The sequence below is a fragment of the Oncorhynchus mykiss genome, chromosome 10 (assembly GCF_013265735.2).
Source record: "Oncorhynchus mykiss isolate Arlee chromosome 10, USDA_OmykA_1.1, whole genome shotgun sequence".
Taxonomy (NCBI): Eukaryota; Metazoa; Chordata; class Actinopteri; order Salmoniformes; family Salmonidae; genus Oncorhynchus; species Oncorhynchus mykiss.
The window spans coordinates 43,994,328-44,066,416 of record NC_048574.1 but is presented as its reverse complement, the minus strand read 5'-3'; the positions used below and the strand labels follow the sequence as shown (position 1 = coordinate 44,066,416).

Sequence of the window (72,089 nt, the reverse complement as noted above, 5' to 3'; positions counted from 1 at the left end):
TCCACACCACTGTTTCTTTACTTCTGTCAGGCTCAGATCAACATGTGGTCTTGTATAAAACCATGGTGGCACGTTTCCTATTGCCACAGATGGCCCTATAACTATTTCTCTGAGTCCATAATCCTATACTCTTTGTCCAATCTATGGGCCAAAACCCCTCCTTTTTTTCGTATTTTACCCCCTTTTCTCCCCAATTACAATCTTGTCTCATCGCTGCAACTCACCAACGGGATTGGGAGAGGCGAAGGTCGAGTCATGTGTCCTCCAAAACATGACCTGCCAAAGCGCACTCCTTAACACCCGCCCGCTTAACCCGGAAGGCAGCTGCACCAATGTGTAGGAAGAAACACCACTCAACTGACGACAGTGTCAGCCTGCAGGAGCCCGGCCCGCCACAAGGAATCACTAGAGCGCGATGAGCCAAGTAAAGCTGAGCGGCCTTTCAGGTTATTTTATTTATTTTTTTACCTTTAACTTGGCAAGTCAGTTCAGAACAAATTCATATTTTCAATGATGGCCTAGGAACAGTGGGTTGACTGCCTTGTTCAGGGGCAGAACGACAGATTTTTACCTTGTCAGCTATCTTGTCAGTTGTCAGTTATGTCGATATAGGACTCGTTTTACTGTGGACATAGATACTTTTGTACCTGTTTCCTCCAGCATCTTCACAAGGTCCTTTGCTGTTGTTCTGGGATTGATTTGCACTTTTAGCACCAAAGTACGTTCCTCTCTAGGAGACAGAACACGTTTCCTTCCTGAGCGGTATGACGGCTGCGTGGTCCCATGGTGTTTATACTTGCGCACTATTGTTTGTACAGATGAACGTGGTACCTTCAGGCGTTTGGACACTGCTCCCAAGGATGAACCAGACTTGTGGAGGTCTACAATGTTTTTCTGAGGTCTTGGCTGATTTCTTTCGATTTTCTCATGATGTCAACCAAAGAGGCACTGAGTTTGAAGGTAGGCCTTGAAACACATTCACAGGTACACCGCCAATTGACTAAAATAATGTAATTTAGCCTATCAGAAGCTTCTAAAGCCATGACATAATTTTCTGGAATTTTCCAAGCTGTTTAAAGGCACAGTCAACTTAGTGTATGTAAACTTCTGACCCACTGGAATTGTGATACAGTGAATTATAGGTTAAATAATCTGTCTGTAAACAATTGTTGGAAAATGACTTTTGTCATGCACAATGTAGATGTACTAACCGACTTGCCAAAACTATAGTTTGTTAACAAGAAATTTGTGGAGTGGTTGAAAAACGAGTTTTAATGACTCCAACCTAAGTGTATGTAAACGTCTGACTTCAACTGTATATCTGCAATATAACACAAACCCCCGATGCGGTTTATTGCTATTATAAACTGGTTACCAATGTAATTAGAGCAGTACAAATACATGTTTTGTCATACCTGTGGTGTACGGTCTGCTATACCACGACTGTCAGCCAATCAGCATTCAGGGCTTGAACCACCCAGTTTATAATCTCCCACTAATTCAATTCAATTAAATCAGTGGACCATGCTGCACATTGTATCATATGCTTTTTCAATATCTAAATAGACATTGACATCACTTCTGTCATGACCCTCTCCCCTTGGTGAGGATCAAAGGTGCCAGATTAACTGACAATGGCTGATAGATAGCCAGACCCTCTCTTTCCCACAAGAGAGGAGAGGGGGGAGGAGTTGGGACAGTTTCATGATTTAACAGCCGGTCATAAACTTTCTCTCTCTTGCCCTGCAGTATCAAGAAGGTAAAAATCCCTTTGTTACAGAGAGACTCTTGCCACCAAAAACTTCAACATCAAACAATGGACACTGGGACAATATATTTCAACATCCGAATGTTGGGAATGATGAGAGATGGAATATGGAAAATTAATGTCTATGTTGGGATTGTCATTAAAATTATCAGAAAGACATTATAACGGAAACTACTTTAAGATCTTTCACACTGTATATATCAGATTTACATCTAAATGTTGTACAAATTATATGATTAAATATGAGAATATTGTTGTGAAGATAGCAATGTGATTTTAGCCTTCAAAATGAGAATTGTGTTTCATGCAAACTTGTGCCCAGTCAGTAGCCATGCCCAAGTGAGCTCAGAGTTCGTGTCAACATGACGAAACGACCTCCAAGGCCAGAGTGCTTAAGAGGACTCGCTAACAAAATTTACATAAGACCAGAGAATGTGATGGCTAACAAGATGGCACCGACAGAGATGGTCGCCTCGCTTCGAGTCCTTAGGAAACTATGCAGTATTTTGTTTTTTTTGTTATTATTTCTTACATTGTTAGCCCAGAAAATCTTAAGTGTTATTACATACAGTTGGGAAGGACTACTGGATATAAGAGCGACGTCAACTTACCAACATTACGACTAGGAATACGACTTTCCCGAAGCGGATCCTTTGTTCCAACCAACACCCAGGACAGTGGATCTAATCCCAGAAGCCGACCCAAAACAACGTCGCCGTAGAAGAGGCAGACGGAGCGGCATCCTGGTCAGGCTCCGTAGGCGTGAACACCGCCCATCGCTTCCAAGTATACTACTTGCCAATGTCCAGTCTCTTGACAACAAGGTAGATGAAACTAGAGCAAGGGTTGCCTTCCAGAGAGATATCAGAGATTGTAACATTCTCTGTTTCAAAGAAAGAAGGCTCTCTCGGGATACGTTGTCGTAGTCGGTTCAGCCACCGGGCTTCTTCATGCTTCACGCAGACAAACATAAACACCTCTCTGGGAAGAATAAGGATGGGGGTGTATGCTTCATGATTAACGACTCATGGTGTAATCATAACAACATACAGGAACTCCAGTCCTTCTGCTCAACCGACCTAGAATTCCTTACAACAAATGTCGGCCATATTATCTCCTAAGAGAATTCTCGTCAGTTATCGTCACAGCTATGTACATACCCCCTCAAGCAGACACCACGACAGCCCTCAAGGAACTTCACTGGACTCTATGTAAACTGGAAACCATATATGCTGAGGCTGCATTTATTGTAGCTGGGGATTTTAACAAAACAAATTTGAGAACAAGGCTACCTAAATTCTATCAGCATATTGATTGCAGCATTCGCGTGGGCAATACACTTGATCACAGTTACTCTAACTTCTGTGATGTATACAAGGCCCTCCCTCGCTCTCCCTTCGGAAAATACGACCATGCCTCCATCTTGCTCCTACCGTCTTATAGGCAGAAACTCAAACAGGATGTACCCGTGACTAGAACCCTTCAAGGCTGGTCTGACCAATCAGAATCCACGCTGATCACGCGGACTGGGAAATGTTCCAGACAGCCTCAGAGAATAACATTGATCTATAGGCTGACTCTGTGAGTGAGTTTATAAGGAAGTGCATTGGAGATGTTGTACCCACTGTGACTATTAAAACCTACCCTAACCAGAAACTGTGGATGGATGGCGGCATTCACGCAAAACTGAAAGCAGGAACCACTGCATTTAACCATGGAAAAGGGACTGGGAATATGGACGAATATAAACAGTGTAGTTATTCCCTCCGCAAGGCAATCAAACAAGCGACGTAAGTAAGACATTTAAACGTGTTAACCCTCGCAAGGCTGCTGGCCCAGACGGCATCCCTAGCCGCGTCCTCAGAGCATGTGCTCTGAAACACACCAGCTGGCTGCTTCAAGATGGCCACCATTGTTCCTGTACCCAAGAAGGCAAAGATAACTGAACTAAAAGACTACCTGTCATCATGAAGTGCTTTGAGAGAATAGTCAAGGATCATATCACCTCCACCTTACCTGCCACCCTAGACCCACTTCAGTTTGCATACCGCCCCAACAGGTCCATAGACGATGCAATCGCCATCACACTGCACACTGCCCCATCCCATCTGGACAAGAGGAATACCCATGCAAGAATGATGTTCATTGACTACAGCTCAGCATTCAACACCATAGTACCCTCCAAGCTCATCATTAAGCTGGACGCCCTGGGTCTCAACCCCGCCCTGTGCAATTGGGTCCTGGACTTTCTGACTGGCCGCCACCAGGTGGTGAAGGTAGGAAACAATACCTCCACTTCACTGACCCTCAACACTGGGGCCCCACAAGGGTTGCGTTGCTCAGCCCTCTCCTGTACTCCCTGTTCACCCATGACTGCATGGCCATGCACGCCTCCAACTCAATCATCAAGTTTGTAGACGACACAACGGTAGAGGGCTTGATTACCAACAACGACGAGACAGCCCACAGGGAGGAGGTGAGGGCACTCGGAGTGTGGTGTTAGGAAAACAATGTCGGGGTAGGTTCCTTGTTCCTTGTCAATGATTGGCTTATTGGTGAAATCAGCAATCGGACAATATCTTCTTTAAGTAAATCAATCAAACCTTTATTAATGTAATTGCAGACAGAAGTTGACAACAGCACGTATGTTTCAGAGTAAGTTCTGCAAAATAAAAAAGGTCAAAGTTACTTTAATTTACTTGCAGTCAACCCCTAGTGATGTAACTGCCTATATCAACACCTTCTACTCATGAGACCAAGCCCATGCATATACAGTTATACAAACTTGCAGGAGAAAACAATAGTCCAGCATTTTCTAAGGACTCAGCAGTAATTTTCCATTCCCATGTGGCTTACAGTGGTGTGTCTGACTTGTCTCTTCTCTATTTACTCCCCTGCAGGGGTCTGTGTCTATGTATTTCTTTTAGCCTTGATGTGCTTTCTCACAGACACCTTGTTTTGAATGCAATGGCTCACACATCTGCTCAGAACGTTTCTTATAAGAGGCAGAGACTAGAAAAGAACTGTGGAACAGTATTAAACCTTATAATGCATGTATTGCTAATCTGTGGTCCAGGACCCTATAAATGTAGTTGGAGAAGGTCTTATAGCCTTTCCCCTTCTATTAATACAATATAAGCATAATCAATTACTATAAAACATCAATCATTTGGTGCACCCCCTATCATGACCCCAAGGTGACCCCCATCAACAACCTCTCACTCAACATCAACAAAACAAAGGAGATGATCGTGGACTTCAGGAAACAGCAGAGGGAGCACCCCCCTAGTTCCTCGGCGTACACATTACAGACAAACTGAAATGGTCCACCCACACAGACAGTGTGGTGAAGTAGGAGGCTGAAGAATTTTGGCTTGTCACCTAAAACCCTGACAAACCTTTACAGATGCACAATCGAGAGCATCCTGTCGGGCTGTATCCCCGCCTGGTACGGCAACTGCACCGCCCTCAACCGCAAGGCTCTCCAGAGGGTGGTGTGGTCTGCACAACGCATCACCGTGGGCAAACTACCTGCCCTCCAAGACACCTACAGCACCCAATTTCACAGGAAGGCCAAAAAGATAATCAAGGACAACAACCACTCAAGCCACTGCCTGTTCACTCCGCTACCATCAAGAAGGAGAGGTCAGGGCCTCCCGAGTGGCGCAGTGGTCTAAGGCTCTAGTCGTGCCAAAAAGGTGACCCCCATCAACAACCTCTCACTCAACATCAACAAAACAAAGGAGATGATCGTGGACTTCAGGAAACAGCAGAGGGAGCACCCCCCTAGTTCCTCGGTGTACACATTACAGACAAACTGAAATGGTCCACCCACACAGACAGTGTGGTGAAGTAGGAGGCTGAAGAATTTTGGCTTGTCACCTAAAACCCTGACAAACCTTTACAGATGCACAATCGAGAGCATCCTGTCGGGCTGTATCCCCGCCTGGTACGGCAACTGCACCGCCCTCAACCGCAAGGCTCTCCAGAGGGTGGTGTGGTCTGCACAACGCATCACCGTGGGCAAACTACCTGCCCTCCAAGACACCTACAGCACCCAATTTCACAGGAAGGCCAAAAAGATAATCAAGGACAACAACCACTCAAGCCACTGCCTGTTCACTCCGCTACCATCAAGAAGGAGAGGTCAGGGCCTCCCGAGTGGCGCAGTGGTCTAAGGCTCTAGTTGTGCCACTAGAGATTCTGGGTTCGAGTCCAGGCTCTGTCGCAGCCGGCCACGACCGGGAGGCCCATGGGGCGGCGCACAATTGACCCAGCGTCGTCCGGGTAAGGGAGGGTTTGGCCGACGGATATACTTGTCTCATTGCGCACTAGCGACTCCTGTGACGGGCCGGGCGCAGTGCACGCTGACGCTGACGCGGTCGCCAGGTGTACGGTGTTTCCTCAGACACATTGGGGCGGCTGGCTTCCGGTTTGGATGGGCATTGTGCCGTGGCCCACACGTTGAAATGGTTAACTACAAGACCAGACAGTGTGGAGGGGAGGCTTTAAATGGTAAAACCCTCTGAAACTCTCAATGAGTGAAGAAGGTAAAGACTAGACCAAACATTCACAGTCTGCAGCTGTGTATGTTAAGTAGTCTAGGACATTTGGCCAAAGACGAGAGGGAAGAACAGATCTCTCTCTCACCACCACGTGGTACACCTGAGGTATCTATCCTAACAAACACTCCAAGACAGAAGAAGCTAACTAAGAAGGACATTGTGACCTCTGGTGGAAAACAAGAGACTTACATCCAACCACTTCCCATAGAACCATCGAGTTCAACAGAGAGAAGACAAAGACATCTATGTGTAAATATATACATTGCATTTCTTTTCCGAATGAGCGATCGTTCATGTACAAAGTATTCATATTCCCGTGAGTCTAGCTTCCAAATGTATGTACGATAAGTTGACTCTCTGTAATGATGTACGCTGAATGTCGGGAAGCAAGTACAGGGAGTGAATACATTTAATAAATAAACAAACACAACAAGAAACACAAACAGCGCACCAACATGACACAGATACAGAAACATTGATGACTGGGGAAGAAACCTAAGAGAGTGACATATAAAGGGTCTGAGGACTCATGCAAATTTGTTTTAGTCTCTTGAGGGGGGAAAGGCTTTGACGTGTCCTCTTCATGACTGTCTTGGTGTGTTTGGACCATGATAGTTTGTTGTTGATGTGGACACCAAGGAACTTGAAGCTCTCAACCTGCTCCGCTACAGTCCCGTGAGAATGGGGGTGTGCTCGGTCCACCTTTTCCTGTCGTCCACAATCATCTACTTTGTCTTGATCACGTTGAGGGAGAGGTTGTTGTCCTGGCACCACACGGCCAGGTCTCTGACCTCCTCCCTATAGGCTGACTCATAGTTGTCGGCACTGTTGTGTTATCGGGAAACTTAATGATGGTGTTGGAGTCGTGCCTGGCAATGCAGTGATGAGTTGACAGGGAGTACAGGAGGGGACTGAGCATGCACCCCTGAGGGGCACCCGTGTTGAGGATCAGCATGGCGAATGTGTTGTTACCTACCCTTACCACCTGGGGGGCGGCCCCTCAGGAAGTCCAGGATCCATTTGCAGAGGGAAGTGTTTAGTCCCAGGGTCCTTAGCTTAGTGATGAGCTTTGAGGGCACTATGGAGTTGAACGCTGGGCTGTAGTCAATGAATAGCATTCTCACATAGGTGTTCCTTTGGTCCAGGTGTGAAAGGGTGCAATAGAGATTGCATCATCTGTGGAAATGTTGGGGAGGTATGCAAATTGGAGTGGGTCCAGGGTTTCTGGGAAAATGGTGTTGATGTGAGCCATGATATATAATTCCCATGTAAAACGTTTTTTAAGGTTATTAGCCCACATAGTTTTACGTCTACATCCTGTCATTGTGAACTTATGCCTGCCACTATGAATCAAAACATTATCAACAATCACAAATAAAATATAGGTTATATTGAATACATTTGGAAGTAATTTACTGTAGGCTGAGGCGGAGACGATATGATGCTGAGTAGAGAGCATAGTATATGTATGTATGTATATATCAGTATATGTCTTCTAGTAGTTTGAAAACCTAATGATACACAGCCTAATCCAAAACATTTATTGAGAAAATGAACTCCAACAAACTACAATAATCGGCTAGTCAACAAATCAATATCCCAAGATTCAAAAAGATTATGGCGCCTTCATCCATTTGGTAGGAAAAGGAAAAACTAAATTGTGCATATTCTTTCCTATAGCTTTGAATCAAAAATAATTATGTTAGTTATTAGCTTTGGTCGGCGTTGTGTTCAATAAATAGATATACACTATCACTCATCGAAATTGAAAAAAAACGATTTGCACGCAGGGGAGCCTCCGCATGTGAGTTCTCCACAGGTGCGCATTTGCATAAAAGTTATTGATTGACGCAAACAATGTAGAAGGCAAACCACACCCATAGGCCTAAGATATCTAAATACACTGTACCAACAGGTGAATGCACATCTGTCATGAGGTTTTGAAATATGGGGCCACCGCCCACCACATACACAAACAGTCAAACTCCTCAAAGCAGGAGGGTTATTGTAAAAAAAAATATATTTATAAATCACAGACAACCTTTGTTTTCGCTTAGTTGTTTAACATCTACGCTCGGATTTACTGTGTTCTGATTGCAGAATTGTATTTGACTATATGATTTGAATGATGGATTTAGACATAATAAGTACAACTTCATTATAATATATTGTCCTTTTTGAGGACATTAGCTATAACACATCAGTACAGTAGCCTACAGATGAAAAGAATGTTGCAGCCGAAGGTCATAGGTTAAGTGAACACACATATTGTGCAAACCTGAATAAAACTCCCTCGCTCTAAGGCTTTAGTTGTAACACTTTCATGATAACTGCATTGAGGAGCACCAGTATCAGTAACATTTCTCTACCCATTGATTCCTTGCTGGTCTGTGGCACTCCATCCCTCCCCTTTCCCTGTCCCTTTAGCTTGCTGAAACCTGTTGTAACCCCTTTCCTCTCATCCCTGAAAATCATCTGTTTGTATACAATGATGGAACCAACGTTTCATCAAGGACAGAGGTCGCAGGCAAGGCAACATCAAGTGTTTGGCAGTTTCACTATGCCTGTACCTGTCTAGTATTGTTGGCTGGAGAGGCTGTTGTCACACAGACCACATGCCGTAGATGTGAGTCCTAGACTGGAGCTACTGATTGATCTGCCCCCAGGGAGCCTAATCACACCACCCTGCCTCCCAACCAACACTTATGTAATGATGGACAGGGTGCATCTGGGTTGGGTGAAAATCAGAATCATCAATGGCAATCTGACAGTCCCATTGACTGTATAATGTAACTGTTCGATAATTTCCAAACTGGCATTCCTGGCTTGAAAGTCCAACAGTCGATGGAGAGAGAGCAGCAGCAGCCTCTGCTTCAGAGTATCACTCACTAATGTGTCATTATATTGGTTGCTTTTTTTGTTGGTTCATGGCACCTTTCAGCACACACATATCACTTGTGCATGTTTTCAGTCATCAAAGTCTACAATGGATGAATAGATATGGACTTTTCAAGTGTGTGCCATTCACCATTAAACATCCGACTAGAAAGTATTGTCACAACATAATAAAAACAAAAGATTCACATGGTTTTGTATGTAAAAATATTTATTCCAATAAACGGTTCTGGTTTTTCATATTTACCAGAAATGTTGCACAGTGGTTGGTTTTATATTCCAGCCGTCTGTTTTGGTCCTGCACATGTTTAGGGGTGTAATCATGGGTAAAGAATCATTATCCTCTCCCTTCCACTCATCCGTCCTTTATGTACAATGGGTAAAACACACTCATAACATACAGTATTGTAATCATGTAATCAACTGTTAATTAACACTGTTGGTATTAATATCACTGATTATTATTGCCGTTGAACAGCAATATTACAGTTTCTTTATCACAGTAAGGTGTAGGACAGAAGAGGTTGGAATGTTTAGAATGTTCTCAAACAGAAAGATCCTCCCCCTTGCACCGTCAATGAGGAACTTGATGAAAACCACACAGTTTGTATGCATGTATGGCCATACTGATATAAATCAACACATCCAGCCTCATGCACCGTGGCATTGAGCGGTACACCGCAATCTGAATTGATCAGAGGAAATATAAGCAGGATTGAGAACATGCATGTCCAGTTCGTATCAGTCATCCTTAGTGAAATTTACCACCTTCCATTAACTGAATGTGACACTCTGATCATGCCTGTCTGACATACACTATGTATACAAAGGTATGTGGACACCCTTCAAATGAGTGGATTCGGCTATTTTAGCCACACCTGTGGCTGACAGGTGTATAAAATCGAGGACACAGCCATGAAATCTCCATAGACAAACATTGACAGTAGAATGGCCTTACTGAAGTGCTCAGTGACTTTCAACGTGACTTCCAACAAGTCAGTTAGTCAAATTTCTGCCCTGCTAAAGCTGCCCCAGTCAACTGTAAGTGCTGTTATAGTGAAGTGGAAACCTCTAGGAGCAATAATGGCTCAGCTGCGAAGTGGTAGGCCACACAACATCACAGAACAGGACCGCTGAGTGCTGAAGCGTCTAGAGCGTAAAAATGGTCTGTCCTCGGTTGCAACACTCACTGCCTCTGGAAGCCATGTCAGCACAGGAATTGTTTGGGAGCGTTATGAAATGGGTTTCCGTGACCGAGAAGCCGCACACAAGCCTAAGATCACCATGCACAATGTCAAACGTCGGCTGGAGTGGTGTTAAGCTTGCCACCATTGGACTCTGGAGCAGTGGAAACGTGTTCTCTGGAGTGATGAATCACGCTTCACCATCTGGCTGTCCGACAGAATCTGGGTTTGGTGGATGCCAGGAGAATGCTACCTGCCCCAATGCATAGTGCCAACTTTAAAGTTTGGTGGAGGAGGAATAATGGTCTAAGGCTGTTTTTCATGGTTTGGGCTAGGCCCCTTAGTTACAATCTTAACGCTACAGCATACAATGACATTCTAGACGATTCTGTGCTTCCAACTTTGTGGCAACCGTTTGGGGAAAGCCCTTTCCGGTTTCAGAATAACAATGCCCCTGTGCACAAAGCGAGGTCCATACATAAATGTTTGTCGAGATCGGTGTGGAAGAACTTAACAGAGCCCTGACCTCAACCCCATCGAACACCTTTGGGATGAATTGGAATGCCAACCGCAAGCCCAACATCAGTGCTCGACCTCACTAATGCTCTTGTGGCTGAATGGGAGCAAGTCCTAGCAGCAATGTTCCAACATCTAGTGGAAAGCCTACCCAGAAGAGTGGAGGCTGTTATAGCAGCAAAAGGGGGACAAACTCCATACTAATGCCAGTGAGATGGAATGAGATGTTCGGCAAGCAGGTGTCCACATACTTTTGGCCATGTAGTGTAGAAGCATCTTATTAATCACAGTGCACTCCATACAAAGAATCACCGATAAAAGTTACAATAAGATAAAACTGTACATACATGGAAGGGAAGACCAATTATTACAAAATGAAAATAGTATTATCTGCTCAGTTGTTCAACGGGTTGGAAAACTGAGAAGGTTACAGCAGTGTCATTAGAGGCCTGCGGAACTGACCGATTGATGTCCAAGGATGCAGAGCAACAGGATAAAAACACTATAGATCTAATGATAGGTTTTCCACATCTTATAGACATTTATTACCCTTCATCATTTATAAAGGAGGATGTCTCTAATTAGAGAACAATAGAAAACAAGCCTTAAACACATACACGAATAAGTGTAAATTCACACAACTCATCAATTAACAGATTTTACAACAAGGAAGTCAAACAACAAAGCAATAATTGTTTAAATTGTTTGCGTTTTTTTTTTCATGTGCAAACTACAAATGGAAGATTCTTTACTCATCACGAGTTCTATATATTGAGACGGTTCCCTTTTGCCTTGCGTGAACTAAAGGGAGAATGTTCAAGAAGCCATCAAAGATTAAAGTGAAGTCTATACAGTTCTTTTTTCTTCTCTTGATCTAATGTACGATCTAATAAATTGTTCCTCAGAGAAGCGTCTGAGGTCAGCTTGAGGGCTGGCTAAACCCTACTTTTTTTTTTAAAGTAAAAGTTGAATGCAATATAATTGTGTGGACACCCGCTTTGCATCACTTTGACATGGTTCATTCACAATAGATCCCATTGGAATGATGTCATTCAGATCAAATTGAAAAGAACAGCAGGAAAATAAACTAATTGTGGAGGTCACAGTGGAATATGGTGTGTTGACACACAGCACACCTTTAGTGAGGTCTGATGCATAAATAATAAATAATACAAAGCAAGACTGAGGGCAGCTGGAGGTCATTATTTCGGAAATACCTGGTAGAGATGACTGGAAAAAGCACTGATGAACCATTTACTCATACAAAACTGAGATCCACAGTCAAAAACTCACTCAGATGCAGGTGCACACAAATGTGTGTACGTCATGAACAAATGGAAATGTAGAAAAATATAGATCAACACATAATTACGTAGTAGGCAGGAGAAAAATCCCTGAATCAATTAAGAGATCAATTAGAGATCAAACTATTCAACTGCAAATTTAATATGAATGGATGCTATTTTGCTTTGGATAACCAAACTATACACAGTTTAACCAAAGGCATTCTTGGTTTTCAGATTTCAGATTTCTTGCATTTATACCAAATGTGTTTATAAATCTGGAAAAGGGGCTACTGGCAGTTTTCAATCAAAATGTGTTGGGGGAAATTATGCCTTCACAGCAAAACACTTATGGCATAGGATGATTAAGAGTGAACCTCTCAATCCCTTGGGAACACTTATATGAAAGCCATAATCTCAAGTACAAAAGTTCAAGTTTTAAATACACATATATTCTGTTATTTTTTTACAGCAGCAACACCCACCCATGAGTTAGGTTTTGTCTAGCCAATCCCAGAGCTCCCTCATCAAACTGAACCCTTTGGTATGAGGTTGGGGACAAACTAGGCCTTAATGCACCTAAATCAAATGAAACAACCATCAATAGGGGTCATCATCAATAATCAGAAAATGGTGTGTGGGAACAACTAGAGATCATTGATATAATCTACACCAAACAAAAATATAAATGCAACATGTAAAGTGTTGGTCCCATGTTTCATGAGCTGAAATAAAAGATCCCAGAAATGTTCCATATGCACAAAAATCTTATTTCTCAAAAATGTTGTGCCAAATTTTTTTTACATCCCTGTTAGTGAGCATTTCTTCTTTTCCAAGATAACCTGACAGGTATGGCATATCAAGAATCTGATCAAACAGCATGATCATTACACAGGTGCACCTTGTGCTGGGGACAATAAAAGGCCACTCTAAAATGTGCAGTTTTGTCACACAACACAATGCCACAGACTTCTCAAGTTTTGAAAGAGCGTGCAATTTGCATGCTGACTACAGGAACGTCCACCAGAGCTGTTGCCAGATAACTGAATGTTAATTTCTCTACCATAAGCTGTTTTAGAGAATTTGGCAGTACGTCCAACTGGCCTCACAACCGCAGACCACGTGTAAAGCGTTGTGTGGGCGAGTGGTTTGCTGATGTCAACATTGTGAACAGTGCCCCATGCATATCGGTATTCCCAGTCATGTGAAATCCATAGATTAGTGCCTAATGAATTTATTTCAATTGACTGATTTTCTCATATGAACTGTAACTCCGTAAAATCAAATGGAATTGTTGCATGTTGCGTTTATATTTTTGTTCAGTTTATATCAAAATTTGATACATAGCAAGACATTAATAGATCAAATTTGGCTGGGCATCACAGAATAAATTGTGCGATAAGGATCAGTAAATGTAAAACTAGTGAGCAGGAACCACAGTCTGACAGACAGGAGCTCAAGGGGCGACTGACAACCCACAGTATTAAATACAAGTTGGATGGGTTTAAACTTAAGGACCAAGGCTGAGACCTAAACAATATGCAGGAAGAGTGTGATTCACAGTGAACTCAATGATAAAGCTTTGTTATCGTTTTCGCGGATCAAATACATATTTTTTAACAAGAACAATGCATAGTATTGTAGTAAAAGAGATTCAAACTCTACAGAGGCAGATGGGAGCACAAAGCAGACACTGGAGGGTAAAAGAAGGGATACAACATCATGTCAGAAGATAAGAGTAAGAGAGGTATCATTCTGTCTGCTACGAAGGATTGCTCCTTTCTGTTATCCTGAGCATGATATACACACAGTAACATGGCATAGCTGAATACAGCTTGAGGGAATAAACGGATCAGGAAGAACTAATTAACTCAAGACTAGGATGGGTGGAGGATAAAGATAGATGAGCAGACAAACAGGCAGACAGACAAGGCAGATAAAGGCCTGGATACTATCTAAAGACTAGGATAGCTGAACATTGCATTATATTTTCATTCCCAACCTAATAGTTTGGCTAAGGACCTCAAAGTCTTCAGTTTGGCAATCAAAGGATTTCATTGAATAAGTCTAATATAAATCAACTGCTTTAAAAACGTATTGTTTAAAAAAACATTTAAAAAAATAATAATTATCTAGGCCATAAATGAAAGGAAGACAAGTTGACAAGGATTGTCTCTCTGCTGCCTTTATCTTATATTTCAAGTCTGATTTTCATTACTACTGTATCTTTCCCAATTACAAGAAATTATCAAGGGTATTTTCTATATTCCCTCTTTTTCCTCGACTTCCTTCTCAGTAATGATACATTTTAATACATACATGTATATAATGTATATTCTTTAAGTTAAAATATAAGCAGTGACATACACAACACAAAATATATGACAAAACACATCAATAAAAATAAATACTCTTGTACTTGTATATATGCAATAGTAAACATGTTCAGGAGAAATATTCCACAAACAAGGAGGGCACTCAAAGAACAACATCTTGGTGCAGTTTTGTGTCTTAATTAAAGCACACACTTTGCAGTGTTCATCTTTTTATATCTTTCCAACCATTGTTGGAAAGACAACATAGATAGATCCATGACTAAGTCCTGTTCAATAATAGTCTGCTGAATCTGTTCAGTGTTGTCTGTGTATTGTTGCTCTTGACCATCCGTCTATTGGCACCAGATCTGGTTTCATTCACTGAGTTGTAGGTTTCTGGTTTCACCCCATTTTCCTAAGAATTGGCACGATTAAACCTCGGTCACTCCTCCACCAGCCACAAGCTGCTCTATTGCACAACTCCCAAGATACAGTATATATATATATATATATATATATATATATATATATATATATATATATATATATATATATATATATATATACACACAGTGGGGCAAAAAAGTATTTAGTCAGCCACCAATTGTGCAAGGTCTAACACTTAAAAAGATGAGAGGCCTGTAATTTTCATCATAGGTACACTTAAACTATGACAGACAAAATTAGAAAAAAAATCCAGAAAATCACATTGTAGGAATTTTAATGAATTTATTTGCAAATTATGGTGGAAAATAAGTATTTGGTCACCTACAAACAAGCAAGATTTCTGGCTCTCACAGACCTGTAACTTCTTCTTTAAGAGGCTCCTCTGTCCTCCACTCGTTACCTGTATTAATGGCACCTGTTTGAACTTGTTATCAGTAATAAAGATACCTGTCCACAACCTCAAACAGTCACACTCCAAACTCCACTATGGCCAAGACCAAAGAGCTGTCAAAGGACACCAGAAACAAAATTGTAGACCTGCACCAGGCTGGGAAGACTGAATCTGCAATAGGTAAGCAGCTTGGTTTGAAGAAATCAACTGTGGGAGCAATTATTAGGAAATGGAAGACATACAAGACCACTGATAATCTCCCTCGATCTGGGGCTCCATGCAAGATCTCACCCCGTGGGGTCAAAATGATCACAAGAACGGTGAGCAAAAATCCCAGAACCACATGGGGGGACCTAGTGAATGACCTGCAGAGAGCTGGGACCAAAGTAACAAAGCCTACCATCAGTAACACACTACGCCGCCAGGGACTCAAATCCTGCAGTGCCAGACGTGTCCCCCTGCTTAAGCCAGTACATGTCCAGGCCCGTCTGAAGTTTGCTAGAGAGCATTTTGATGATCCAGAAGAAGATTGGGAGAATGTCATGGTCAGATGAAACCAAAATAGAACTTTTTGGTAAAAACTCAACTCGTCGTGTTTGGAGGACAAAGAATGCTGAGTTGCATCCAAAGAATACCATACCTACTGTGAAGCATGGGGGTGGAAACATCATGCTTTGGGGTTGTTTTTCTGCAAAGGTACCAGTACGACTGATCCGTGTAAAGGAAAGAATGAATGGGGCCATGTATCGTGAGATTTTGAGTGAAAACCTTCCATCAGCAAGGGCATTGAAGATGAAACGTGGCTGGGTCTTTCAGCATGACAATGATCCCAAACACACCGCCCAGGCAACAAAGGAGTAGCTTCGTAAGAAGCATTTCAAGGTCCTGGAGTGGCCTAGCCAGTCTCCAGATCTCAACCCCATAGAAAATCTTTGGAGGGAGTTGAAAGTCTGTGTTGCACAGCAACAGCCCCAAAACATCACTGCTCTAGAGGAGATCTGCATGGAGGAATGGGCCAAAATACCAGCAACAGTGTGTGAAAACCTTGTGAAGACTTACAGAAAACGTTTGACCTCTGTCATTATATATCAAGGGTATATAACAAAGTATTGAGATACATTTTTGTTATTGACCAAATACTTATTTTCCACCATCATTTGCAAATAAAATCATTAAAAATCCTACAATGTGATTTTCTGGAGAAAAAAAATCTAATTTTGTCTGTCATAGTTGAAGTGTACCTATGATGAAAATTACAGGCCTCTCTCATCTTTTTAAGTGGGAGAACTTGCACAATTGGTGGCTGACTAAATACTTTTTTGCCCCACTGTATATATATTTATATATTACATTTTTAAATGTAATTTAGACATTTCCGACCCAGTGGGGAAGAATATAGATAAACCAACAATATGGTAAGATCAGCTATCCTCTGGGACTGGGCCACTTCAATTGAAACAACCAAACATATTGATAAATTGATAAAGTGCATTGGAATGCCCTCTCTGGGGCTATGGATAGTGTTTGCTGTCATAGCTGAATGGTGGGGTGTCACTGTAGTTGTTTCTATTCTGGTTCTGCATGCATTATGGATTCTGTAAATGTCAGACCAGGACTCATTGCACTTCCTTAACTTCTGTAATGCTCTAATGCTCTATACCACAAGCATCAAATGAGCCATCTGATTACAGTGGATCATGGTAAATAATGATATCTAAGCATTATATAAAAACTTGCCACATGATTACAAATGGTATTGGATGACGATTAGGTTGACCAAAAATGGGACTATTTATGAGTTAACCAATCAAATGATTTATTCTATAATCTCTAGAAAGTGCACTATTTCAATATTTTATTCTTAATCTATGCCAATAGGGACATTCTGTCAATCAGCATTCCCCTCTTTGTTGTTGCTCTACCTTTAGTTTCTCCTTCACAAAACTATGGCTGGCCCAATGCTGGTTTCTTCCTCCCCTCCATTCCTCGTATCCCGCTGTCAGACCTGGGTCTCCAGGCCGCTGAGTTTGGGGGTCAGGATGCGAGGAGTGACCCCGGAGTTGAGGTCCCTCTCAAACTCCAGTAGCTGACCCATGAAGTTGAGGTTGGGAGACACCACAGGACGACGGCCACGCACATACTTGTAGGCATCAGTCATGGTCATAAGGGTGTGCTTCATCAGGTAGGCTATGACGATGGTTGCCGAACGGGACACGCCCGCTTGACAGTGAATCAACACTCCTCGCCCACTCTGGTGAGCCTCCTCTGTGGATGAAAATAGGTGGCTATCAGATTCCTGTCAAGGATGATCACTGGAATTCATCTATTCCACAGCTTTTTCTGGATCTGACTCTCCAGTACTCCCATCTTCCCTTTTGATCCATTTATAGCTTCCTAAATGTCTCTCCAGTCAAAAACTTTGAAATCAGAGAACGAGATCAGAGGAAAGACTTCACATAGAAATCATCATGATCCTCTCCTTATCTCAGTGCTAAAATACTTCTAAGCTCAGAGAGATAAAGACTGAAAGACAGGAACGGGGAGAGTGGGTGAGATAGAAAATGAAGGTAGATCAGGGGTGTCAAACATATGGCCCGCGGGCCGGATCCGGTCCAGCAAGGGGGTCCAATCTGGCCAGCGGGTGTTTTGATTATTATTTTTTTTTAATCTACAGTTTATACATGTACAGTGCCTTCAGAAAGTATTCATACCCCTTGACTTATTGCACATTTTGTTGTGTTACAGACAGAATTCAAAATAAATAAATAAATAAAAAATGCTCACCCATCCACACAATACCCTACAATGACAAAGTGAAAACATGTTTTTAGATATAATTTATTAATAATTTATTGAAAATGAAATACAGAAATATCTCATTTACATAAGTATTCACATCCCTGAGTCAATACTTTGCAGAAGCACCTTTGGCAGCGATTACAGCTGTGAGTCTTTTGGGGTAAGTCTCTAAGAGCTTTCCACACCTGGATTGTGCAACATTTGCCCATTGTTCTTTTAAAAATGATTCAAGTTCTGTCAAATTGGTTGTTGATCATTGTTAGACAACCATTTTCAGGTTTTGTCATAGATTTTCAAGTAGATTTAAGTCGAAACTGTAACTGGCCACTCGGGAACATTCACTGTCTTCTTGGTAAGCAACTCCAGAGTGGGTTTTTAGCCATTTTTTATGGGTTAATATCCTGCTGAAATGTGAATTCATTGATTACAAGCATACTCATAACATGATGCAGCCACTATGCTTGAAAATATGGAAAGTGGTACCCAGCAATGTGCTGTGTTGGATTTGCCCCAAGCATAACACCTTATATTCAGGTCAAAAAGTGAATTGCTTTGCCACATTTTTTTATTGCCTTATTGCAAACAGGATGCATGTTTTGGGATATTTTTTATTCTGTACAGGCTTCTTTCTTTTCACTCTGTCATTTAGGTTAGTATTCTGGAGTAGATACAATGTTGTTGAACCATCTTCAGTTTTCTCCTATCACAACAATTAAACTCTGTAATTGTTTTAAAGTCACCATTGGCCTCATGGTGAAATCCCTGAGCGATTTCCTTCTTCTACGGCAACTGAGTTAGGAAAGACACCTGTATCTTTGTAGTGACTGCGTGTATTTATACACCACCTAAAGTGTAATTAATAACTTCATCATGCTCAAAGGGATATTCAATGTCTGCTTTTTTATTTCTACCAATAGGTGCCCTTCTTTGTGTGGCATTGGTAAACCTCCCTGGTCTGAAGTAGTCATTAAAAAATAATGTTAAACACTATTATTGCACACAGTGAGTCAGTGAGTCAACTCAACTTATTATGTGACTTGTTAAGCAACTTTTACTCCTGAACTTTAGGGTTGCCATAACAAAGGTGTTGAATACTTATTGACCCTACAGATATAGATTTTTTTATTAATTTCAAAAAATGTAGAAAAACATAACTGTACTTTGACATTATCGGGTATTGTGCGTTGGCCGGTAATAAAAAAAAAAGTTTCAATTTAATAAATGTTTCATTTTGGCTGTAGCACAACAAAATGTGTGTTGGGGGGGGGGGGGGGACACACAATATACTTAAAAATGACTAAAACCAAATCGAAACTTTGTAGAAATTATAATGGACCCTACAATACAAATCAAATCAAATTTTATTTGTCACATACACGTGGTTAGCAGATGTTAATGCGAGTGAAGTGAAATGTTTGTACTTCTAGTTCCGACAGTGCAGTAATATCTAACAAGTAATCTAACAATTCCCCAACAACTACCTTATACACACAAATCTAAAGGGGCGAACAAGAATATGTACATGTAAGTACAGTTGAAGTCGGAAGTTTACATACACCTTAGCCAAATACATTTAAACTCAGTTTTTCACAATTGCTGACATTTAATCCTAGTAAAAAGTCCCTGTTTCAGGTCAGTTAGGATCAACACTTTATTTTAAGAATGTGAAATGTCAGAATAATGGTAGAGAAAATTATTTATTTCAGATTATACTTCTTTCATCACATTCCCCAGTGGTTCAGAAGTTTACATACACTCAATTAGTATTTGGTAGCATTGCCTTTAAATTGTTTAACTTGGGTCAAACGTTTCGGGTAGCCTTCCACAAGCTTCCCACAATAAGTTGGGTGAATTTTGGCCCATTCCTCCTGACAGAGCTGGTGTAACTGAGTCAGGTTTCTAGGCCTCCTTGCTCGCACACGCTTTTTCAGTTCTGCCCACTGTTCTGGCCACTCCAATAACTTGACTTTGTTGTTCTTAAGTTATTTTGCCACAACTTTGGAAGTATGCTTGGGGTCATTGTCCACTTGGAAGACCCATTTGCGACCAAGCTTTAACTTCCTGACTGATGTCTTTAGATGTTGCTTCAATATATCCACATAATTTTACTTAGATGATGCCATCTATTTTGTGAAGTGCACCAGTCCCTCCTGCAGCAAAGCACCCCCACAACATGATGCTGCCACCCCCGTGCTTTATGGTTGGGATGGTGTTCTTCGGCTTGCAAGCCTCCCCCTTTTTCCTCCAAACATAACGATGGTCATTATGACCAAACAGTTATATTTTTGTTTCATCAGACCAGTGGACATTTCTCCAAAACGTACGATCTTTGTCCCCATGTGCAGTTGCCAACCGTAGTCTGGCTTTTTTATGGCGGTTTTGGAGCAGTGGCTTCTTCCTTGCTGAGCGGCCTTTCAGGATATGTCGATATCGGACTCGTTTTACTGTGGACATAGATACTTTTGTACCTGTTTCCTCCAGCATCTTCACAAGGTCCTTTGCTGTTGTTCTGGGATTGATTTGCACTTTCTGCACCAAAGTACATTCATCTCTAGGAGACAGAACGTGTCTCCTTCCTGAGCGGTATGACGGCTGCGTGGTCCCATGGTGTTTATACTTGCGTATTATTGTTTCTACAGATGAATGTGGTTCCTTCAGGTGTTTGGAAATTGCTCCCAAGGATGAACCATTTTATGGATTTTTCCAAGCTGTTTAAAGGCACAATCAACTCAGTGTATGTAAACTTCTGACCCACTGGAATTGTGATACAGTGAATTATAAGTTAAATAATCTGTCTGTAAAGAATTGTTGGAAAAATTACTTGTGTCATTCACAAAGTAGATGTCCTAACCGACTTGCCAAAACTATAGTTTGTTAACATTACATTTGTGGAGTGATTGAAAAACTAGTTTTAACCTGTTGAGGCCATGACTCCACCTAAGTGTATGTAAACTCCCGACTGCAACTGTATATGGATGAGCGATGGCGACACAGTTTCTTGATTGAGTCAGGCTTGCTAATAATCACCGAAATGAAAGGTAGACAGTCAGGGAGCATAGAACATTCCCAAAACTATGGATAGAAGACCAGTCCCTGGGGCAAAATGAGTTTGACACCCCTTAGGTAGATACTGCTCAACTCACCGATGAACTCAAACACCTCCTCAAAGTACTGTCGTAGGTTCTGCTTGCTGTTGTCGGTAGCCGGTAGCCGTTTGTAGCGTACCAGGCCGGAGCCGAGGTGGTAGAGGGGCAGGTGTGTGGTGACGTTGACCACATAGCCGATGTTGAGTCGCAGCAGCAGGTCCAGGTCCTGGGCATCCCTCTCATTGCCCAGGAAGAGGAAGGGTAGGATGGGGCTGACCACCGCATTCTCCACGTCAGGGGTCATCCCATTCTCATCTGACAGGGAAGCCGGTAGCGAGGAGGAGAGCGGCAGAGTGAGGTGCACTGGGAGAGGACGACACAATGCAGTGAGAGATTGCTGTTAGAAAGGACAATTTCATTTGATTTGGATCACTGACAGGCATTCACCCTGAAGTATACCAGAGTTAGACACAGAGAAAATAAATCAAGCATCAGAGATAGAAAGACTTATGAAGAGATGTGTGGATGACGGAGAGACAATGAAAGTGTACAATATATCTCATTTATGGTTTTTGTTGAGTAGGAGTATCATTGAAATTCACTTTACTCCTGCAGAGCAAAGAAGTTTGCAGCTCTGAGGAACTGCTAATGCTTTCATCATTTCATACATGTTCTCCAAACAGGAGGGAAACGTACAGATATGAAAAAGCTTCTGAAACTTGAGTGATTCTTTATTCTATACTATATGTCATCAACAGATCCGGCAGTCACTTAACAGGGTGGAGGAGGCTACAGTTATGTAACTATTAAGAAAAGAGAGTACATCATAGCTTTTTGGGCTTTGTCATTTAAATGAGAACAGCTTAATCTCCCACTGACAGGGTTCAGTGTCAGCGACTCAATTTCCCCGAAATTGTTTTAATTAATTCAGCTATTCTAATCTCCCGCTCTTATCAGCTCTCTTTGCATTCCAATCACCATCCCTCCATTTTGCTCCTCTCTGTCTCTTTTTACGCTGGAGCCCAGGCTATAATTAAGTCATTATCCCTGGGTTCCTTTTAAACAACCAACATGTTAGAATAACATATAAAATGAGATTGGCAGGAAAGGAAGTAGATTTCAAAGATAGGCGAGGGAAGCATGGAGAAAGAGAGACAGTCAGGAGAATAAGAATAGGATGAAAGAGATTTTCTCCCTAAAATGGTAATTTATGCAGTCAGACAGTAAAGCTGGTCTCTCAATTGGGAATTTTGTTTCTGTAACTATCTCTGCCAAAAATCTGCAGAAGTATAGCCTAAGAGACTGAAACAAAAACCAGTGTATGACACCCTTACCTCTGCCGCTCTCTTCGTCCTGCTCTCTGTTGAGTGAGTTGAGGACCAGGTGAAGGGACTGGGCGGAGGGGAGGGAATGGCGTCCGTCTGCATCTCTCTGTCTGGGTTTGGGTTTGAGGAGAGTGCTGGGAGCTGACGGTGGGGGTGAGAAGGAGGGAGGGGATTGGGGAGAGGGGGTGCGGGGGGAAGGGGTGCGAGGGTATGTAATATTGCCTTCCTGCCCCATGCCATCCACCTTGCCTGACTCCCCACCTTTGTTCCAGAGCCTCTTTAGGGAGTCCTGGTCTGGATCTCGCCCAGGCCCAGACCCAATTAAATCTAGGACGGCCATCTTGCCCTGCTGAAGCCGGCGTCGGCCAGCGTGGTCTGTTATCTGATTCCGGGTGAACTCCAATAGGTTCCTACAGTCCAGGGTGACAGGGCTGGTTCCGTTGCTGCTGTTTTGGTTCTGACCCACACTTGTCTTCCCCACTCCCATCCCCATCCCTGCACAGCTCTGCTGGTTCTGTTGGGTTTTAGACCCGGTCATCTTTTTCGCCAGCTCCTCAGGCCAGATTGTGCGCACGCTGTAATCATCATCATCAGCGGGGAATACTCCCATGGGGGGCCCTGCCCCTACACCCCTGCCCATACCAGGGGGCTTGCCCCGACGGGGGTTGAAGGTGACAACTATAGGGTCGCTGCTACAATAGCTGCAGGTAGAGCTGCCGGCCTGACTGGCTTTGGGGTTGCAGCCACTCACACAACTCTGTAAGGCTCGCAGCGGGGCTGAGGAGGATAGTGGGGTACAGGGCAGGCATCCCCCCACCAGTTTTTTGCGGAATGCAGCAGGACTCTCAAAGGCGCCAGCCTCCCCGGAGCAGGAGGCACATCGCAGGGGTCTGAGCAAGCCCGTGCGGCAGTCCGACACAGTGCTGTTGGAGGATGAGGTGTTGGTGGTGGAGGCTGTGGACAAACATCCCCCAAGAGTTCTTAATCCCATTGCTGCGCCCCCTCTGTGGTTCACACCTACAACCCCGTGGCTGTGGCCACAGGAGAAAGAGGAAGACGGACTCCCCCCACCCCTCTGGCAGCCAGCAGAATGTCCCCTGGCCCCCCTGCAGCGGACCAGCTTCCAGCAGCCACAGCTGAAGGGATGGGAGAAGTCGATGGTACAGGTGTGGTCTGGGCTGGGAAAACCTCCACGGGAGGAACAGGGGGAGAGGGGTAGGCCGTGGAGGATCTGAGGACGATGGTCCCTGCCGCGGGATGGACGAGACTGGTTGAGGGGTTGCTGAAACGAGGTAGGAGCACGGGGGTGGTGGGAGGGAGGGGGGACAGGGTAGTGGGAGTTTAGAACAGCGGCATGGGGCACAGGGACAGAGTTGTGGTGGCCGGGCAGGCTGTGGGGGTTGGGGTTTTGATGGACAGGTCCCAGTTTGGAATTCTCTTTGTTACCCACGTAGGGCACTTCCCGGGCACCTCTGGGGGGGAAGCTGGCAGAGCAGACTTTGGAGGACACGTTCTGCACCTTCTCTCTTCTGGACTTGGACTGCTGTCTCTGAGATGGGACAAACTCTAAGACTCCTCCCGGGGACACAGACAGATTATTCTGATGGTGACTGCCTGGTGAGGCTTGTCTCTGGTTCTGTGGGTGGTTTTGGAGTTGCTGCACTGCTCCTCCAGGCTTCCCTGATGTTCCTCCAGTGTTTTTCTCCCCGTATCCTGGATCCAAGCACAACGAAACCCTTTTTTTACTCCCCTTCACACTCCCACTGCGAACTAAAGAGTTGCTGTGCCCCCCTCCTTTTGTTCCTTTGTTCACAGATAACTTGATGTCGATCGTATGTGTGTGTTGGTGTGGACTAGGGCCAAAAGTCACTGTCCCGTTGCTGTGACAGTGGCTAGGGGTGTGTCTGGTACCCTCTGAGACAATGGCCTTGTCGACCTTGGTTTTCTGCAGATGGGATGATGATCTGCGCTTGCATTCCAAAGACAGTGAGTTCGAGGAGGGAGGATTGGGGTAGGACTGAGGAGGGTGGGGATGAGAAGGGCGGGAGAGAAGTTTGTTGCTATGGGCTGTTATATGGGAGTGGGGCTGTGGGGAGGACCCAGGTAGGGCCAAGTTTTTAGGGCGCTGAATAACCACTATGCGCTCGTCAAGAGGGAGTGGAGGCATCTGGGTTTACGCAAAGCTGTGTGTGTGTGTAAGAGATAGGGGAGAAAGAAACAGAGAAACAATGTCAAGATTGTATTCAGATAACATTTTTAAATGACTGTTGGCATCAACATCATTACATTTTTTTAATTTGAAGCCACATTTACATCACATCTGTCCTACGCCAGAGTAATGACCAGTGGAACAACCAAGCTATGTAACTACCTTGCAACAGACTAGGTATGGAGTATGGTGTTATGGACAATTCCCACATTTGCTCTTGCTTTTGGTTTAATCTTGAACAAAACGCTCTTTGGCCAATACTATGAAACAGTCTCTATACATACCTAGTAAACAAGGTATTTACATGTGTTATTCCCTCATAGATAACACATAATAAAGCCATTTAATGTAAATTGTTGCAGAGTTCGAATTCAAGAAGAACACATCCCCGTGACTATTACTTGACTACTGCTGCCAACCACCGTAGTGAACGATCAGAAGAATATGCGAAGCATATTTAATATACATATATAATCCATTGGATTTGGAAAGAAATACAGCAAAAACACACAGTAATGAAATCAAAACCAAAAGACCAAAATACAGCCTTTATGGTTTTGCCAAAACAGGGCAGAGACCACTGTTTTAAGAACATTTTGTTGAAATTGAAGTTAGCTCAATCGAATGGTTGAAGAAATGAGGTAGAACCGAATAAACAGACAAATATATCTCCCTGTTAGAGAAGGCCCTTTACCATAGCAAAACAGACTAGAGAACTGGCTGTTACTGCCACAGGCACTGAATGACCATCGATGTACGTGTCGTAACCTATAAATAAGCACTTCGTCATGAAATACTTGAATAAAGACTGGAGAAGAGATGACATTTTGGGCAAAGCTTTAGATATTGTATTATTATTATCATGTGATTCTACCCTTTAAATAAAGACAGTAAAATTGATGCCTAATTCTCATTGGTACTAAAGACTTTTGTCATCTACTAAGCGCTACTTACGATGACAAAACCCATTAATGAGCTTTTTTTTTGTTGCATTAAAGAAGATTCTCTGGGACAGGGCAGTACAGAGAGATAACGAGCGAGAGAAAGGTTGGGAGAGAAATAGAGAGACGGGAGGACAGCGAGATAAAGACAGAATATGACGTGACAGGGTAGACCACAGACTAGACAGGAGGAAGATACATGGCAAAAGGCACTAATGATTATTCACTCCCAAGCAACACACATAGTGACCCATAGACAAAGCACACCATGCTTGCGTTTTCCACATGCATACGTCCACGCACAGAGCTTGGTGATGGCATCCTCATCTTTTTCCCTTTTTCAGCCTTGCCTTCGTAGCCTGTGGTGGAGGGGGGGGGGGGGGGGGGGGGGGGGGGCGGGGTTACATTGACCCAGTTTTGTCATGGTGGAAGTCAACATCACTCTGATCACTTTTCACTCACACATTGTAAACACCTCATCAGCACATAAATGAACACAGTGTAGCGGTGTGTTGGTCCTTTTGAATCATACTGTCAAAAGATCAGTCAGACCAAAAGCACAGTGCAAATCACAAAAACATACTTAAGCAAATGCTTGCCTCTAGAGATCATTGTCATCATCATCATTGTTCATTCGTGCCATTCTGACCATTACTGTTACCATATCTACAATTGCAGCCAGTAGTTCTACATATATTGTGTGAAAGGATGTTCTGAAATTGGAGGCTTGATAAAGGGTGTAAAAGTAATGTTTTTGCTACAGAATAAGAACATAGGCTTACCTCTAATAGATACAACGCTTCGGATGTGCAGAAGACAGACTTCCACCCGCTATACCATTATGTGATCATTGTCACGGCGATAGAATGGATAGAACATTTTTGAAATTCTGTCCCTGAATGTCACAAAGGTGAATGTAGATAGGTGACCTGATGATTAGTCTCAGTCTGAAGTAGAGGACCATGTTGGACTCACAAGGCACTGTCTGTCTCTTTAGGATCTTTCACCACATACAGTGCATTCGGAAAGTATTCAGACCCCTTCCCTTTTTCCACATTTTGTTACGTTACAGCCTTATTCTAAAATTGATTAAATAAATGTTTTCCTTATCCATCTACACACAATATCCCATGATGACAAAGCGAAAACAGATTTTTTGATTTTTTTGCAAATCAAACCAGAAATACCTTATTTACATTAGTATTCCGAACTTTTGGTATGAGACTCAAAATTGAGCTCAGGTGCATCCTGTTTCCGTTGATCATTCTTGATGTTTATATAACTTCATTGGAGTCCACCTGTGGAAAAATTATATTGACTGGACATGATTTGGAAAGGCACACACCTGTCCTTATAAGGTCCCACAGTTGACAGTGCATGTCAGAGCAAAAACCAAGCCATGAGGCCGAAGGAATTGTCCGTAGAGCTCCGAGACAGGATAGTGTCAAGGCACTGACCTGGGGAAGGGTACCAAAACATTTCTGCAGCATTGAAGGTCCCCAAGAACACAGTGGTCGCCATCATTCTTAAATGGAAGAAGTTTGGAACCGACACAACTCTTCCTAGAGCTGGCCGCCCGGTCAAACAGAGCAATCGTGGGAGAAGGGCCTTGGTCAGGGAAGTGACCAAGAACTCGATGGTCACTATGACAGAGTTCCAGAAGGATAACCATCTCTGCAGCAGTCCACCAATCAGGACTTTATGGTAGAGTGGCCAGACCATTGGTCATCCTTGAGATGTGTCTACAACTTAATTGGAGGCCACCTGTGGTAAATTAAATTGATTGGATATGATTTGGAAAGGCACACACCTGTCATATATAGGGTCCCACAGTTGACTGTTGTCCGTAAAGCTCCGAGAAAGGATTGTGTAGAGGCACAGATCTGGGGAAGGGTACTAAAACATTTCTGCTTCATTGAAGGTCCCCATGAACACAGTGACCTCCATCATTCCTTAAATGGAAAAAGTTTGGAACCACCCATCCAAACTGCGCAATTAGGGGATAGGGGCTTTGGTCAGAGAGTTGACCAAGAACCAGATGGATACTCTGACAGAGCTCCAGAGTTCTTCTGTGGAGATGGGGGAAACTTCCAGAAGAACAACCATCTCTGCAGCACTCCACCAATCAGGCCTGTCTGATGAAACCAAGATTGAACTCTTTGGCCTGAATGCCAATCATCACGCCTGGAGGAAAACTGGCACCATCTCTACGGTGAAGCATGGTGGTGGCAGCATCATGCTGTGGGGATGTTTTTCAGTGGCAGGGACCGGGAGACTAGTCAGGATTGAGGGAAAGATGAACGGAGCAAAGTACAGAGAGATCCTTGATGAAAACCTGCTCCAGAGCGCTCAGGACCTTAGACTGGGGCACCTTCACCTTCCAATAGGACAACGACTCTAAGCACACAGCCAAGACAACACAGGAATGGTTTCGGGAGAAGTGTCTGAATGTCCTTGAGTGGCCAAGCAGAGCCCGGACTCAAACCATTTCTAACATCTCTGGAGAGACCTGAAACTATCTGTGCATCAAGGGCTGTAATCGCTGCCCAAGGTTCTTCAACAAAGTACTGAGTAAAGGGTCTGAATATTTATGTAAATGTGATATTTCTGGGAGTTTTTTGTAATACATTTGCTAAATAATCTAAAAACTTGCTTTTGCTTTGTTATTATGGTGTGTAGATTGATGAGGTGGAAAAAACTATTTAATCAATTTTAGAATAAGGCTGTAATGTAACAAAATGTGGAAAAAGTCAAGGGGTCTGAATACTTTCAGAATGCACTGTATCATCTGTTATGGCACATCAGTCTACTGCTGAAATTATATCAAATTGTGAGGCCTATTTGAAGCCTTCCGTGACCTCTGGTCACCTATCTACACGTTCACACAAAGACCTACCTGCAACACTATTTATCCCGGTTTGCTGTGGACAAATAACGGCATGCTGCGCCTGCAAGGTAAGGAGAATAATAACAACGGGCATTGGTGAAAAAAACATAAGAAATTGACTGCTAATAACAGAGGAAGACAATAACTTAAATAAGGTGAAATCATAAGAGAGTGAAATTATTTTGCGCATTGTCGCAGATCATTATGCTTAGGGTCCCGTCTCTCTGTGAATGGCAGGGAAGAAGAAGCAGTCTCCTCTCATCTCCATGAGCGGCGTTTGCCCTTTGTTCGTATATAGGATATAGATATGCTGAAATGATTAGACCTAGGCCATATAAAAATAGCCAAAATTAGAATACATACTAGTATTGAATAGTGACTTGCAAAAACGCACATCATGTAAATAATTCATAAGAAAACCATGCAAAAAAGATATATAAGAAATAATGGTTATGGCCTTGTAGCATGTATGTCCCACAACTCCAGCATTAGGCCATGTAAAATGAATCATCATCATCCATTATCACTTTCACTCTCTACAGTCCTGATAAACAATATGACTTATTTTGGCAAAAACTGCAGAGATTGAGGGTTGGTGGTATTATCCTCTGTTGGGCAGTTCATAAGTAATGAAGGTGAATTTAATCAAATTGATTCGTAGTGTCGCGTCAAATGGATACATAGCGTCCGGTGTCTCAGTAAAGGGAAAACTAGTTTGAGGACATCACTGTTCTTAGGAGTCTAGTCTGTGAGACCAGGCTGCATCCTAACGCATTGGCGTGTTTCTTATATGCATAAGTGTGTAACACGTAGCCATAGTGCTGGATCCTCATGTGTCAACAATAGTCTATTATATTCAGAGTAATTGTATGTCAGACATGAGTCTTGTTCGTCAGGATACTTTACGCCTGGTTAAAGGTTTAAAATAAACTCACTTACGTTAGGATTGACAATTCCGTTGTATCTTCATGCTCTCCGTGTAATATAATTATTTACATTTTCATTGATGTTGTCCAGACATTTCTTTGGTTAACGGTATCCTCTTCTACACTGGAGGACCTATCACATTTTGCGGATCCGTTTTCCGTGCAAGAATAAGCTTGCATATAAAAATAGAGGACCTACGACACTAAGCATCTATTATTGATAACAAAAATAAAAAAATATCACCACTATAAAAAGTGTCAGTGCTTGGGCATGTGTCAATGCGCTCTCGGCTGTATATGTGAATGAGAGCGAGGAAGACACTAAGACAGGCGGTGCTGTATGGAGGTGGGGTCTGTGGTCTGTGCAGTGGATGACATCATTCCAGATCAATGGCAAGAAAAATTTTATAAGGCAGCCAGCAAATTAAGCTTCGTTTTAAGCACGTGTGCAGTATAAAGTGGTATTCTCCAATGCCATTCGACGGGGTGGGAGGCAGGCCTATTACAAGCCAGTGTTGTGCTAAAATGATGTAACAGTGAAAGCTTGAATAAAATCGATTGTGTCATTGTAGTTATAGAACTAGAACATTTAGTTTCAGCCATTGTTCAACCTCTTCTTGACCTAGCCTACATAACCTACAAATAAGGTCTGTGTCTATCAGACACAAATACACACACACATTCAACATGGTGTTTTTATTTTTTAACGATATACAGTCAGGTCCCACATTTTTGGCACCCTTGAAAAAGATTAGCAAAAAATACTGTATAAAATAAATATTACAAATATGGAGCTATATTTTTAGCACAAAAAAGCACAATAATATTATTTTATACTAATACAATTACTCAGAGAAAGAGATTTTGTTTTAACAAGTGATACTATTTAAAAATATATATATATGGGTCAAAATGATTGGCACCCATGTTTCAATACATCAGCTTGCGAGGATAACGGTACTGAGCCTTTAACATTTTCTTTATGATATTGGAGAACACATTGGGAGGGATCTTAAACCATTCCTCCATACACAATCTGTCCAGATCCTTGATCTCCTTCGTCTGTACTTATGGACTGCCCTCTTCAGTTCAAACCTGTTTTTCCAATGGGGTTCAAGTCCGGAGACTGAGATGGCCATTGCAAGATGATGATTTTGTGGTCAATTAACTATTTCTTTATGAATTGTTGTGTGTGCTTTGGGTTATTGTCTTGCTGGTAGATCCACTAACAGAGGCAACCATGTTTTTGGCTAAAATGTCCTGGTACTGGGTAAAGTTCATGATGCCTTTGACCTTAACAAAAGGCCCCAGGACCAGTGGAAGCAAAATAGTTCCATAACATCAAAGAAGGTTGCCTGAATACCTGTTGTATTCGGCGCATGTGACAAATAAACTTTGATTTGATTTGATCCACCACCATATTTTACAGTAGGTATGGGGTTCTTTTCTGCTTATGCATCCTTTTTTTTGATGCCAAACCCACCACTGGAGTGCATGGCTAAAGAGCTCAATTTTCATGTCATCTGACCATAGCACCGGTCCAATTCAAGTACCAGTGCCATTTAGCAAACTCCAGGTGTTTACACTTGTTGGATGACATAATAAAAGAGCTCTTTGGCCATGCACACCAGTGGTGGGTTTGGCGTCAAAATAAGGACACATAAGCAGAAAATAACCCCATTCAGACAAAATATTGATGTCATCCCTCATTTTGAAGAACACTGTTCATGCCTCTCTCTCTCTGTGTGTGTGTGTGTGTGTGTGTGTGTGTGTGTGTAAGAGAGAGAGACAGAGAGAGAACGAGAGAGAGAGTGAGGGGGTGGGGACATGTGAGTCATTTATAATGAAGTCTGACAACTTTAGTCAGCACAATGATGTCATGATCTTGACTACACAGGCATAGCCTACGTGATTCTATGAGTTGTTGAACATTGTGTTACAACACTAACTCACACCTGAAAAATGATGTAATTCATTTCCTAGCCCCGAGCTTCAGAAATAATGCCTTCGGAAAGTATTTAGACTTTTCCCCAAAAAATGTAACTTACAGCTTTATTCTAAAATGGATTAAATCGTTTTATTTCATGCATCAATCTACATACAATACCTCATAACAACAAAGCCAAAACTGGTTTATAGAATGTTTGCTAACTTATAAAAAATATCACATTTACAGAAGTATTCAGACCCTTTACTCAGTACTTTGTTGAAGCACCTTTGGCAGCGATTACATCCTCGAGTCTTCTTGGGTATGACACTACCAGCTTGGCACACCTGTATTTGGGGAGTTTATCCCATTCTTCCCTGCGGATCATCTCAAGCTCTGTCAGGTTGGATGGGGAGCGTTGCTGCAAAGCGTTTTTTAGGTCTCTGCAGAGATGTTCGATCGGGTTCAAGTAGAGCTCTGGCTGGGCCACTCAAGGACATTCAGACACTTGTCCCGAAGCCACTCCTGTGTTGTCCCATTGGAAGGTGAACCTTCGTCCCAGTCTGAGGTCCTGAGAGCTCTGGAGCAGGTTTTCATCAAGGATCCCTCTGTACTTGGCTCCATTCATCTTTCCCTCAATCCTGACTAGTCTCCCAGTGCCTCCCACTGAAAAACATCCCCACAGCATGATGGTTGCCACCACCATGCTTTACCTTAGGGATGGTGCCAGCTTTCCTCCAGACGTGACGCTTGGCAATCAGGCCAAAGAGTTTAATCTTGGTTTCATCAGACCAGATAATCTTGTTTCTCATGGTTCGAGAGTCTTTAGGTGCCTTTTGGCAAACTCCAAGCGGGCTGTCATGTGCCTTTTACTGAGGAGTGACTTCCGCCTGGCCATTCTACCATACAGACATGATTGGTGGAGTGCTGCAGAGATGTTTGTCCTTCTGGAAGGTTCTCCCATCTCCACAGAGGAACTCTAGAGCTCTGTCAGACCGACCATCGGGTTCTTGGTCACCTCCCTGACAAAGGCCTTTCTCCCCTGATTGATCAGTTTGGCCGGGTGGCCAGCTCTAGGAAGGGTCTTGGTGGTACCAAACTTCTTCCATTTAAGAATGATGGAGGCCACTGTGTTTTTGGGGATCTTCAACACTGCATACATTTTTTGGTACCCTTCCCCTAGATCTGTGCCTTGACACAATCCTGTCTCAGAGCTCTACGGACAATTCCTTTGACCTCATGGCTTGGTTTTTGCTCTGACATGCATTGTCAACTGTGGAACCTTATAGAGACAGGTGTGTGTCTTTCCAAATCTTGTCCAATCAATTGTATTTACCACAGGTGGACTCCAATCAAGTTGTAGAAACATTTCAAGGATGATCTACGGAAACCGGATACACCTGAGCCGAATTTCGAAGTCTCATAGCAAAGGGTTTGAATATGTATTATTTTAATTTAAAAAAAAAACATTCAAAAATGTTTTAAAAAAAACTGTTTTGGCTTTGTCATTATGGGGTATTGTGTGTAGATTGCTGATCTTTTTTTTTTTGTAATCCATTTTAGAAGACTGTAACGTAACAAAATGTGAAAAAAGTGTTTCAGGAGGCACTGTAGGTCAACTTGTAGGCTAGTAAAAGCATGAAATGCTGTTATTTTAAGCAATAACCAACAGAGGGCAGCAAAAACGAGTAAATATCTGTGTTGGGGTTTCAAGATGAATTGGGGCCCTGCAATGATGTGTTTACAGTGCCTTCAGAAAGTATTCATACCCCTTGACTTACTGCACATTTTGTTGTATTACAGCCAGAATTCAAAATGGATTAAATATTTATTTCTTCTTCTCACCCTTCTACACACAATACTCTAAAATGACAAAGTGAAAACACATTTTTGCAAATGTATTGAAAATGAAATACAGGAATATTAACTTACTTAAGTAACATGAGTCAATACTTTGTAGAAGGACCTTTGGCAGTGATTACAGCTGTGAGTATTTTGGGGTAAGTCTCTTAGAACATTGCACTCCTGGATTGTACAATATTTGCCCATTATTCTTCAACAAATTCTTCAAGCTCTGTCAAGTTGATTGGTGAACATTGCTCAACAGCCATTTTCAAGTCTTTCCATAGATTTTCAACCCGATTTAAGTCCAAACTGTACCTAGGCCACTCAGAAACATTCAATGTTGTCTTGGTAAGCAACTCCGATGTAGATTTGGCCTTCTGTTTTAGGTTATTGTCCTGCTGAAAAGTTAGTCTCCCCATGTCTGGAAAGCAAACTGAACCAGGTTTTCCTCTAGGATATCGCCTGTGCATATTCCGTTTATTTTATTTATTTTTTAAACTCCCTAGTCCTTACCGATGATAAGCATACCCATAACATGATCCAGCCACCACCACGCTTGAAAATATAGTGGTACGCAGTGATGTGTTGGACTTGCCCCAAACATAATGCTTTGTATTCAGGACAAAAAGCTCATTTCTTTGCCACATTTTTTTGCCATATTACTTTAGTGCCTTGTTGCAAACAGGATGCATATTTTTATTCTGTTCCTTCTTTTCACTCTGTCAATTACGTTAGTTAGTATTGTGAAGTAACTACAATTTTGTAGATCCATCCTCAGTTCTCACATCACAACCATTAAACTCCAACCATTTTAAAATCCCCATTGGCCTATTGGTGAAATCCCTGAGCAGTTACCTTCCTCTCCAGCAACTGAGTTAGGAAGGACACCTGTATCTTTGTAGTGACTGAGTGTATTGATACATCATCCAAAGCCTAATTAGTTACTACACCATGCTCAAAGGGATATTCAGCATCTACTTGTACTTTATTTACACATCTACCAATCGTGTCCTTCTTTGCAGGACTTTGGAAAAACCTCCCTGGTCTTTGTGGTGGAATCGGTTGTTAAAATTCACTACTTGATCGAGGGACCTTACAGATAATCGAATGTGTCGGGTACAGAGATGGGGTAGTCATTCAAACATGTAATGATTCCATTCAACTTAAGCGATATGTTAAGCACATTTTAACTCCTGAACTAATTTAGGCTTGGCCTAAAGTAGTTGAATACTTGCCTCAAGCCATTTCAGCTTTTTCATATTTTTTCTAACATTTTCTACAAACAAAATTCCACTTACATTATGGGGTAGTGTCTAGATCAGTGACAAAAAAACACCATTTAATCAAATTTAAATTCAGTGCAGAAGTAATGGTTTGTGAATACAGTGCCTTCGGAAAGTATTCAGACCCTTTGACTTTTTCCACTTCGTTAGGTTACAGCCTTATTCTAAAATTCATTAAGTCATTCCCCCCCTCATCTACACAAAATATACCCAAATACCCCAAAACTGAAATATCATATTTACATAAGTATTCAGACCCTGTGCTCAGTACTTTGTTGAAGCAACTTTGGCAGTGATTACAGAATCAAGTCTTCTTGGGTATGACACTACAAGCTTGACACACCTGCCTGTATTTGGGGAGTTTCTCCCATTCTTCCCTCTCAAGCTCTGTCAGGTTGGATGGGGAGTGTTGCTGCACAGCTATTTTCAGGTCTCTTCAGAGATTTTCGATCAGGTTCAAGTCCGCGCTCTGGCTAGGCCCTCAAGTACATTCAGAGACTTGTCCTGAAGACACTTCATTGTCTTGATTGTGTGCTTAGGGTCGTTGTCCTGTTGGAAAGTGAATCTTTGACCCAGTCTGAGGTCCTGAGTAGGTTTTCATCAAGGATCACTCTGTACTTTGCTCCGTTCATCTTTCCCTCAATCCTGACTAGTATCCCAGTCCCTGCCGCTGAAAAAGGTCCCCACACTGTGATGCTGCCACCACCATGCTTCACCTTAGGGATGGTGCCAGATTTCCTCCAGATGTAACACATGGCATTCAGGCCAACACATTCAATCTTGGTTTCATCAGATCAGAAAATCTTGTTTCTCATGGTCTGACAGTCCTTTAGGTGCCTTTTGGCAAACTCCAATTGGGCTGTCACGTACCTTTTACTGAGGAGTGGCTTCCATCTGGCCACTCTACCATAAAGGCCTGATTGGTGGAGTGCTGCAGAGATGGTTGTTCTTCTGGAAGGTTCTTCCATCTCCACAGAGGAACTTCAGAGCTATGTCAGAGTAACCATCGGGTATCGGTCACCTTCGTAACCAAGGCCCTTCTCCCCCGATTGCTCGGTTTGGCCGGACGGCCAGCTCTAGGAAGAGTCTCTGTGGTTCCAAACTTCTTCCACTTAAGAATGTTAGAGGCCACTGTGTTCTTGGGGACCTTCAATGCTGACCAAATGTTCTGGTACCCTTCCCCTTATCTGTGCCTTGCCACAATCCTGTTTCGGAGCTCTACGGACAATTCCTTTGACCTCTTGGATTGTTTTTTTGCTCTGATGTGCACTGTCAACTGTGGGACCTTATATAGACAGGTGTGTGTCTTTCCAAATCATGTCCAATCAATTGAATTTACCACAGGTGGAATCCAATCAAGTTGTAGAAACATCTCAAGGATGATCAATGGAAACAGGATGCACCTGAGCAAAATGTTTAGTTTCATAGCAAAGAGTCTGAGAAATTATGTAAAGGTATCTTTTTTTAAATGTTTTTAATTTTCTAAAAATCTGGTTTACTTTGTCATCATGGGGTATTGTGTGTAGATTGCTGAGGATATTTTTTTTTATTCAATCAATTTTAGAATAAGTCCTTTCTAAAGGCACTGTACATGTACATCATTGGGCCCTACCCTTGTGTAGTTTCAGAATGTGATTTGTTCAATTTACAAATTGATTCCTGAGGTACCCAATGGAGGGTGCTCGGTGTAGAAATGTTTTACTTTTTCGGTGGGAGCTCACATTGAGGAGGAGCCCTGATTTGATAGGGTGATGCCCACGTCTCCCCTGTTATTTGAATGATGAGCTTGGATGAACATTTAACATAAGTGGGTTCGGGGCTGTTTCTTGAGGCTTTAATGGGACAGAAGATTTAAGGTATTGCAGATAGAAAATGAACTGTCAGTTGCAATAGAACCTTGTTTCCTTAGCCTGGTCTGTTTGTGCTATATTTCCACTCCTGGTCATGCAAAACATGTTTAGCATTAGCTCTCGTTTACACAAGAGGGGGCCTCTTGGGTTCTCAATTGAAACATGGACAATGGCTTGGCCAATGTGTACAACAGTACCTACGCTCTTTTTAAATAATCATTGCTTGCGGTACTGTTTCGGTAACCTTGTCATTGAGGGGGCAAAAAGTCAAATACACTTTTTTTCTATTTGTTTTACACGGGTCCCACATGTTATGGCTCGTTTACAGAAGAGGTGCCCACCTGTTCTAATTAGCTATTTAGCGTCTCAGAACACCTGTGTGTAACGGAAGACTGAATGGTGTTGTAACATAAAAGCACTGGCTGGAACTGTTTTAAAACAGTACGTGCATATTTTGCACAATTATTTTGATGTGATATGAAAGTAGGGGGCCTTACGTTTATAAAACTGTATTGCAGTTGAGTGTCGATTCAGATGGAGCATTTGCCTGTCAGAGCACCTCTTAACATAAGGGCCTTGGACGTTAAAAGAGTAGACTAGCCTTTAGCACATCTTGGGCTAATTTGCCATATGACACGGTGTAACGTCAGCATAAACAGATTGGTACCCAGGCTAATGTTTTCTATTAGTGGCTTCGTATTTCCTTCAACCACACTGAAAAATCGGTACGCCACTGTCTGTTTAGTACAATTCGTGGAGGTGACAGATGAACATAATTAAAACTTGAATGGCTAGTCTGAAATCAAGTCAGACCTTCTTAGATCTGAAATAATCGGATGAGTAAAAAAAAAAAACTAGACACCTGGTAGGTTCCACCATATTGCTTACACCCATCAGATATTGCGGTAAATGTGTAGCTAGCTATGGTTAGTGTTTGATTTCACACTGGGTTGTTTGGCCAGCTGGAAAATAATCAGCGTAGACGCAGTCGAAACCTGGGGGGCGCTTCAACTCTAGTTAGTCTATAGCCCACCCGAGATTCAGCGACCCAGCAAATTGAGCATAGCGCGGAGGGACAAACTCGGAATTAAACTTGATTACATATGTCGCTTTAGCTAGTTATTCTGATATTCAAACCTGCTAGTGTAGACAACGAGCTACAACTTATATACCACATTTATAAAAGCAAGACCAAAGACGCACCGAGCGAGCTAACTTACTGGCCAAGTAACATAGCAAGCTAACTAACGTACGTAGCTGGTCAGGAAGAATACAGGACGTTGCGGTTGTTTTGCTCGTGTACCATTTTAGCTAACCGGCTAGTCGGCAGTTCATTTTCAGTTTAACTCGCGGATTCGTACCTCTGCCGTGGAGGGAAACTGGCCTACGCTATCTAGCAATCTAGAGTTGGCAAAGCAAGCTCGCTGATAACGTTTTCATCATTACAACGGAGGGTCGATAGTGTATTATAGTTAATGATATTTAACTAGCGAGCGTTTTTTTTATCCCTCTAAATAGGACGTTTGGACTGCTGCTATCGGCGTGGCCAAAGTTTGGTAGAATCCCCGGACTAGATTTGACCGTCTACTTGTGGGAACAAACCTCGCTTTGGGTGGAGCTTTGGCTCGTATAGCCCTCTAACTTGACAGCTCATCCTTCCACTGCACAGCTCCGTGTGTAACTGGCAGATCACTTTTCTCCATTGAGTGGAATAGGCGTACCAATGTAAGATAGCTTGTGAATGCAGGGTTACCTTTTCACGTGAATAGCTGTAATTCCAGATACTTGTGAATCCAGAACTTTGAACAGTACTTATATTCTATTGATAGGTAGCTAACTACTAACGTTATATTCCTACTACCTGGACTAGGTATGGTATTTCATTGACGATTGAGTAACTTCAGCTAGCTGGATAGCTAGCTAGTTAGCTAGCTAGAACTTTAGCTCGCTAGCTAACTAGCTAGTTTAATTACTCCTAGCTAGCTAACGTTAGCCCCGAGCTAAGGCTACGTATGAGTAACTTTTTGATAAGTTGGCTAGCTAACTAAATTAGCTACACAAACAATATAGTCCCCAGTTCAGCAATAACAAACACGGAGGACAGATGTACAGTGAGTTTTGAGATTCTGTTAAGAAGTTACCCCCCGAAAATCTGTTAAGATGTCAACCCGGACGCCATTATTAACAATTGAACATTCGTCAAACCAGGTAAGCCAACTGCAGTTGCGGTATATCAGACAATTTTTAGGTAGCTAATTTAGCTAGCCTGAGCTAGTTAACCTAAACCACATAAACTCTCTTTCTTTTCCTAGCCCTCAGGCTTGCTATCTTCCTAACTTGGCTACCTTACCAATCACATTGTTTGTGGCTAGGAGGTATTGCATGGTGTAGAATATATATATATTTTTTTATAGATATTTAGCTAGCGAACTATGATTAAATAACGTTAGCGGGCTAATAGCCTAACTAGTTAGGAAACGTTATTGTAACCAGGTTTAGACACTTTATGAAGCATTTCAGTATGAAATGCCAATACTTTTTAAAACCCACTTTTCCATGTCTTCTTCAAGTCGTGTCAACAGGAGCAGATGTAATCTCTAACATGAATGTCTACACAGAATATATCAATCATGTTTACTTTTATATTTTTTTGACAACTTTATAGGTCTTCCCCTTTTCCTGTATGCCCCCACATTGTTTGAGTGACTTTGTCTAACTCGTCAACAGATCATTCACTGCCAGTAAGTCAAGTTGTAGGCCCAACTAGATATTGCCACTTCTACAACTGTTTAGAGTGTGAGCTGCATCCTCTGCCATCTTGTTTGTGTTAGCCAGTAGCTCGTGTCTGAACTAGAATGGGGGATTCCATCATACAAATTGCCTGAGAGTGTCCTAAATATACTTTAGTAGGAATAGCTCAAATCAGGTGTAAGTAGAGGACATCATAATTTACATTTGTGCATTTGAGCAACTCAGTCATGAACACACATCTGCTTGCAGTGAAGGCTGGCTCTCATTACTGACATTAATGTTTTAGTCAATAATGACATTATGAAGCAATTGTCTATTCAAATCACAAATTGCTGATCTTTATACATGGGTAGCAGAGATGTTGACGCATTCCATTGTGGTGAAAATACCCTAACTTGCACATACTACTAATTCCAAGGTTTTGTTTGCCACTGAATTTGGCTAAAGCAAGGAGTGGTACCCTGCCCAGCTTGTTTGATTACAGACTGCTGTTGACCAGGGACTCGATGTTCTTCTTACCCCAGTTTCTCTGTTCGTTAAAACCAGCATTTCCAGTTGAGCTGGGCGTAGGATATGTGTGAAGGCCAAGGGGAGTGCTTCTTTTCTCCACTTTGGACAGATTAGCATTATTTGTATGCACGCACATCTGTCAGTTTCCCTGTGTGTGTACTTATACATTTTAGCAGAGGCTAATATCCAGAGCGACATACAGGTGCAATTCGGGTTAAGTGCCTTGCTCAAGGGGACATTGGAAGATTTTTCACCTAGTCAACTCAGGGATTCTAACCAGCAACCTTTTGGTTACTGGCCCAATACTCTTGACCGCTAGGCTACCTGCCTCCCACTTTCTCCTGCATCTGTTAGTAATTATGGTTCTGGATATGGCATCATATTTATGATTGGTCAATGAAAGATGAAGATAATCTTTATCCATCTGGTTGTAGGCCTATTGAAAACAATTAGTAAAAACCTATCTGGTTTCAGTGACAGTGTCTTTGTTTTTACCAGCCCTTAGTGATCTTGGTTTCACCCTGTGGTCTTTCTGTCATGATCTAACCCCAATCATATACTTGTGGGTATTAATAGCTCACATAGGCAGGGGTGGGATGATTTTAAAAGCTTGTGTCAACACTCTTTTTGTTCCACCTTTGTTTAAAATTATCATTAGGTTTCTTGTCTGAAAGGATTCATCACTATCGAGTATTCCTTTTATTTCTCAGCTTTGTAGCTTGTGCTGTCTTCTCTGAGGAAAAGGTTGACAGATTTTTAGTTCTGCTACGTATTTTTACATTAAGGCTTACTAATTCATGTATTCTCTTACAACAGGCTACCTGTCTTTATCTATACTGAACAAAAAATGTAAATGCAACCATTTTAGAGTTAAAGTGTGTATATATAAGGAAATCGGTAAATTGAAATAAATTCATTAGGCCCTAATCTATGGATTTCACATGGGCCCAACCACTGGGGAGCCAGGCCCAGCCAATCAGACTGAGTCCGTCCACCACCCCAGATGATCCCCACAGGTGAAGAACCCAGATGTGGACATCCTGGGCTGGTGTGGTTACATGTGCGATTGTGAGGCTGGTTGGATGTACTACCAAATTCTCTAAAATGACGGAGGCGGCTTATGGTAGAGAAATGAACAGTAAATTCTCTGCGAACAGCTTTTGTGGACATTCCTGCAACCAACATGCCAATTGCACACTCCGTCAACTTGAGACATCTGTGGCATTGTGTTGTGTGACGAAACTGCACATTTTAGTGGTCTTTTATTGTCCCCAGCACAAGGTGCATCTGTATAAAGATCATGCTGTTTAATCAGTTTCTTGATATGCCACAACTGTCAGGTGGATGGATTATCTTGGCAAAGGAGAAATGCTCAGTAACAAGGATGTAAAAAAGTTTGTGCACAAAATTTGAGAGAAATTAGCTTGTTTTGCATATGGAACATTTCTGTGATCTTTTATTTCACCTCATGAAACATGGGACCAACACTTGACATGTTGTTTATATTTTTGTTCAGTATAGAATATATAAAACCAGAGCCCCAGTGGTGTGTGTTCCTCCAGTGCACTGCAGGTCTATGTGATTGTGCAAGCCTATGGTTGTGGTCCTTTTTATTTTAGCAGCTTGAGTTGTGCTCAATTATAATTAAAGACTAAACAAAACTGGGTTGCAATTGAAACTGGGTTGCAATTGACTTTTCTCTCCCCCATAGTTCCACTATGCCATGTGTTTTGATTTCAGGATGTTCTACTCATGTTATTGAGGTAAAGGACTGTCAGAAGTGTATGGAGAGGGGACTGGAGGGAGAGCTCAGTTAGTGTCTATTTGTGGTTCTTGCTGCCGCTACCATGACTGGAAATAGCCGTGTGTGATATTAATACCCAGATAAATGACAAGCTGGCTCACTCGCCTCCTTTATTTACCAGTTTGTCTCTCTCTCCCCACCAGTCTGTTACTTTGTTTACTCGCTTTTCTTCTTTCCCTCTTAAGTTTCAATAAATTGAGCAGGCAAGAAACACTTTTCCTCTGACAGGTAGCCTAACAATTACTAATAGGCCTATTTTTTTATTAAATATGTTCACGTCTTTAGGCCCAGGCAATTTTTTTTTGTTGGAAAAAATGTGCTTGTGTCCTTGTTTGACTACTGTGTTTTTGCTCAGTCTGAATTGAAAGCTTTTCTCTGAGTATGTTAAGGAGAGCGAGATGTGAGGCGACAGCTAGGCTGGAGTGAGTGAGTGTTTTGTTTCTGTGTGTGTATGAGAAGGTTGGGGAGGGAGGAGGGCAGAGTAGAGGACAGGTTTAAGCAGCAGGTCCCCATGGCAACACTCCCACAGCAAGACTACTTTTTCATAGAGGGACCATTCCTTCTGATCTTAGCAACGCTAAAGCATTTCCCCAACCTCTCATAGCAGTATTGCACATTACTCCAACAAATCTTATGTTCTCGATTGTTTAAAGTTATCAAGTATAAAATAACATTAGTGCAATTGTGACAACAGGCACAAGTGTAAGTCAACAGATACTTTTAGAGGGTACAGTTTAGAGGTCGACCGATTATGATTTTTCAACACCGATACCGATTATTGGAGGACCAAAAAAGCCGATACCTATTAATCGGACGATTTTTATTTATTTATTTGTAATAATGACAATTACAACAATACTGAATTAACACTTATTTTAACTTAATATAATACATCAATAAAATCAATTTAGCCTCAAGTAAATAATGAAACATGTTCAATTTGGTTTAAATAATGCAAAAACAAAGTGTTGGAGAAGAAAGTAAAAGTGCAATGTGCTAACGTTTCAGTTCCTTGCTCAGAACATGAGAACATATGAAAGCTGGTGGTTCCTTTTAACATGAGTCTTCAATATTCCCAGGTAAGAAATTTTAGGTAGTATTATAGGACTATTTCCCTTTGACTATTGGATGTTCTTATAGGCACTTTAGTATTGCAAGTGTAACAGTATAGCTTCCGTCCCTATTAGCGAGCGCTAACTAGCTAGCCATTTCACTTCGGTTACACCAGCCTCATCTCGGGAGTTGATAGGCTTGAAGTCATAAACAGCGCAATGCTTGACACACAACGAAGAGCTGCTGGCAAAACACACGAAAGTGCTGTTTGAATGAATATTTACGCGCCTGCTTCTGCCTACCACCGCTCAGTCAGATACTTAGATGCTTGTATGCTCAGTCAGATTATATGCAACGCAGGACACGCTAGATAATATCTAGTAATATCATCAACCATGTGTAGTTAACTAGTGATTATGATTGATTGTTTTTTTTATAAGAAGTGTAATGCAAGCTAGCAACTTACTTTGGCTTACTGCATTCGCGTAACAGGCAGTCTCCTTGTGGAGTGCAACGAGAGAGAGGCAGGTCGTTATTGCGTTGGACTAGTTAACTGTAAGGTTGCACGATTGGATCTCCCGAGCTGACAAGGTGAAAATCTGTCGTTCTGCCGCTGAACTAGGCAGTTAACCCACCGTTCCTAGGACGTCATTGAAAATAAGAATATGTTCTTAACTGACTTGCCTAGTTAAATAAAGGTATTAAAAATAAAATAAATCGGAAAATCGGCGCCCAAAAATACCGATTTCCGATTGTTATGAAAACTTGAAATCGGGCCTAATTAATCAGCCATTCTGATTAATCGGTCGACCTCTAGTACAGTTGTGAATGCAATACATTTCAAGAAATGTGTATTGATGGTTTAAGCTGGACTAGGGGGATGGGGATAAGAGGGAGAATGGTTGCTAAGGTAGATGGGTAAAGCTAGTTCATCAGCCTGTTATATATGGACCAGAGCATGGAAAAAGTTTTCAGGTTAATTTCTTGAAGAGTTACTAGAGAACTAGTTACTGAGCACATTCATCATGTGTTTGTATGTGAGTAACCCGATTTGACACCTGGTAAATGTTTGAAAAGGTAATTGGGCAGTGTTTTTAAAAGGGGTGTGGTACAGAGACTACTACAATACACGGATTTGCTCATCTGTTAAAACCAATTGGTGATGAGTTTTAAGGAGATCAAAGTTGTGCTTCCTGTTGTATTCTCTTTAGTATTGGGGAATCCTTGACCTTCCCCCTTCTATTTTTTTTTCTCTCCCTCTCATATCCGCCCTTCTTTCTCCTGATTGTATCTGTGGCACAGCTGTCTGAGCATGTCAGCTCTTGTCCATCGGGCTGCCTCCCTCCCTGGTCATGTCTCACCAGTGCTGCTGCTCCCTTAGCCAGACAAACCTAGGCACGTCTCACTGGCACTAGGAACCTGACCCTGTCATTGTGTCAGCCATTTTGTTAACTTTTTTCTTTTTTTGTATGGGGGGTAAATCGCAATACTTCCTCAAATTACCCAAACAAACTTCCTGTTGACCGTTGGGACCTGCGAGGTTGTGTCTGGCCCTCTGGAGTGCCTGGCTGTGTGTGCTGTGTGTCCTATTTTAGCCTGAGACCTCATGGCCCCCTGTGTCCCACTTCTTGGTCATCCATCCAAGCCATCAACACCCCCTTTATGCTTTGAAATCTGTGTCGAGGGGGACATTTACAATCTCAACTCTGTCCACACCTTTTTCTTAGAGCATAGCTGAAGTCTGTCTCTTCATAGAGGAAGTGACAAGGTTCCTATAGCTTGAATGGTATCTGGATGGTCAGTTCTCATGCTACTGTTAGCAATGGATGGAGTCCACAAGTCCCACTTCAAGCATCAAAATAACAGGTCAAGTACATTTGCATGTGTAGTTGTTTTGTGCGTATCGCTGAATGATTCATGTAGGAGTTTTTTTGACAGAATGATAGCCGGCTGATAAGTGAGTTTTTTTTCCCCAATACTACCGGCTAATATATAGAAAATGATTATTTTGAATTTCAAATCTGTCATCTTCAAGTGTTTGAGTGTGGTTCTTGCCTCTCTCCACCTGAGGCTGAACAAAGAGATGTGGGGCTGTATATGTAATTGATGAGACCCTCTAGGTCCCTCAGGCTTTTCCTGGTTGCGCTCTCCTCAGCCTTTCTCTGTCTTTCGCTGTCAGTCAGTCAGCCCTGGAGCTGAGCTTCCATGACTTTGACGGTATGTCTGCGTTGCTCTCGGTTTTGTCTGATATTATGTGTATTTGTGAACATGTTTTATTTATGCATCTTTGAATGTGCCGCTGTCTGTGTGCCAGCCTCTGCGAGTGCGTTTTAGTTTGTGTGGTAGACTAATGTGCGTATCTGGTAGGGATAGAAGTGCCGGCTGCTGTGCTGAAGGTCAAAGCTGTGTTTGTGAGGACTGCGACTGCGTTGCTGACGCTCTGTTACTGCAGAGCATCCTCTGCAGATGAGCTGGGTGCAAGACACCTCTTTGACATGCAGTGGACACTTTCCCTCACACTCCCGACAAACAACAAACCCACTGTAGAGTGATGGCTAAACCATGTCTGCCAGCACAGAAATGAAAAGGAAAACAAAAACGAGGTCCGCACACTGAAAGTGTGGTAGTCTGGCTTACCCTGTTCTGCTCTGTATGGAGCTCTCTGTGATGAGGCACTTCCTCATGCATTTATGCCAGAGTGTGTTTTTTGTTGTATGTGTGTGGGAGGGAGGGAGCGTTTAGATGACAGCTGCCTTCTGGCTCATTGGCTCCTGCTGGTTCTACAGGCAGACTTGCAACAAGCTTCTGATTTATCGCTCTATGAAAACTCTGGGGCGGGACTCAACACAGACACTACACAGGTGTTACGTAGTTGAACACAAAGCAGGCACACCTTTTGAAATGCAGATATTGGTGCGTAAAAAAAAAAAAGAGTCTTACGTGGAATGCTGTTTTGTTTCTGAAAGGGAAGTGGCTTGTTGGGAAATGTGACGTACTGTCTTTGTCTCATAGCCCGTGCTTTTTGTTTCTTCTTGGATTAAGTAGAAGAGCAGAACTTGACTTATATTACACAACGTTGTTTGTGTCAACTGTCAATTATTCACCCTAGGCCAAATAGCCTTAACATTTCTGTCCAATTCATTGTAAATGACATTAACATTGCTCTTGATAAGAATCCGTTGAATATTCCAGTTCAGAATGCAGAGAAGTAGTTCCGCTTGGGCTCAGACTTGGAACACGGAAACTAAGGTCCATACGGAACAAAACGGTGCCCGTGTCAATAGCTTTTCTGTCCACTTACGTATGCTCACAAGGTAACAATCTCCTGGATAGAGCGAGCGCAGAAGGATACATTGCAGAGTTTGTGAATACAGAGAGAGCAGGGACATGTAAACAGATACACCCCCCCCCCCCTTCAGTCACCTTGTCATCCTTGCTGCTGCCCTATGTACAGAGTCATTGAACACTGGTCACTTTAATGTTTACATATTGTTTTATCCATTTCATATGTGTATGCTGTATTCTAGTCAAGGATCATCCTATATAACTACTGTACACAGCTTTTCTATTCATATAGACTACTGTTCATACGGTATATTTCACACCCATTATATACATATATACACTGCTCAAAAAAATAAAGGGAACACTTAACACAATGTAACTCCAAGTCAATCACACTTCTGTGAAATCAAACTGTCCACTTAGGAAGCAACACTGACAATAAATTTCACATGCTGTTGTGCAAATGGAATAGACAACAGGTGGAAATTATAGGCAATTAGCAAGACACCCCCAATAAAGGAGTGGTTCTGCAGGTGGTGACTACAGACCACTTCTCAGTTCCTATGCTTCCTGGCTGATGTTTTAGTCACTTTTTAATGCTGGCGGTGCTTTCACTCTAGTGGTAGCATGAGACGGAGTCTACAACCCACACAAGTTGCTCAGGTAGTGCAGCTCATCCAGGATGGCACATCAATGCGAGCTGTGGCAAGAAGGTTTGCTGTGTCTGTCAGCGTAGTGTCCAGAGCATGGAGGCGCTACCAGGAGACAGGCCAGTACATCAGGAGACGTGGAGGAGGCCGTAGGAGGGCAACAACCCAGCAGCAGGACCGCTACCTCCGCCTTTGTGCAAGGAGGAGCAGGAGGAGCACTGCCAGAGCCCTGCAAAATGACCTCCAGCAGGCCACAAATGTGCATGTGTCTGCTCAAACGGTCAGAAACAGACTCCATGAGGGTGGTATGAGGGCCCGACGTCCACAGGTGGGGGTTGTGCTTACAGCCCAACACCGTGCAGGACGTTTGGTATTTGCCAGAGAACACCAAGATTGTCAAATTCTCCACTGGCGCCCTGTGCTCTTCACAGATGAAAGCAGGTTCACACTGAGCACGTGACAGTCTGGAGACGCCGTGGAGAACGTTCTGCTGCCTGCAACATCCTCCAGTATGACCGGTTTGGCGGTGGGTCAGTCATGGTGTTGGGTGGCATTTCTTTGCGGGGCCGCACAGCCCTCCACGTGCTCGCCAGAGGTAGCCTGACTGCCATTAGGTACCGAGATGAGATCCTCAGACCCCTTGTGAGACCCAATGCTGGTGCTGTTGGCCCTGGGTTCCTCCTAATGCAAGACAATGCTAGACCTCATGTGGCTGGAGTGTGTCAGCAGTTCCTGCAAGAGGAAGGCATTGATGCTATGGACTGGCCCGCCCGTTCCCCAGACCTGAATCCAATTGAGCACATCTGGCACATCATGTCTTGCTCCATCCACCAACAGACTGTCCAGGAGACTGTTGCACCACAGACTGTCCAGGAGTTGGCGGATGCTTTAGTCCAGGTCTGGGAGGAGATCCCTCAGGATACCATCCGCCACCTCATCAGGCGCATGCCCAAGCATTGTAGGGAGGTCATACAGGCACGTGGAGGCCACACACACTACTGAGCCTCATTTTGACTTGTTTTAAGGACATTACATCAAAGTTGGATCAGCCTGTAGTGTGGTTTTCCACTTTAATTTAGTGTTATTCCAAATCCAGACCTCCATGTGTTGATAAATTTGATTTTCCATTGATAATTTGTGTGATTTTGTTGTCAGCACATTCAACTATGTAAAGAAAAAAGTATTTACTAAGAATATTTCATTCATTCAGATCTAGGATGTGTTATTTTAGTGTTCTCTTTATTTTTTTGAGCAGTGTATTTATATTCTGACATGGCTTGTTCGGATATTTCTTTCTTTACATGTTTTGGATGTGTGTGTGTGTGTGTTAGGTATTACTGCACTGTTGGAGCTAGAAACATAAGCATTTCACTGCTACAGCGATAACATCTCATATGTTTACACGACCAGTACATATTTTTTTTTACTAACAAAGAGTGAATCGTATAAAAAGAAAGTTGCACACTCTACAGTACCTTCAGAAAGTATTCATACCCCTTGACTTATTTCACATGTTGATTGGAGCGGGTCTGGATCCAACCAGGTCTATAAGGAACTGGTGTAGTTGTCCTCGGGTCCGTTCAGAACGGGTGTCAATATTTATTTATGCATACATTTGAAGACTTCTACTTGAGGTCCAACATCCCTGTCACAACAGACAATGCCAGGAACATTGTGAATGCGGTCATAGAAGCTGGTCTTGGACCACAAATAGGGTGCTTTTTAGTTGTCTCTTGCCAAATTAGCAAATTAACTACAGTAACTGTTGGCATTTAATTTTCCCGCTGTAATGTTACCGAACCGTGACCCCATAACTGTGAAACGTACACCCTTCATTTCTGAACACTGCTACATTCATGAGGATGCTACCATGATTACACCCTTCATTTCTGAACACTGCTACATTCATGAGGATGCTACCATGATTACAGATAATCATGAAATGTGAAAAAAGGATAAGTGAGAAAGTTTGAGGAACAAAGGTCATAACCACCCAAAAAAACGCTAACACCCAAAATGATACGCTACATTATTCACCATTCAGTTCCCATTGGGCAAAACATAATCCGAAACACAACCAAAATAAACTGAAAATGCATTCAACAAGTTTGTAGTGACACGATTGATGTAGTCATTGTGTGCTAGGAATATGGGTCCAAATACTGAACTTTTGACTAATTCAAATCAAATTTGATTTGTCACATACACATGGTTAGCAGATGTTAATGCGAGTGTCGCGAAATGCTTGTGCTTCTAGTTCCGACAATGCAGTAATAACCAACGAGTAATCTAGCTAACAATTCCAAACTACTACCTTATACACACAAGTGTAAAGGGATAAAAAGTATGTACATAAAGATATATGAATGAGTGATGGTACAGAGCGGCATAGGCAAGATGCAGTAGATGGTATCGAGTACAGTATATACGTGTGTGTGTGTGTGTATGTGTGTATGTGTGTATATATATATATATATATATATATATATATACACACACACACACACACATATATCAGTGCCTTGCAAAAGTATTCGGCCCCCTTGAACTTTGCGACCTTTTGCCACATTTCAGGCTTCAAACATAAAGATATAAAACTGTATTTTTTTTGTGAAGAATCAACAACAAGTGGGACACAATCATGAAGTGGAGCGACATTTATTGGATATTTCAAACTTTTTTAACAAATCAAAAACTGAAAAATTGGGCGTGCAAAATTATTCAGCCCCTTTACTTTCAGTGCAGCAAACTCTCTCCAGAAGTTCAGTGAGGATCTCTGAATGATCCAATGTTGACCTAAATGACTAATGATGATAAATACAATCCACCTGTGTGTAATCAAGTCTCCGTATAAATGCACCTGCACTGTGATAGTCTCAGAGGTCCGTTAAAAGCGCAGAGAGCATCATGAAGAACAAGGAACACACCAGGCAGGTCCGAGATACTGTTGTGAAGAAGTTTAAAGCCGGATTTGGATACAAAAAGATTTCCCAAGCTTTGAACATCCCAAGGAGCACTGTGCAAGCGATAATATTGAAATGGAAGGAGTATCAGACCACTGCAAATCTACCAAGACCTGGCTGTCCCTCTAAACTTTCAGCTCATACAAGGAGAAGACTGATCAGAGATGCAGCCAAGAGGCCCATGATCACTCTGGATGAACTGCAGAGATCTACAGCTGAGGTGGGAGACTCTGTCCATAGGACAACAATCAGTCGTATATTGCACAAATCTGGCCTTCATGGAAGAGTGGCAAGAATAAATCCATTTCTTAAAGATATCCATAAAAAGTGTCGTTTAAAGTTTGCCACAAGCCACCTGGGAGACACACCAAACATGTGGAAGAAGGTGCTCTGGTCAGATGAAACCAAAATTGAACTTTTTGGCAACAATGCAAAACGTTATGTTTGGCGTAAAAGCAACACAGCTGAACACACCATCCCCACTGTCAAACATGGTGGTGGCAGCATCATGGTTTGGGCCTGCTTTTCTTCAGCAGGGACAGGGAAGATGGTTAAAATGGATGGGAAGATGGATGGAGCCAAATACAGGACCATTCTGGAAGAAAGATTCTCTGCAAAAGACCTGAGACTGGGATGGAGATTTGTCTTCCAACAAGACAATGATCCAAAACATAAAGCAAAATCTACAATGGAATGGTTCAAAAATAAACATATCCAGGTGTTAGAATGGCCAAGTCAAAGTCCAGACCTGAATCCAATCGAATCTGTGGGAAGAACTGAAAACTGCTGTTCACAAATGCTCTCCATCCAACCTCACTGAGCTCGAGCTGTTTTGCAAGGAGGAATGGGAAAAAATGTCAGTCTCTCGATGTGCAAAACTGATAGAGACATACCCCAAGCGACTTACAGCTGTAATCGCAGCAAAAGGTGGCGCTACAAAGTATTAACTTAAGGGGGCTGAATAATTTTGCACGCCCAATTTTTCAGTTTTTGATTTGTTAAAGTTTGAAATATCCAATAAATGTCATTCCACTTCATAATTGTGTCCCACTTGTTGTTGATTCTTCACAAAAAAATACAGTTTTATATCTTTATGTTTGAAGCCTGAAATGTGGCAAAAGGTCGCAAAGTTCAAGGGGACCGAATACTTTCGCAAGGCACTGTGTGTATGTGTGTGTGTGTGTGTATATATATATATATATATATATATGTATATATATGTATGTATGTATGTATGTATATGAGAGAAATAATATATAGAGAGAAATAATGTAGGGTATGTAAACATATTAAGTAGCATTGTTTAAAGTGGCTAGTGATATATTTTACATCAACTCCCATCAATTCCCATTATTAAAGTGGCTGGAGTTGAGTCAGTGTGTTGGCAGCAGCCACTCAATGTTAGTGGTGGCTGTTTAACAGTCTGATGGCCTTGAGATAGAAGCTGTTTTTCAGTCTCTCGGTCCCAGCTTTGATGCACCTGTACTGACCTCGCATTCTGGATGATAGTGGGGTGAACAGGCAGTGGCTCGGGTGGTTGTTGTCCTTGATGATCTTTATGGCCTTCCTGTGACATCAGGTGGCTTAGGTGTCCTGGAGGGCAGGTAGTTTGCCCCCGGTGATGCATTGTGCAGACCTCACTACCCTCTGGAGAGCCTTGCGGTTGTGGGCGGAGCAGTTGCCGTACCAGGCGGTGATACAGCCCGACAGGATGCTCTCGATTGTGCATCTGTAGAAGTTTGAGTGCTTTTGGTGACAAGCCGAATTTCTTCAGCCTCCTGAGGTTGAAGAGGCGCTGCTCCGCCTTCTTCACGATGCTGTCTGTGAGGGTGGACCAATTCAGTTTGTCTGCGATGTGTACGCCGAGGAACTTAAAACTTACTACCCTCTCCACTACTGTCCCATCGATGTGGATAGGGTGGTGTTCCCTCTGCTGTTTCCTGAAGTCCACAATCAATCATCTCCTTAGTTTTGTTGACGTTGAGTGTGAGGTTATTTTCCTGACACCACACTCCGAGGGCCCTCACCACCTCCCTGTAGGCCATCTCGTCGTTGTTGGTAATCAATCCTACCACTTGTGTCGTCCGCAAACTTGATGATTGAGTTGGAGGCGTGCGTGGCCACGCAGTCGTGGGTGAACAGGGAGTACAGGAGAGGGCTCAGAACGCACCCTTGTGGGCCCCAGTGTTGAGGATCAGCGGGGTGGAGATGTTGTTGCCTACCCTCACCACCTGGGGGCGGCCCGTCAGGAAGTCCAGTACCCAGTTGCACAGGGCAGGGTCGAGACCCAGGGTCTCGAGCTTGATGACGAGCTTGGAGGGTACTATGGTGTTGAATGCCGAGCTGTAGTAGATGAACAGCATTCTCACATAGGTATTCATCTTGTCCAGATGGGTTAGGGCAGTGTGCAGTGTGGTTGAGATTGCATCGTCTGTGGACCTATTTGGGCGGTAAGCAAATTGGAGTGGGTCTAGGGTGTCGGGTAGGGTGGAGGTGATATGGTCCTTGACTAGTCTCTCAAAGCACTTCATGATGACGGAAGTGAGTGCTACGGGGCGGTAGTCGTTTAGCTCAGTTACCTTAGCTTTCTTGGGAACAGGAACAATGGTGGCCCTCTTGAAGCATGTGGGAACAACAGACTGGGATAGGGATTGATTGAATATGTCCGTAAACACACCAGCTGGTCTGCGCATGCTCTGAGGGCGCGGCTGGGGATGCCGTCTGGGCCTTCAGCCTTGCGAGGGTTATCACGTTTAAATGTTTTACTCACCTCGGCTGCAGTGAAGGAGAGTCCGCATGTTTTGGTTGCGGGCCGTGTCAGTGGCACTGTATTGTCCTCAAAGCGGGCAAAAAAGTTATTTAGTCTGCCTGGGAGCAAGGCATCCTGGTCTGTGACTGGGCTGGTTTTCTTTTTGTAATCCGCGATTGACTGTAGACCCTGCCACATGCCTCTTGTGTCTGAGCCGTTGAATTGCGATTCTACTTTGTCTCTATACTGACGCTTAGCTTGTTTGATTGCCTTGCGGAGGGAATAGCTACACTGTTTGTATTCGGTCATGTTTCCGTCACCTTGTCCTGATTTAAAAGCAGTGGTTCGCGCTTTCAGTTTCACGCGAATGCTGCCATCAATCCACGGTTTCTGGTTTGGGAATGTTTTAATCGTTGCTATGGGAACGACATCTTCAACGCACGTTCTAATGAACTCGCTCACCGAATCAGCTTATTCGTAAATGTTGTTGTTGTTTGACGCAATACAAAACATATCCCAGTCCACGTGATGGAAGCAGTCTTGGAGCGTGGAATCAGATTGGTCGGACCAGCGTTGAACAGACCTCAGCGTGGGAGCTTCTTGTTTTAGCTTCTGTCTGTAGGCAGGGAGCAACAAAATGGAGTCGTGGTCAGCTTTTCCGAAAGGAGGGCGGGGGAGGGCCTTATATGCATCGCGGAAGTTAGAATAGCAATGATTCAAGGTTTTACCAGCCCTGGTTGCGCAATCAATATGCTGATACAATTTAGGGAGTCTTGTTTTCAGATTAGCCTTGTTAAAATCCCCAGCTACAATGAATGCAGCCTCAGGATGTGTGGATTCCAGTTTGCAAAGAGTCAAATAAAGTTTGTTCAGAGCCATCTGTGTCTGCTTGGGGGGGAATATATACGGCTGTGATTATAATCGAAGAGAATTCCCTTGGTAGATAATGCGGTCGACATTTGATTGTGAGGAATTCTAAATCGGGTGAACAGAAGGACTTGAGTTCCCCGTATGTTGTTGTGACCACACCACATCTCGTTAACCATAAAGCATAATTGAATCATTGTGAATTTGTTTAGTCATTCCACCTCAAAAAGCACGAGAATTTCGACACCCACTATCTCCGATTTGTTCTAAGATTAATTTAGTTTAAAGCAAATAAGATGATCATTCATGAAATATAATTGGATTAAACAAATTAATTGCACCCAAATTGGCAATTTAATTTTTTTTTATAGGATTCATATCTTCAATAAATATGGTACCTAACATCTGATTTGGACCATTCTTCCTAACAACAAGTAAGATGAGCTATCCAATAAAAGGATCAAAAGCCACCCACAACCCCACCCCCAACAACCAGTACAGTATCAGTTCTCTGTCTGCTGTATTCCCTGTGAATCTTAATTTTTTTTGTTCAGCGAAATTAGCCATTGGAGTCACAAGCTATTGGTTTTCTGCCCAAAGTTGCAAAGAAAATGTTGTGATCCGTTTAATAAACACAAGAGACTAGTCAAATTTGATAAAAGGGTGTTGCGGAAGTAGCAAGAACAGCAGCATCCAGTGTGCAAACCTTGTACTTTCACACTAATTTATGGTAAATAATGCAAGCAACTTCAATGGTTAATTTCTCTGAACAGGGGAGGAAAACAACATCACCAGATTCACAGGGAATACATAACAAAGGATCAAGAAGCAATACAGCATCTCCATACTACCTATCAGACATAGATAACTGATGCTGGTTGTTGGGGTGGGATTGCTGTGGGGGGGCTCCTTGGGTGGCTTTTGACCCTTTTATTGGATTGCTCATGTCTTACTCACTGTTAGGAAGAAGTTTGGTCCAAATGGGATGTTTTGGTGCTATAACTGTTGAATATTATGTGAATTCTATACATTTAAAAAGCCAATTTGGGTGAAATTTTAAACAAAATATTTCAGGAAAGCAATCTTTTATGTTTCTAACTACAGAAACAATTCCAGAACAGTCTGAGATGGTGGGTATCGTGGCTTGCTGAAATGACATAGAATGACCCCAAATACTTATGAAAAAAGGTCAAATGGGGGGACTAGATGCATAAAGTGCTTTAATTTCTAAACGGTAAAACAGATGTATGAAAACCCCCTTAAAAGGTGACATTCTGAACTATCGCCTCATGAAACATTTGATCTCCAATTCAAAATGCTGGCGTATAGAGCCAAATTTACACATTTCAGCTTCACTGTCCAAATAAAGAGGGGAGTATATGCTCCCAACAATTTTAATGGGTGAACCTAATGGCTTAGGTTGACCCATTTAAATAGTTTGGAGCATACATAGTGTGCGACTTTATTTCACTATTTTTATATAGTGACTATGTAGATTGAGAGATCAACATTATTGGACAGTATCAAGTTATGCTCACAGTTGCGTTTTTCTATGAGGTCTCCTTGGATCCAAGGCTCTTTCTCCTTTGATGGGAGTCTAAAATGCATTGTCTCGATTTGTGTCGGAGGTGTTGTGTAGGCTAGTGTTAGGAAATCACCACTCCTAACAGAATTTTGTTCTCCTCTTTCAGTCTCACTCAGAGTCCAAGGCAGGCGGGCGTCCTAATATGCCGCGGTGCCGGAATTCTGTCGCCACGACGCCAGACGAGCAGCCACACATTGGCAACTACCGGCTGCTGAAAACCATCGGCAAGGGCAACTTTGCCAAGGTCAAACTGGCTCGTCATGTCCTCACAGGGAAAGAGGTGAGGATAAACTGAGATCAAACCAAGTCCAAACATTGGATTTAGTGGCGCTGATGTTACTGCTTTTTTGTTAGATGTGTTTAGGGATGTGACTCTTTCCTTTCAAACACGGTTTGATACGCATCTAGATACATGGGCTCTGATATGATACTTTTAGTTTGAAACGATTTGGTGCGATTCAGTTTGATTAGTGGAAGGAATCGATGTGATTTGATGCACTAACATTTTGTTGTCTGAACACATTAATTTTCCAGTCTAAATTAAAAATGATGGAGCTCAGGAGCTGGGCCTGTGAACTGGATCTGTCTGAGCTGAGTGGCCCTCGTGTTTGTGTCTCAGGGGTTGTTAGTTTTCAAAATTTCAGACTGCGTTTTATACCATTTCACCTAAGTTTTATATTGAAAGTCTTTTTTTGTTGCATCAATAGAGTGATCAGGAGTGTGCAACTATAGTTTTCCTTCATAGAAAATACATTAGTGCAACACATTTGGCAGAAAGAAAGCTTACTTTCCATCAAATGACAACAGAAGTGCAACACTACAGTGCCATCAAATTATTCACACCCCTTTACTTTTTCCACATTTTGTTGTTACAAGGTGGGATTAAAATGTTGACAAAATTACAATTAAATCCAGTCTACACAAAAAAAATAAAGTTATAAAAATAACTAGAAAACATGAATATATCTTGATTAGTTAAGTATTCAACCCTCTGAGTCAAAACATGTTAGAATCACCGTCGGCAGTGATTTACAGAGACTTACCCAGAAAGACTCACCGCTAAGAGCTTTGCACACCTGGAATGTACACCATTGTTGATCGATGCTAGACAGCCATTTTCAAGTCTTGCCATAGATTTTTAAGCCAATTTAAGTCAACTGTAACTAGGCCACTCAGGAACATTCAGTGTCGTCTTGATAAGCAACTCCAGTGTATTGTCTATTTGGCCTTGTGTTTTAGGTTGTTGTCCTGCTGAAAGGTGAATTTGTCTCCCAGTGTCTATTGGAAAGCAGACTGAACCAGGTTTCCTCAAGGATTTTGACTGTGCATAGCGCTATTCTTTTTAACCTACAAAACTCCCTTGTCTTTGCCGATGACAAGCATACCCAAAACATGATGCAGCCACCACCATGCTTGAAAATATGAAGAGTGATCTGAGTGGAGAAGTGCAACTGAAGCACAAAATTAGTCTGATGTTGAACAGAAATTACAATAAGAAGCATTTTATATCTGCATTTACAAAACACAAAGATATTTCTTATGAGTTTAATCTTTTTCTCTTGTGAAAAATGCAGAACTCTGTTAATGCGACCCCTGGTGGGTGTGTAGACTCCTGAGCTGAGCCATAGGGCAGACTGAGCATCTAAACACTATCCAATTGGGGGGAGGGGGGAATTTGTTTTATGTCCCCCTACTTTATTCTGATATCCCCGTCACCCACTGATTAACTTGTCATTTTACAGGGCTCCAGACTGCGACCGTTTAATCGCATTTTGCAACCCTTTGACTTGGCTGTGCGCGAGTTACATTTTTAATTGGTTGCATCAGACAAGTGTTCTGATTATAACAGTTCAAAATCCAACCACGGGGAAAACACAGCAATCCTGTGTAGTACTGTTGTTGCCATTGAAGAGAGGAGGTTCTCTGCTTTTTGTAGGTAGGATTTTTTTATTTCTCAAATTAATATTCAGCAGGATGTTTGATATAGCTTTGGGATACGGAGTGCACGAACTGTGCATCGGCAATTGTGATTGCATAGGCGTCATTGGATAGTAGGCTACAACTGCAAAGTTTTGGGACATTACATTTACTGTTAGATTAATACATGGCTACTAGCAGTGGGTATTAGATTTAGAGTTGACGATCTAGCTAATATTTTGAGTTTCCATTTACTCAGGTGTAAATTAGCCCCAAATAAATTGGCCTATGATATTAGTGCACATAAAGACGTAGGCAAATTCATCTATTTTGAGCAAGAATTCTGGAGCACTATTTTCAACAGCACAATATAACAATTGCCTTGTAGTCAACCCAAAATTCAAAATGGATTAGGTTGCACATCAAATGATTTAAAATCACAACCCGTGAGATGAAACAACTTATTTCTTGAATACCATCTCAGTAGTCTATTACACTTCTTAATAAAGCACTGTGAATTACTTTAAAATGATTACTCATTTTGTTCTGTTGTGTGACCCCACATTTTTGTATATGAAATCAAATCATGGGCTGGTGCTCGCACAAATGATTTCACTCTTTGTAATGAAATTACAACTTTACCATGTTCATGTAAAAATGACCAGATGCACTGACTGTTTAAAGCAAAACTAGGAAAGCTATTATTGTGAAACGGGCAATCTCAAAGCCCCAATCAGCAGGTAGATGTGCAATCGGCAAAAATGCGAGTTGTCCACTCCACTAGCCGACACAACTATGCCGGTAAAACACCATTTTCTACAGCACATTTGGTAACAATGACCCAGCAAATTACATTGGTTGTCACCCAACTACACTGAACAAAAATATAAACGCAACATGTAAAGTGTTGATCCCATGTTTCATAAGCTGAAATAAAATATGCCAGAAATGTTGACATCCCTGTTGATGTGCCATGAGTGCTTGGAGTGGGGCATCACATGGAGAAACAATACTGAAAGTAATAGAGTTGTTTGGGGGGAAAGAGTCCTCATCCAGTTCTTTCCACTGGTGGGTGGTATAGTTCAAGTCGAGCTACTCATGTCTAACTTTCCCCCCTCCCCTCCTATAAAAGGTGGCTGTGAAAATCATAGACAAAACGCAGCTCAACTCTTCCAGTCTCCAAAAGGTGAGGACAATGAGATGCTGGGTTAATGCCATACGGTTGTTGTTTTGATTTGTGTGTTCGGATAGGGGTGTTTTATTTCTGAAATAGAAAGAATACAGCTCAAATCAAGAAGAGATTGTGACAGAGCATTGCTTATTCACATCCATCCTCTTGAAGCATCTTCCAGTCCCTAACCCCAATCTTCTCCTGAAGAGGGTAGTTCCCTCTGTAGGGCTTAGGGCAGGATATGGGGGTAATTACAGGAAATTAGACCCAAGTACTTCCTGTCGTGATGGTTTGGGTGGGGTGCCAGTACTCTATTCAGAAATGTATGCATGGAGACACACAGTGATTTTCACATAGTCTTGGAGTTAAAATTATATTGGATAAACTCTGACTTTGTCGCATATGAACTGATTGATCTTCTGTTAATGTCTCTGTTCTCCTGCCCATAGCTGTTTCGTGAAGTGAGGATCATGAAGCTGCTCAATCACCCAAATATCGGTGAGCTTTGTGCTGCTTTCCTTTTCAGATTATCAATCCCCAACCAAATAACAGAAACATGTTTTGCTTGCCTGCTTATTGGTGGAGGCTTCCGATGTAGAGGTCATAGTTCACATTTTGAAAATTGATCGCTAAGTTGTGATGGAAGGTGTTGTCTCGATTGAATTGAACAAAATGTATCTTTTCTCTGTAGTTAAGTTATTTGAAGTTATTGAGACAGAGAAGACGCTCTACTTGATCATGGAGTATGCCAGTGGAGGTGAGTAAAGACCTACTCAGTTCAACCTGATGTTCTGTTTTCAGCATTTAATAACATCAGTTCTGTCTCGCTTCATTCACATACTCTTTTTACTCACTCAACCTTTTATCCTCCTTTGTTTCCACTGCTTTCTTCAACACTCCCCTACATTCTGTCTCCCCCTCAACCCCTCTCCTCAGGTGAGGTGTTTGATTACCTTGTTGCTCACGGGAGAATGAAAGAGAAAGAGGCCAGAGCCAAATTTAGACAGGTGAGACACTGTTTGTCTGCTGGTTTAATTTCCTGTTATTGCCAATACTGTTTAAAAGGGAATGGTCATCCTAGCTGTTGCTCCTTGTCTTGCTACAGATCGTGTCAGCGGTACAGTACTGCCACCAGAAGTGCATCGTACACAGAGACCTGAAGGTGAGGATGGACAAGAAATGGGGAAGTGTTTTGATGTGTAATGTAGAGAAAGAGATGGCTCCATTTGTGACAAAATCAAGATTATTACATTATGAAATGCATAAAAACATTCCTTACCTCAGGATACTTCAACTGGTGACTACCCCAGAGAATAAACAAGAAGGAGCACTCAGTTGCTGCGTATATCTGATTTGTACGTAAGCCTATTGTTTTTCCCGTCAATAAATCCACCAGATTTACCCAGCAACAGTGCTGCTTTTTTTCTCTATTTATTCTCCCGGATAGTCACCAGTAGAAGTATCCTGGGGTAAGGAATGTTTTTGGGATCCACCCTTTTTTTCATTTAAGCTGGGCTGAAGTGCCTTTTGAGTACACCTTTTTTCCACGTTCATGTTGGTGTTCTTTAAATATTTTTGTTGAAAGAACTGGTATCAATAGAAAATGATTTCTCTCCAGGCAGAGAATCTACTCCTAGATGCTGACATGAACATCAAGATCGCAGACTTTGGTTTCAGCAATGAGTTCACCATGGGGAACAAGCTGGACACGTTCTGTGGCTCTCCTCCCTACGCTGCCCCGGAGCTGTTCCAGGGGAAGAAATATGACGGCCCCGAGGTGGACGTCTGGAGCCTGGGGGTCATCCTCTACACACTGGTCAGCGGATCTCTGCCTTTCGACGGACAGAACCTAAAGGTGGGCAGGGAACAGTGAAGGTGGAAGGGAGGCATGGTAAACACGTGATGTTGTTGAATACTTACCCACACCTCACTTTAATCCTTGTCTGTTGCGCTCGTCTTCCCTTTAGGAGCTGCGCGAACGGGTTCTGCGGGGGAAGTATAGGATTCCCTTCTACATGTCCACAGACTGCGAGAACCTGCTCAAGAAGTTCCTCATTCTCAACCCAACCAAGAGGGGCAGCCTGGAGGTTAATAGTACCTCACCTAGCCACTGCCTCCGCTGGATACAAACCAGAATTGTGTAGAGACAACTGTTAGTACTGTGTTTTTCTATCCACCTCCCTTTCCCCATTAACGCCAAGACTCCGTCCTCTCTCTCTCTGCTTGTGTCCAGCAGCAGATCATGAAGGACCGCTGGATGAACGTAGGCCATGAGGAAGAGGAGCTGAAGCCCTTCATCGAGCCCCAGCCAGACTACAAGGACCCCAAGAGGACAGGTCAGCACCCCGACCGAGCGGGGGGGTGGAAGAGAGGTGGGGCAGGCGTCTGGTGGATGAGCTGGTGGCAGTAGAGGGGTTACTGGGGAAGGGGTTAGAGGTCACATTAATTGGGGGAGGGCCCCTCTATCTGAAGGTAGTCTTATTTTACGTGCCCTGTTAGTCTGCCTACCTCTGTGTTGCGTAACATGCCCTTTGCTGTGTCAACATGTGCCTTCATGTTTAGTAAAACTAAATGCTATACTTTTTTTGTTAGACTCTAATGATATGCCTTTATGGTCTTAACTATTTTGTCTGTAGAATCATGTGTTTGTGATCGGTTTGTCTCTGCAGTATGCTGCATGTGTGCGTAGTACTTCTGTCTTTGATGTGGTAGTACGGTTGACCTTTTCTTGCCATTCTGTCCAGATATCATGTTGCAGATGGGCTACTCTGCGGAGGAGATCCAGGACTCGCTCGTCAACCAAAAATACAATGACGTCATGGCCACATATCTATTACTGGATTACAGGAACTCTGAGGTACGAAGTGAATACACTCTATATGTAGGAGCAAAGTGTGTCCTACTCCTGCCATGGTAATATGTATGACCATCCCTCTTCTCCCTCAGATGGACGAATGCATCAGCCTATCAATGAAACCCCGCCCAGGAAGTGACCTCACAAACAGCAATGCCCAATCCCCTTCTCACAAGGTACAGCGCAGTACCTCATCCAATCAGAAGCCCCGGAGAGCAACAGATGCAGGTAGGAAGCTGTTTGGATCGATGAGGATACTGTAAATGTACTGCTATTTTGGACAAATGCTCTTATTTTGGTTTCAACTATATTTTTATATTGATCTCCGTCTTTGCGTCTCTGTCCTACTCTTTCCATTCTTCTGTTGTCTCTTGTTCTTTTTCCCAGGTTCTTCAGCTTCTAAGCGTTCCCAGGGCGACAATAAGCACACAGCAGAGGATTATGGGAGGAAAGGTTCTGGCACTGGCAGCTCCACTAAAGTCCCTCCCAGTCCCTTAGCTGCAGCAGATCGTAAGAGGAGCACCCCAACCCCCTCCACCGTGAGTGGACTTATTGTTCTGCATGCCTGCCACTCCAGGGTTGATGGCATGTACACTACTGTACTCTACATCATATCCTCTATCGGTCCTACAGAACAGCATCCTGTCCACTGGTACGAGTCGCAGTCGAAACTCGCCAGTCCCTGAGAGAGCCACACTTGGGGTCCAGAACGGAATGGACAGGTAGACACAAGCACCCACGCGCGCACTCTTACACACTCGCAATCACACACACTCTGACATGGCAGCGGAGATCTGTTTTTGGGGCTAGTCACATGTCTAGGTGGCAGTGTTTACAAGCAGTGGCCAGCCGCCAGTGGATTTAACACAGAGCAGGTGGATTCCCAGTGTACGTACTAGAGGTCGACCGATTAATCGGAATGGCCGATTAATTAGGGCGGATTTCAAGTTTTCATAACAATTGGAAATCTGTATTTTTGGATGCCGATTTTGCCATATATATAAGTTTATTATATATATATATAACTTTATTTAACGAGGCAAGTCAGTTAAGAACACATTCTTATTTTTAATGACGGCCTAGGAACGGTGGGTTAACTGCCTTGTTCAGGGGCAGAACGACAGATTTTTACCTTGTCAGCTCAGGGATTCAATCTTTCAACCTTACAGTTACTAGTCCAATGCTCTAACCACCTGCCTCACGAGGAGCCTGCCTGTTACGCGAATGCAGTAAGAAGCCAAGATAAGTTGTTAGCTAGCATTAAACTTATCTCATAAAAAACAATCAATCATAATCACTAGTTATAACTACACATGGTTGATGATATTACCAGTTTATCTAGCGTGTCCTGCGTTGCATATAATTGATGCGGTGCGCATTCGCGAAAAAGGACTGTCGTTGCTCCAACGTGTACCTAACCAGAAACATCAATGCCTTTCTTAAAATCAATACACAGAAGTATATATTTTTAAACCTGCATATTTAGCTAAAAGAAATCCAGGTTAGCAGGCAATATTAACCAGGTGAAATTGTGTCACTTCTCTTGCGTTAATTACACGCGGAGTCAGGGTGTATGCAACAGTTTGGGCCGCCTGGCTCATTGCGAACTAATTTGCCAGAATTGTACGTAATTATGACATAACATTGAAGGTTGTGCAATGTAACAGGAATATTTAGACTTAGGGATGCCATCCGTTAAATAAAATACGGAACGGTTCCATATTTCACTGAAAGAATAAACGTTTTGTTTTTGAAATGATAGTTTCCGGATTCTACCATATTACTGACCTGAGGCTCGTATTTCTGTGTGTTATTATGTTATGATTTGATAGAGCAGTCTGATTGAGCGATGGTAGGCACCAGCAGGCTCGTAAGCATTCATTCAAACAGCTCTTTAGTGTGTTTTGCCAGCAGCTCTTCACAATGCTTCAAGCATTGCGCTGATTATGACTTCAAGCCTATCAACTCCCGAGATTAGGCTGGTGTAACCGATGTGAAATGGCTAGCTAGTTAGCGGGGTGCGTGCTAATAGCATTTCAATAGTCACTCGCTCTGAGACTTGGAGTAGTTGTTCCCCTTGCTCTGCATGGGTACCGATGCTTCGAGGGTGGCTGTTGTCGATGTGTTCCTGGTTCGAGCCCAGGTAACGGCTAGGAGAGGGATGGAATCTATACTGTTACACTGGCAATACTAAAGTGCCTATAAGAACATCCAATAGTCAAAGGTATATGAAATACAAATGGTATAGAGAGAAATAGTCCTATAATTCCTATAATAACTACAACCTAAAACTTCTTACCTGGGAATATTGAAGACTCATGTTAAAAGGAACCACCAGCTTTCATATGTTCTCATGTTCTGAGCAAGGAACTTAAACGTTAGCTTTCTTACATGGCACATATTGCACTTTTACTTTCTTCTCCAACACTTTGTTTTTGCATTATTTAAACCAAATTGAACATGTTTCATTATTTGAGGCTAAATTGATTTTATTGATGTATTATATTAAGTTAAAATAAGTGTTCATTCAGTATTGTTGTAATTGCCATTATTTTATATATATATATATATATATAATTTTTTAAAACATTTTTTAAATTTTTTTTTAAATCGGCCGATTTAATCGGTATCGGCTTTTTTTGGTCCTCCAATAATCTGTATCGGCGTTGAAAAATCATGATCGGTCGACCTCTAGTACATACACATTCTCACATACAGTCACACAGGAGCAGTTTTGAAATCTTTTATAATGGATTAGTGACACATTTTAGCAAGTATGAAAGAATCAAAATATACTCAAGGCCAGCTTACTCACAAAGTGAAACACTGCATCTGCAATCAACTGAAACCATAATCATTTCTTGACCCTGATAGTCAGATCTCACTCTTTCATCTGGGATTTATGATGCTGGCTGCTTTTATATGCAGGCTACTTCCAGGCACAAAAAGGGAAGAATGCAGAGGGAACGTGTTTAAAGAACATGTTCTGTGTGGGAGAAGGGGAGCAGCGTTGCCAACAACATGTGACTAAAACATGTTTGCTTGAAAGAGATGATGAGAGGGCAAACTGACACGGTGTGGTCAGCACCATCGCTACTAAACTAAACTGTATTAGCACACATTCTCCTCACTGACAGAATGGCCCTTTCACACAATGTTATGTCAAATATGCCTTTTTAATTTAATAGGGTTTTGTAACATTCACATTGTCCCCATTTTTAAAAAAAAAGCATTTTATTCCTTTATGCATTTTTTAAAGCCACTTTTTCTTTCCTCAAACTTGTGTTCTGTTCTGACAGTTTCTCTCTCCATCTCTTCTTTGGGGTGCAATGCTTCCCAGAAGTAATGCAGTCTTCCATTAAGGGAGCTTAATGGAAGCTGTTCTGTATAGTCATCCAATACAAATCTGCCTTATCTGAGATCCTGTGTTGTCTGTTGTTTTCCTCCCTCCGTGTCCCCCTCCGCTTCCTCCCCACTTCTAACCTTGATTACCCCATGGTCCTCTTCCACCCCTCACGGGGGGGCGGTCGGCACTGGGTTTATTAATTTCTCTCCCCCAGCTTAACCACCCCAGGGTCCCGCGCCTCCACAGCCTCGGCAGCCGCAGTTCTCTCTTCCTCCTCCCGCCCCCGACACCACAAGTCCCTGTCCACCTCTGCCCATCCCACCCCCTCAGACATCCACGCACACCGGCCCAGGCAAGTGTCACCAGAGCGGGGAACATAGGACAGTCACTCGTCAGAAGGGAGAATAGAGGATATGAAAGGGTTTGGGTTAGATGGTCCCTGGTGGCAGTTCTCAGCATTGAGCATTCAAAATGGGTAGAGATGGATCACAGATGTAGGGGTTAAAAGGGTAGCAATATTGCTGGAAGGGCAACATTGAAAGCACTAATTTTTTCTGTCTGCCACTTTCCCCACCCCCTGAAACTCGCCCTACAAGCACCCCACCTCTTTGGGAAATACCTTTCTCCCCAACACTTCTGTCCTTATCCGACCAGTCCTACCACAAACATTGCACATGAAATCCAGAACCTTCCCAACCCGTGGTTCATGTGTACCTGCAAACCCTCAGTTACACATCAAACACCATCACACTTTGAACGTGGCGTGGCCGGTGCCATGTTTTTGCCTGAGCCGGAACTCTCTCAGCTCCTGGCTGGTGTGCATGTCATGTAATCTCATTTTAATACCTCCTGTAACTCCCTGTCCATACAAAATCTGACATCTCATGGGCCATGCACATTGTAAAATAAAAATCTACGAAAACAATCCTAGTGAATGAGCTATAATGGTAGGGTGTCATTCACTTATCAATTGGTTAACACGTAATCCACTTTATCACTACGTGGTTTCGCTATAACCTCAATGACAATGAGTGAGTGGTCCACGACATAATCAACAGTATCACAGCTCCATGCCCCTTCCCCAACCTTTCCTTCTTTGTAGTGATGCTGCATTTGTTGTTACCCTGTTAGCTGATCCTACTGTGTCACGCTGATATTGTGATAATGCAGAGTGCCTCTGATTTTAACACTCAACAAAGCTTCACTGGCCTCAAATTCCAAGTCTGTAGTTTATACCTGCTGCCCATGGCGGGTCGCGAGGCTGTAATCGTTTTCTGGGCAATATGTAATTTTACTAGGCTTCATCTTTCAAGATTAAAGTCAATCATGGGAGATTTTGCAGTGTGGATGGCATGTTGTAGCCTAATAGAAGCAGCTACATTGTTGCACACATTCCTTTAGCCAAAGGCTTTTGTATAGAAATTATATGAATTTACTGAACTTTTGTTTCACCATCTCAAGCTCAGTTATGTTTTTATCATACATTCTTTGTGGGAAATAGCTTCAGCAATGGGGAAAATGTTGATGTGCATGGTGATAATGAAATCTATAAATGTCGTCTCTGCCTACTCATTCTACTCCCAAAACTATAAAAACAGCACTGCCCCTCTGAGAGTACCAGTGGCGTCTCCCTCTGCCCACAACGTCAGCAGTTCCACGGCGACTGAACGATCCAACTTCCCCAGAAATGTGGCCACCAGAAGCACTTTCAGTGCTGGGCAGCAGAGGGCGACGCGGGACCAGCATGCCACCACCTACAATAGTCCCCCAGCATCCCCCTCCCTCTCCTATGGGAACAGCCAGGCCCGAAGAGCTGGGGGCACTGGTATCTTCAGCAAGTTCACCTCTAAATTTGTGCGCAGGTGAGAGAATGGGGGAACGGGGACCTGTGATGTGATTTTCTGTTTTGCTGATCACATCCTGGTGTTGAACATCTTGCCTTAAGTGAATGAGAGTGTGAGAATTACAGTGAGGTATTCATGTTTGTGCATTGTGATTTTTGGACTGTTCGTTCTTCTCTTCACTGTGTCCCTGTGATTATTTTTTTGTCTGGACATAATGTTCTTGTGCTCACAATGTGCTTGACTACAAGTACTCCCCTCTTTTTTTTTATTTTTTTAGTTTGAGTTGGTTTGGAGCTGTGCATGTTTTTGTTGCTATGGTCAGTTGCCACACATGCTAGGGAAGTTACTCTGTGTAGAAATACCTTCAAATACAAATCTGAGTATCTTGCTATAGTTTAATTGTTTTATTGATAAATTGTACAACACTCAGAATGTAAGGTGTTATACACAGTGTACAAAACATTAAGAACACCTTGCTAATATTGAGTTGCACCCCCCCAATTTTGCCCTCAGAACAGCTTCAATTCGTCAGGGCATGGACTCTACAAGGTATCGAAAGCATTCCACAGGGATGCTGGCCCATGTTGACTCCAATGCTTTTGTGTCAAGGTGGCTGAAAGTCCTTTGGTTGGTGGCCCATTCTTGATACACGGGAAACTGTTGATTTATGAAAAACCCAGCAGCGTTGCAGTTCTTGACAAAAAAAACAGTGAAGCTTGGCACCTACTACCATACCCCGTTCAACAGCGCTTCTTTAACCCGTCTCCTCCCCTTCATCTACACTGATTTGTAGTGGATTTAACAAGTGACATCAATAAGGGATCATAGCGTTCACCTGGTCAGTCTGTCATGGAAAGAGCAGGTTTTCTTAAAGTTTTGTAAACAGTGTAAATATATCATAATTGGCATGCATGTCTCCCAACCAGTGCTAACGTTAGTCCTAATCCGAGTCCGTTCATCGAACTGCTCTGCCTTTAACATCCTGAAGACTATGGTAATGTCAAGCTACATTAACAGCTATTTAGTGACAAACTGTTTGGCTTAAGCAGCTCACCTCCTGAGGGACACCGGGGGGAGTATTCATCTCTTTCAGTTGACTGACATGTATAACAGATTGGCTGTGGTTTGTTTTGGGCACGTTTGTGTACATACAGTTTTCTTTTTCTTCCCCCCTCCCCTTTTTTTTGTAGAAATCTCTCATTCAGATTCCCCAGAAGGTAGGCAAAAATAACCACACCCAGTTTTTCCTCAACTATTACCTTGTCGTATCTCTCCACTGTGAGGCTATTTTATGTGTCATGACCCTTTTTTTTAACATTTTTTTTTAATAAGGATTTATTTTTGTAACGATTTGCCTTTTTATACTAACTCACCCTGCTCTCCATCGCCTGGTTCACCGTCATCTGCTGCTCTTGTCATCCCTCAGTGAATGATACTCCTCCCTTTCTGCTTTCTCTCATTCCCGTTTCCTTTTTGTCTCGGTTAGTGTCGAGTGTTGCCCTATGGGTCCTTGGCCAATTGAATAGAAAATCCTCCGTGCAACCCAGTCTGATCATGCCATGCTACCCAGTGTGCATAAAGCTAAGAAGCTTAGAATACAGAGAGATGTTGATTGTTGAGAAGAACACGCATTCTTCTGAACTCTAATGCTGTTGTCAGCTGCCTGTATTGTGGGAAGGCTTTCAACATTACATGCTCAGACAGGAGTAGGGATTATTGCTGTTGATTTTGAAAAAGTCACGTCACTGTTATTTTGGGAGGGATATCTCCTGCATTTCTTTTGTCTGATACCAGGCCACTGGTCCTGGCTTGCAGTTTGCACTAAACAACCTCATATTTCAGCAACGTCCTGCTGTTTTCTTTTTCTTAACTTGGCTTATTTTTGTTTCTATTTCGAATGAGTTCCCTGAAGTGTCATTTGAGCCGTCTGTTTCTTGGCACTAATATAATATTCTCAGCAACAAAGTGATGAAGATATATATTTTTTTATGTTTACTAAAACTTGCGTCAAGGAGTGCATGTATTTGACGTCGTATAATTGTGGTGGGCACAGACTTAAGGTTTTGGGCACCTTGGGAAACTGAGAATAGGTCCGCAGAATGCCTGCATATGCATCTGACCGATGCTGTTTATTTTATTCTTATGGATGCCTTGCTGTGGGAGTTTGAGGAGAGGGGTTATTGGATGGTGGTGATGGGCCTTATTAACATAACAGACAAAGATGTGATCTCTGACTGTTCATTCCAGTTGTATGCTAAACAAAAATACAGAAGTATCCATGGATTGTGTGATTCCACTTCGGGGGGGGGTGTAAATCCATTTTTGGGGATTTGAAATAGAATTAGTAGAGATACCTAGTTATTTCCTCATAGTCCTCTAAAATGTAGTGGAGCTCACATGAATGAAATCTATGGATACATACAGTATAATTTCTAAGAAAAATACTATAGAATCTGGAATTTGAAGGTGCAGGGGTTGCAATGGGAGTTGATGGTGTTTGTGCTAACCTGGTAATAAAGTCTAATTGGAATTTGGGGAGACTAAACTTTTGCCGATTTTCTTTGAGGAGCCCGTATGAGGGAGAGGGTCGAGATGAGGCCAACAGGTGAGGATTACGATAGTGACAATTTGATCAATCTGTTGATTCAGTGAAAAAAATGTCAATCAAATAATGATTAGATTAATTGATTTAGGTGGTGTAAAGAATAGCATGCTGATTATATGATCAGTAGCGCTCCTTCGGTTTTGACAATGTAAGCATTGATCTTTTAATAGCAGAAAGAGACGCATGTATTCTGTTGCTCATTGAAGAGTCCATGTAAATGCACAACTTAAATGTTTCATGCTCATGCTGTCATTGGTTCCCCCTGTGATTGAATGCATTGTTAACCAGCCCGTAACCTTGCTGTTTTGTCTGTTTTTCATTCATTCTGTCCTTGCCTTATATTTATTCTCCTTTCCTACTTTCTTTCCCAACTCAGACCCATGTTGACCACTGCTGAGAAGCTGGAGAAGGGCACCCTGGGCTCTGCAGGAGATGAGAACAAGGACTCCCTGTCCTCCACCTCTACGGTGCCCAGCACCACGACCCCGGGCCTGACCTCCAAGGACAACAAGCCCCGCTCGCTGCGCTTCACCTGGAGCATGAAAACCACCTCCTCCATGGAGCCCAACGAGATGATGAAGGAGATCCGGAAGGTTCTGGACTCCAACAGCTGCGAGTATGAGCTGCGAGAGCGCTACATGCTGCTGTGTGTGTCTGGGAATCCCGCCCGTGACGACTTTGTCGAGTGGGAGATGGAGGTGTGCAAGCTGCCCCGCCTCTCCCTTAACGGGGTTCGCTTTAAGCGCATTTCTGGCACATCCATCGCCTTCAAGAACATCGCCTCCAAGGTTGCTAATGAGCTCAAACTGTGAGCTTGTGGAAGAGGGGTACTGATGATAACAATGAGTTGGACGGTGGATGGAGACAGACTGGAGCACAAAGGCAAAGAGGCTGAACTTTGAGACTGAACTGAGAGCTTTTGAGATGAAGGCAAAGGAGGATGGAGAGACTTTTTGGGTGGGTGGGGGGGAGCAAAGTGGCTAGGGGGAGGTTGTGTGTGTAAAGACCGTTTTGAGGGGATTGTTAATTTTCTTGGGAGGGGATGTTTTTTCAGTTTGGGGTTTCTGGCCCCTCTCGCCCCTCTGACTTTTCTGTTGTCTTCTGAGACCGTTTTGTTTCTCTTAAACCTCACAATCATCTTTTTCCAAAATACATTTATTGGTGGAAAATATGAAAGGAAATGAGTTAAAAAATGTATGAACTGATTTGTAGGTTTTCTTATTTTTATTTTGAGCCCAAAATGGCCCTGGACTCAGCCAGCTGTAACCCTCAGGCCTTTCTCCCTTGCTTATCCTGCACCAAGCCCAATCTATGGTCTAAGCACCATGTTACTGTACTTGAGTATCTTGCCCCCATTTTCAGCTGTCTGTTTTGAACAGATGAAGAGAGCTGCAGTTTGACACTGAATGTTCAACATGATTAGACTAATGTATCTGAGGTACAACGCATATTCACTACAGCTGTAAATTGGTTTTCACATCATGTTCTAATTTGAATCAGCTAATGACAGTTGCACAAGGTGTTTCCGTGTGGTCCAGAAAGCTTCTGCCATTTTTTACATCATTGTACAGTGTCTTACTTGAGGCTACCATGGACATGCAGACTTGAACTCTTTGCACTCTGATTGCGAGCCTTCACCTGCCTGCTCCTCAAGCCCCCTCAAACATCTTTTTTTTTTTTTTTTTTTTTTTTTTATACAGCAGGGGTAATTTATCTGATTAAATAATTAAGGGCCAATTGATAATTATTGGTGGATTGTAATGTAATTAAGAGTTGCTGGTTGGTTTCAATGTGCTGCACTGGAATGTCTGAGTCAGAGTTCCTTTGCCTTTCTCTGGAGAAAATAATTATTAATATTGTTATTATAAGAATAAACAAAGTTGGATGATATCTTTGCTTTTCAGTTTTGTTATCTGTTATAGAAGCCCACTTTAATATGCCCACATATTGCTGATGAATGAAGAAAATGCAGAACAATTGTACAAGCTTAAGAGACTCATTATTTCACCATAAACATTAGATATGCTACTAATGTATATAGTTGTTCAGAAAGTATTCAAACCCCTTGACTTTTTACACATTTTGTTACATTACAGCCTTATTCTAAAATGTATTAAATGTTTTTCCCTCATCAATCTCCACACACTAACCCATAATGACAAAGCAAAAACTGGTCTTAAATGTTTGCAGATTTATATAATAAAAAAATGAAAAGCATACCTTATTTACGTAAGTATTCCCTTTGCTATGAGACTCAAGATGGAGCTCAGATGCATCCTGTTTCCATTGATCATCCTTGATGTTTATATAACTTCATTGGAGTCCACCTGGGGTAAATTCATTTGATTGGACATGATTTGGAAAGGCACACACCTGTCTATATAAGGTCCCACAGTTTGACAGTGCATGTCAGAGCAAAAACCAAGCCATGAGGTTGAAGGAATTGTCTAGCGCTCCGAGACAGGATTGTGTCAAGGCACAGGTCTGGGGAAGGGTACCAAAAAATGTCTGCCGTATTGAAGGTCCCCAAAAACACAGTGGCCTCCATCATTGAAGAAGATGTTTGGAACCACCAAGACTCTTCCTAGAGCTGGCCGCCCAGCCAAACTGTGCAATCGGGAGAACGGCCTTGGGCCGGGAGATGACTAAAAACCTGATGGTCACTCTGACTGAGCTCCAGAGTTCCTCTGTTGAGATCCTTCCAGAAGGACAAGGATCTCTCCACCAATCAGGCCTTTGTTAGAGTTGCCAGACAGAAGCCATTCCTCTGTAAAAGGCACATGACAGTCTGCTTGGAGTTTGCCAAAAGGTAACTAAAGGACTCAGACCATGAGAAACAAGATTCTCTGATGAAACAAGATTCCCAAGATTCAACTCTTCAACCTGAATGCCAAGCGTAACGTCTGGAGGAAACCTGGCACCATCCCTACGGTGAAGCATGGTGGTGGCATCATGCTGTGTGGATGTTTTTCAGCCGCAGGCAGTGGGAAACTAGTCAGGATCAAGGGAAATATGAACGGCTCAAAGTACAGAGGGATCCTTGATGAAAACCTGCTCCAGAGTGCTAAGGACCTCAGACTGTGGTGACAGTTCGCCTTCTAACAGGACAATGCAGGAATGGCTTCGGGACAAGTCTCGATGTCCTTGAGTGGCCCAGCCAGAGCCCCGACTTGAAGCTGATTGAACATCTCTGGAGAGAACTGAAAAGAGCTGTGCGGTGACGCTCCCCATCCAACCTGAGAGAGCTTGAGAGGATTTGCAGGGAAGAATAGGAGAAATTCCCAAATACAGGTGTGCCAAGCTTGTAGTGTCATACCTAAGAAGACTCGAGGATGTAATCGTTGCCAAAGGTTCTTCAACAAAGTACTGAGTAAAGGGTCTGAATACTTATGTAAATGCGATATTTCATTTTTAGATTTTATCAGCATAACGCAACAGGAACCAGTATTAGTCAGATGAGGCAATGTTTTTCTACTCATCAATTGTCCAGTGTTGGTGATCGCGTGCCAACTGGAGCTGCTGCTTCTGGTTTTTAGCTGATAGGAGTGGAACCCGGTGTGGTCGTCTGCTGCAATTGCCCATCCGTGACAAGGACTGACGTGTTGTGCGTTCCGAGATTGCCAAAACACACAACTCGTTGTACTGTGCAGTTCTTTGCCTGTTTATTGCCTGTTAGTGACCTGCCTGTAAGCT

The 72,089-nt window shown here is 42.6% G+C and overlaps 2 protein-coding genes across 21 annotated transcripts; one reads left to right on the top strand and one right to left on the bottom strand.

Annotated features, from left to right (window-relative positions):
* Positions 1 to 13,421: 13,421 nt before the first annotated feature.
* LOC110533981 lies at positions 13,422 to 29,842 on the bottom strand. Of its 6 annotated transcripts, none has more exons than XR_002475069.2 (7): positions 29,551 to 29,838; positions 28,621 to 28,672; positions 25,992 to 26,083; positions 22,584 to 24,757; positions 21,307 to 21,612; positions 17,287 to 17,629; positions 13,422 to 14,941 (listed from the first exon to the last, which is right to left on the bottom strand). XR_002475069.2 is itself a non-coding variant. In XM_021618594.2 (6 exons), the coding sequence occupies exons 4-6, from the start codon at positions 24,739 to 24,741 to the stop codon at positions 17,364 to 17,366; spliced, it is 2,730 nt and encodes a 909-aa protein (XP_021474269.2). In that variant the 5' UTR covers positions 24,742 to 24,757; positions 25,992 to 26,083; positions 28,621 to 28,672; positions 29,551 to 29,838; the 3' UTR covers positions 16,695 to 17,363. The 6 variants fall into 6 exon arrangements, 1 of the variants encoding a protein (XP_021474269.2); XR_002475070.2 differs by having other exon boundaries at positions 26,028 to 26,083; XR_002475071.2 differs by lacking the exon at positions 25,992 to 26,083 and having other exon boundaries at positions 29,551 to 29,842.
* Positions 29,843 to 36,425: 6,583 nt separating this feature from the next.
* Positions 36,426 to 70,286, top strand: LOC110533979 (serine/threonine-protein kinase MARK2). 15 transcript variants are annotated; one of them, XM_036990389.1, is made up of 19 exons: positions 36,426 to 36,448; positions 54,766 to 54,939; positions 57,709 to 57,762; positions 58,197 to 58,245; positions 58,439 to 58,504; positions 58,684 to 58,754; positions 58,853 to 58,909; positions 59,366 to 59,602; positions 59,715 to 59,834; positions 59,981 to 60,119; positions 60,492 to 60,604; positions 60,694 to 60,829; positions 60,989 to 61,140; positions 61,235 to 61,323; positions 64,162 to 64,299; positions 65,546 to 65,809; positions 66,982 to 67,008; positions 68,358 to 68,396; positions 68,773 to 70,286. In XM_036990389.1, the coding sequence occupies exons 2-19, from the start codon at positions 54,802 to 54,804 to the stop codon at positions 69,206 to 69,208; spliced, it is 2,325 nt and encodes a 774-aa protein (XP_036846284.1). In that variant the 5' UTR covers positions 36,426 to 36,448; positions 54,766 to 54,801; the 3' UTR covers positions 69,209 to 70,286. The 15 variants fall into 15 exon arrangements, with proteins under 15 accessions (XP_036846284.1, XP_021474264.2, XP_021474265.2 ...); XM_021618589.2 differs by lacking the exon at positions 36,426 to 36,448 and adding an exon at positions 37,146 to 37,307; XM_021618584.2 differs by lacking the exon at positions 36,426 to 36,448 and adding an exon at positions 37,375 to 38,650 and having other exon boundaries at positions 59,981 to 60,083.
* The last annotated feature ends 1,803 nt before the right edge of the window (positions 70,287 to 72,089 follow it).

Coding starts and splice junctions, on each gene's coding strand:
- LOC110533981 (XM_021618594.2), bottom strand. CDS start 24,741: ATGCCTCCACTCCCTCTTGACGAGCGCATAGTGGTTATTCAGCGCCCT. Junction 21,613..22,583: donor GGACGAAGAGAGCGGCAGAG/GTAAGGGTGTCA, acceptor GTCCTCTCCCAG/TGCACCTCACTCTGCCGCTC. Junction 17,630..21,306: donor GGAGGTGTTTGAGTTCATCG/GTGAGTTGAGCA, acceptor TTTCATCCACAG/AGGAGGCTCACCAGAGTGGG.
- LOC110533979 (XM_021618579.2), top strand. CDS start 38,603: ATGTCAACCCGGACGCCATTATTAACAATTGAACATTCGTCAAACCAG. Junction 58,246..58,438: donor GCTCAATCACCCAAATATCG/GTGAGCTTTGTG, acceptor TTTTCTCTGTAG/TTAAGTTATTTGAAGTTATT. Junction 60,830..60,988: donor CCGGAGAGCAACAGATGCAG/GTAGGAAGCTGT, acceptor TCTTTTTCCCAG/GTTCTTCAGCTTCTAAGCGT.